The sequence below is a fragment of the Sphaerodactylus townsendi genome, linkage group LG05 (genome assembly GCF_021028975.2).
Source record: "Sphaerodactylus townsendi isolate TG3544 linkage group LG05, MPM_Stown_v2.3, whole genome shotgun sequence".
Taxonomy (NCBI): domain Eukaryota; kingdom Metazoa; phylum Chordata; class Lepidosauria; order Squamata; family Sphaerodactylidae; genus Sphaerodactylus; species Sphaerodactylus townsendi.
The window spans coordinates 116,495,704-116,567,792 of NC_059429.1; the positions used below are offsets into that span (position 1 = coordinate 116,495,704).

The 72,089-nt window shown below is 44.7% G+C and overlaps 1 protein-coding gene across 2 annotated transcripts; it reads right to left on the bottom strand.

Moving 5' to 3' along the window:
• Positions 1 to 35,861: 35,861 nt before the first annotated feature.
• Positions 35,862 to 56,791, bottom strand: ZFP64 (ZFP64 zinc finger protein). 2 transcript variants are annotated; one of them, XM_048498739.1, is made up of 6 exons: positions 56,619 to 56,791; positions 51,537 to 51,776; positions 49,876 to 50,037; positions 46,894 to 46,956; positions 42,798 to 43,049; positions 35,862 to 39,415 (listed from the first exon to the last, which is right to left on the bottom strand). In XM_048498739.1, exons 1-6 carry the CDS (start codon positions 56,665 to 56,667, stop codon positions 38,142 to 38,144), a joined length of 2,040 nt encoding a protein of 679 aa, XP_048354696.1. In that variant the 5' UTR covers positions 56,668 to 56,791; the 3' UTR covers positions 35,862 to 38,141. The 2 variants fall into 2 exon arrangements, with proteins under 2 accessions (XP_048354696.1, XP_048354697.1); XM_048498740.1 differs by lacking the exon at positions 56,619 to 56,791 and adding an exon at positions 51,924 to 51,963.
• Positions 56,792 to 72,089: the final 15,298 nt, after the last annotated feature.

Sequence of the window (72,089 nt, forward strand, 5' to 3'; positions counted from 1 at the left end):
AATTTCCCAACCCAGACTTGTCAACTCTATACATGGTTACAATGCTGAATGTTTGTGTATCTACATGTGACCCCATTGTGACGTCTGAGGTCATCTGAGCAAAGGGTTTCAAAGGTACTCCTTTTCAAATGGATAAGATCAGCATCTGCCCATACCTTCCATTCTCTGTTGTGGCTCCCACTTTGTGGAATGGTCTACCAAAGGAAGGCTCCCAACACTCCTGACATTTGAGAATGTGTGAAACAGAATTGTTTGAGAAGGCCTACATTTTTATAAAAAATAGTGGTGTAGTTTGTGGCCATATTTACTGTATGCATTACATTTTCCTCTAATTTCTGCAATCATGTCTTATATACTATATTTTTGCTGTGTTGTTTTCTAATTCAGGAATCCAGCCTTATTACATTATTTATTCTATGTCACACTGCTCCTTCCTGTGGTGTTGACTGTAAATTTTGTCATTTGCCTTGAGTCCTATGGAGAAGAGTGGACTGTAAAGAAACAAACACATAAATCATCTGAAAACGAGTGCGTTTTCCTCCAAAGAAAGAGCAGTGATGCAGCAGTGAAGCAGAAGTATACAGGTGCCTTGCATATGCTGTTCAAGGGTTCAGGCTTTGGTTTTATATTTCCCAGGTGTCAGAATGGCACAGGTTTTACATCTCAGATCAAGTGCTTGATGGACGTTTCAGCTCTACTAGAGTGACTCTCAGACACTCCAGGTTATGTACATGTGTGTCCGTGTATCTATCTATCTATCTATCTATCTATCTATCTATCTATCTATCTATCTATCTATCTATCTATCTATCTATCTATCTATCTATCTATCTATCTATCTATCTATCTATCTATCTATCTATCTATCTATCTATCTATCTATCTATCTATCTATCTATCTATCTATCGTCTATCTATCGTCTATCATCTATCTATCTATCTATCTATCTATCTATCTATCTATCTATCTATCTATCTATCTATCTATCTATCTATCTATCTATCTATCTATCTATCTATCTATCTATCTATCTATCGTCGCCCTTCCCCAAAGGGCTCAGGGCGATGTACAACAGAATGATATAAAAAACTTAAAACCCCTGTTATTAGTTAAAATAGCTACAGATCCAATAAAATCATATACAATATCAACAGAATACAGATGGTGGTAAGCCCCCCCCCCCCCCGCCCAAGTCCACTGTATGACACAACACTCACCTCAGTGGGGCAGAATGCACTGCATTTGTGTGAAAGCAGGCACCAGAGATTTACCACTATGTTAACAAATATGGTAGAGCATGTTTGGGTGGAGCCCTGAAGACTGGCGATATTCCATATCCTGGGCCTTGTGTTAGCAAAACCATGTACTGGTTTTATGATGAGGACAACCATGACAATATTTTAATGCAGCAGCTATCTTGATGACAATAAATAAAGAAAATAGTATCACTTGTCCTGAGGTGGGGCCTGAAGGTCATTCTTTCTATACCACTGGACTAGAGTTACCCTGAAGAAAATGGGGACTTTGGAGGTTGAGCTCTGTGGCATTATACTCCACTAAGGTTGCTTCTTTCTGCAAACTCACCCTCCCCAGTCTCTGCCCCCAAACCTCCAGGAATTCCTCAACCTGGAATTGGCAACCGTATTCTTACTTTAAAAACAACAACCTTTAATATGCTGCTTCTCATTAGAGAGCAAAAGGATTTATCATGGCCATCGACTGTCTTTTAGAGAAATGCAACCTTTTAAAGGAATATCAGCAAGTTGTATATGAACGATGAATTAACAATTGGATTAATCTAATTCTATTTATTTATTCAGATCTATTTAAAATTGGTTGGCCGGTGTCCTTCTACAAAGTTTAAGATGCGATCGGATGATTTTTTTTTAAAAAAATCATGGGGTGTTTAAAATGTTTATCTTTAAATTATCTGCATGTGGGCATCTATTATTTACTTGGCAAACATCCTCTTTCCATCCTCTTCCTCCCCCCCCCCCAACTCCACACAATACCAGGTAGTCTGCTGGAGTTGGCTCAGAGACTTCAGCAGCTGCAGAGTACCTTTTGTGTTTTCAATTTAAAGCCTTGATAGCTCACATTAACGTGGAACGAAATATACTACTTGTGAGTTTGGGAAGCAGATTTTTACTCATAAAACCTTTGATAGTTTAGCCATCTGCTCAGAGTGAAAGAGGCTCATAAAAGAGGCCCAAATAAGGTTAAAGGTCATGTGCTACATGGGTCAAGGGGGGGAGCGGGAAAGGTTGGCCATAGTGGACTTTACTAAAAAACTTGTCAGGAAGGGGGTCTTTGACAAATTATGGCACATTCCTCAGCTTTCGAGAAAAGTATTTGATTACAGTGGGCCCAAATGTTGTTGATATTTCCAAAGACTTAACCAAAAAAAAGAGCTCTTTTTAATTGGAAGAGAGAGATATTTTCGAATCCCATTTCCAGTTTTGTTCCCAATTAAATATTTCAGCACAGGAGATATTTTATTTGAATGAACCTTTATCAAGAACTGACCAAGTTATGTAATGTAGAATGCTCATCAGGTTTGACCTTTGAATCTGGTCATTTTTTTTTTAAACTGGCACTAAATGAGCTTGTTTGATTTTCTCCTGTACTTCCTTGGTTTTAACACTCGTTCATGCCCCAGTATCGGTTTCTTTATTTGCAAGGGGCTATGGTCCGCACAGCAGAGTTTGAGCTACTTGAGCTCTCATTTCTTCAGAGATCTACAAGAAAGGAGAGGTTTTATCGTTTGAGGTGAGACAGAGTCCTTTTCTATGTAGCTGTCCAACCATTTTGAGGTTATCACACATTTACGTATCGAAGATTGATACTCAAGATAAAAATCAGGCATTGGCTGTAGTTTATTCACTGTAGTTTATTTCGTACTTCAACCAGAAATTGGCTTTTGAAGTGGCTCATAGGAAACAAAATCACACCCCAGAATTAGAAGAAGAGTTTGGGTTTACACCCCACTTTTCTCAACTATAAGAAGTCTCAAAAGTGGCTTACAAACCCCTTCCCTTCCTCTCTCCACGACAGATGCCCTATGAGGCAGGTGGGACTGAGAGATTTCTGAGGGAAGTGTGACTAGCTGAAGGTCACCCAGCAGGCTTCACGTGGAGGAGTGGGGAAACAAACCTGGTTCGCCAGGTTAGAGTCTGCTGCTCGTGTGAAGCAGTAGGGGATCAAACCCGGTTCTCCAGATTGAAGTAAAATTAAGAACAAATTGTTCTTCCAGTTCTCCAGATTAAAGTTAAGAACAAAATGTTCTTCCGGTTCTCTAGATTGGAGTAAAATTAAGAACAAAGTGTTCCTTAAGGGGAGGGGAGTCCATAGTTGCTTCTTGTCTTCCTTTGGCTGGCCCTATGGATGGACATTTAGAAGCTGTTCTAAAAGATGACAGAGTAATAAAATCTAGAACTTAGATCCCACTGCTCAGGTGAGTTGCCCAGCCTGGATGAGTTGCACAACAGTGTTCTATTTGAGCTAAGTGCCTGGCATGACTCTCTGGAGCTAAGCCTCCCTTCATCAATGGCACAGGAGGGGTTGGGACCCTCTCTTAGGCCACTTTGTCCTCCTAGTGAGAACCAATGGTCCATGGATCTGCACCTATTAGGGTTGCCAGTTGGCACCTGGGAGGACACTGGGAGGACACTGAACACCTGGGAGGACACTGAACAGACTAGGACCTGGGAGATGCAGTTGCATCAACAGTATGATGTCATTTCAGGGGACAAACCCAGAAGTGACATCACACCATCAATGTGGCAGTCTAGAGCTCACTTGAAACTCTGTGGTCCTCCATCCAATTCACTCCCAGCAATGATGTCACACCGTTGATGGAATGGCAATTTTTGATCCATTTCCCCTCTTCTACTCTACTGAGTGGTGGCAGGGGTCTGGGAATGTTGCCAGGCGTCTCCAGTAGGTCTAAATAGCATTAGATGGTGAGCTGATGCATGGGGAAAAAGTCAAACAGCTCAAAGGTTGAGTGCAGAGTGGAGAAAATCTGGGACTATGACCACTTAACTGGCTCAGAGGGGGTTTTTTTTACTATTGACCTGTGGAAGTGTAGTGATTAAAAGTAGTGGACTCTAATCTGGAGAACTGAGTTTGATTCCCCAGTCCCACACATGAGCTTGTGGGATTTTGTTGTACCTAATTTTGTTGTGTTGTCATATTTTAAACATTTATTGCTATTTTAACTGCATTCTATTTTATCTGTTGTATTGCTGCTTTGAGCCCTTCCGACGTGGGTGGGGTATAAATTAAAAAATAAAATTAAAATAATCTGGTGAACCAAGTTTGTTGCCTCACTCCTCCACGTGAAGCCTGCTAGGTGACCTTGGGTTAGTCACAGTTCTTCAGACCCACCTACCTCACAGCTCTCTCAGCCCCACCTACTTTACAAGGTGTCTTGAGGGGAGAGGAAGGGATAGGGGTTTGTAAGTTGCTCTAAATCTCCTTACAAGAGAGAAAGGGGGTATATATCTAAACTCCACCTCCTTCTTAATCACTGTGTTATGTCACCAAGTCAAATAGTTTAGGAGGATTTTAAGGATTACATATAACTATCAAACAATCAAATGCAAAACATATTTTGTGATGATCAGGATTAAGGTTTAAGCTACATAATGTTATAAATGCATAGCTGCCTCTGAAGCCACATCTATTTCCTTTGCAAACATGATGTGATGGCATCACTTTGGTTGGTTGCTAATTTGAAAGGACAAGGAAATGTTGATGGTGATGACATCATGTTATGCAGCTAAATATGAACTCAACATTACCAAGAGATTCAGGAAAGAGATGTACTTGAGCAGGCAGTGGTCCTACATTTACAGGTACGTACAACTTTGGCCCTAAGAGGCATCTTGAAGAAACAAATTAGGCACTGCCAAATTGATGGTGTGCCCAAAGTTGGACATGTTGTCTCAGGTAACAAATGAAATCCACAAATTGTGTGGGGGCCTGTGTCCAGCCACATTTTTGCTTATAGAAACAGTTAACTGGGGACTTAACATCAGTGGTACACTCTAAAATTCTAGTTTGGCTATATTATAGGCTTGTTATTCCCCCAGCTGGAGCAGGGAATCCCCCTTCCTAGGGTGCTTCCGCATTGTCGTGCTCGACCTGAGATCGACTAGAGTCCGACCCGAGTCCTCCGCACAGACGTAGCGTCGGACTCGTGTCTGACTCGACTCACCTCCCTCTCGCCATTGAATTTCTCGACTCTACTGGGGAGTTGAGTCGACTGGCGGACTCGGGTTGCACTCGAGCCGAAGCCGACGGAGTGCGGAATCTCCGTCACTCGACTCTGCCATGTAGCCAATCACAACTAAGTATTTCGCCCATGCGCAGAAGGGGAGACTCGTGGCGGCGCGAAAAGCTTTGGGCATGCGCAGAACGGGGGACACAGCAACCAATCGGAACGCAGCACAGGGAGGTGGTCCCGCCCTCTGAGCTCGGCTCCGGAGACACGAGTTGGCTGCTGTGCGGAGGAACGGGAGGACTCGAGTCAAGGTAAGACTCCGCCGACACGAGTCAAACCTGAGTCGACTCGTGTGTCCGGAAGGGCTCCTAAGCAACTGTTGCTCATCACTGCTACAAGCAGTGGTGGGGAACAAAATTAAAAAGGCAGCATATATAATAAGCCATTATATCCCTTCCAGGAAAAACTCAGAAGTGACAGCTGATAGCTCGAGGAATTGCTGGACATGTTATGGTTTTATCATAGAGTTTCCAGCAATTCCTAGACCTACTTGCTGTTATTTCCGGATGTTTCCCAGTAGTGATGTCATCATGCTCCAAACACCACTCTCCTCCATGTTCCTGCCCCAGTCTGCCTCCCACCAGTTTCCAGGCTCATGCTGGCAACCCTATGATTCAACTACCTTTATGTACTGTTTAGGCTTGTGCAATTTTGGGGGTTCTGATATTCACCTTTGGGTCTCTGTCTGCTTTTGAGGTTCCAAGTTGGACACCAGCTCTTCCAGTTCCAGCACCAGCTGTTAACTTATGCTAAACAAAGTACCATGAGCTGCAAAGAAATGTGTATTGGCAACTGCTATGCATTTAATGCAATGTCTTGTTTGACCCTTAATCCTGATCTGTTCAAAATGTGGTTTTTTTTTTTTTGCAGTTATGTGTAATCCTTAAAATCCACTTAAACTATATGACTCTGTAATATCGTCAGGCAGTAAATTCCACAGGTTAATAATATACTCAGTGAAAGATTATTTTTTTTATTTATTCCAGTGGTGACTTTCAAATTTAATCAGGTGACCCTTATTCCACTTTTGTTTGTTTGCTGGGCAATCAGTAAAATCTCCCATGCACCTAGGAGAAGAAGAAGAAAAAGAAGAAGAGTTTGGATTTATATCTCCCCTTTCTCTCCTGAAGGAGACGCAAAGGGGCTTACAATCTCCTTGCCCTTCCCCCTTCACAACAAACACCCTGTAAGGTAGGTGGGGCTGAGAGAGCTCCGAAAAGCTGTGACTAGCCCAAGGTCACCCAGCTGGCATGTGTGGGAGTGCACAGGCTAATCTGAATTCCCCAGATAAGCCTCCACAACTCAAGCGCTAGAGTGGGGAATCAAACCGGGTTCCTCCAGATTAGAGTGCACCTGCTCTTAACCACTATACCTGAGCCCCCTTTCTCTTCTTTCTCCCTTGGTCTGTACCTTTGTGTATCCAGGATGATAGAACTGTTAGGGGAATAGAGTCCCTGTGTGTTTCTCATATCCCCTTCTAGCCCCCACTCTCCACTGAGTTGTGCCACATGAACTCCAGAGTTCAGCTAGCAGACAGTGTAGTGGTTGGAAGAACAGTTGGTTTTATACCCTATAAGGAGTCTCAAAGTCCTTTCCTTCCCCTCCCCACAACAGACATCCAGTGAGGTAGGTGGGGCTGAGTGAGTTTTGAGAGAACTGTGACTAGCCCAAGGTCACCCAGCAGGCTTCATGTGTAGTAGTGGGGAAACAAATTCAGTTCACCAGATAAGAGTTCACCACTCATGTGGAGGAGTGAGGAATCAAACCCAGTTCTGCAGATTAGAGTCCACCACTCTTAACCACTTACGCCATGGTGGCTGAGGTTGCATGCTGAGATTGAGGAGATCCAGCTTGAAGTTCTTGGTTATTCATGAAGCTCAATGAATTATCTTGAGCTAGGTGCTGTCTTTCAGACTCATTTACCTCATAGAGCTGTTGTGAGGATAAAATGGAGGGTGACAGAGAAATGGAGGATGACATAATCAAAATCTGCCTGAAGGAGGCCAGGATGAAAATGTACTGATATGAGGTGTATGAATTCTAGGTTTTCCCCAGAGTACAGCACAGCATCCACAAAATGTGTACTGCTATCCTGAATATGCATAGTTCTGAGCATAGAGTTCTGGGCATTTCCAAACTTTTCATGAACGGAACATACTTTTCCCATACCAACTACCCTTACATGTGAAAACTCAAAGGAAACCAGTGTACTTCTACATGAGTAACAGGTATAAGCATAATTTCAGAAGGATAGCCTTTCTGATATGCAGTAGGAGAACTGTGGCTACCAATCGTGATCCTCCTTGATCTGAGATTGCAAATGCCTTACCAGACCAGGTGCTCGGGAGCAGCAGCAGCAGAAGGCCATTGCTTTCACATCCTGCATGTGAGCTCCCAAAGACATCTGGTGGGCCACTGCGAGTAGCAGAGTGCTGGACTAGATGGACTCTCGTCTGATCCAGCTGACTTGTTCTTATGTTCTTATGTTTGAGTCCAGTAACATCTTAGAATTCAACCTGACTGGAAGGGGGATATAAGCTTTTGAGGGGAACTTTGGATCTTTAAACTCTGAAAATCTTCTTTCTTTCTAAAGTGCTACTGGACTGCCAGAAGATGTGGTGACAGCCACAGGCATAGACAGCTTTACAAGGGGCTTTGATGGATTCATGAATGAGAGGTCTATCTGTGGCTAATTAGCCCTGGTGGCTAAGGGGAACCTCCATATCCAGAGGTAGTGAGCCTTTGAATATCAGTACCAGGAAGCAATATCAGGGAAAGGCCTCAGGCCCTGTGACCTCTTGTTGGACCTCTGCTGTGTGAGACAGGATGCTAGACTAGATGGACCAGTGGTCTGATCTTGCAGGGCTCTGGTTATGTTCTTGTGTCTGGAATCTAGATATAAACATGCCTCTTGATTGGTACAGTGTAATAAACTCATGCAGATATACAACAGGTAGCATCCTTTATGTGTTCCCCTGTATCTCTGCATGGGTAGTGATTCAATGATTTGCAGTGCAATCTAAGCAGAGTTACACCCTTCTATAAGCATATCAAGGTCAGTGGACTTAGAAAAATATAACTCTGCTTAGAACAGTATTTTTGGTCATACTGTCATTAATAAATGCAGTAGAATGACCTATTCTGCATGAAATTTGTTTGGAAGGACAGGGCTGGAACTCATTTAGAGACACCATAGGCAGCCTCTTCTTGCAGATATCTATCTGGAGCTCATGGGAGCCTTTTTGCTCTTACCTTCCCATTTATTTAAGCAAATTCTCAACAGTGCTCACCTTTGCCTCTATCTTGTCCATGCATCCAACCATGGTTTCCATGTGTGAAGGAGCTGTTCTGATCACTCACTACAGGGGCTTTTTTCATTGTCGTGCAAACACAATGGAATGATTCCAACCTGGTGAAAGGAGGCGGAAGGGGTCTCCTTTGACCACTGAAATGGGTGGGCTGAGGATCATGGGATCGGCATAGATAAAAACCAAGAGCTGTAAAATGGAGAGAAACTGGAACTCAGCAAAAAAGCCAGCTGGATCCCAGCCAGTGCCTTTCAGCACAATCAAGTCATGCATTCAGCTGTGAGCCAAGTGTTAAAATATATGGCATCACGTTCACATGTGCAAACCAAACTTATTGTTTTCCCATTCCTCAAACTAGTGCAGCAACGGAGCAAACAACAGAAGGTGTGCAGTTTGCTCCAGTACTGACCACGGAAGCTATCATCATCTCCTTCCTAATTAAAACACAGTTTACACAGATGCACAGAAATATCACCCAAAGATGAAAAGGGTGGCAATGATTAGTGGGCCTAATTTATTTGCCGATCTCTTTATCCTGTCATCATCCTTGAATCATACTGTACTTTCTGCTTTCCCTACCACTTTGCTGTAAACGGAAAGGGCAACAATGGGACGACCTGCACCAATCAATCTCCATTCATTATACATGAAGCATGGTGAATTAGTCCACTTTGTCATCTGTGGAATATTAGCAGGCTTTTGGCCTTTTTTTCCTTTTTCTTTTTGCTCACTCAATCCGATTTGTACGAGCTTATTCTTGCACTTCTGACCTCCCGATTGGATTATTGGAATTCTTTGCTGACAGCTCTTCCTGATAAGGTGCCACACAGGATTCTGTTAGCCCAGCATGCAACAAGGACTTGGCGCTCAGTGGTCTGAAAATGTACAGCCAGTGATTTTTCATGACTGGCAGTGATTTTTCATGACTATGTTGCAGCCTTAGGATCACAGTAACTCATTACCACATTTCAAGAAGCTGAAGATGCATTACCTGTTGCGTAGGCCCACAAGGCATCGTCCCAGTGATGGTTCTGTTAGCAGCAATGAGGCTTTATCATGAGTAAATTAAATGTTATTGATGTTGACAGCATTTATAATACTGAGTCTGTGCATAGTTACTCCAGACGGAATTCAGGTTCCATTATTCAGAGACTGTGCCCACCCTGTGACTCTACCTCACATTAGCACATAACAGCATCATGAATATATCTAATTCTCAACATGGTCCCATCTGTGGATACTTAAATTGGGAAGCAAAACCTAGAGCTTTAAGAAACAAATATTCTCAGTTGCTGTTGCTAAGCAACCGTATTGTCAGGTCTCAGGCCTTGGTTTCTGCCAGTAAACAAAGGGACAGAGTTCTTTCGGCCTTTCAGGGAAGATTCAGGGCCAGATCCAGAGGTGGGATCCAGCAGGTTCTCACAGGTTCCTGAGAGTAGGTTACTAATTATTTGTGTGTGCCGAGAGTGGATTACTAATTGGTGATTTTGCCATGTGATTTTTGCCTTAGTTACGCCCCTCCTCTCAGCAGTAGCGCACAGAACTTGAAGCAGTCTAGCAGGAGGTGCACCGGTGTGCGTGGCAGCCTGCGCCTGCGTGCATTTGTTTCCCGCCCAAGGACCGGCGCAGCGGCTGCGTCCTTGCCACAGCCCCACCCAGCAATGCCCAGCCCCCGGAATGCCCGGCCACGCCCCCATCGTGCCCTGCCCAGCCCCATTGGCACTACGCCACAGTTTGAATCCCACCACTATGGGAACCTGCTACTAAAATGTTTGGATCCCACCACTGGCCAGATCCACCAGCAACCATTGGGTGATGTCATACCATTTGACTTGCATGATTCACCTAGGCGTGTTTCCTATCTGTTTATTACCATTCAATAGCAACCTCCTCACAAAACCCAATGTACTGTAGTGGTTTGTGCTTCAGACTAGGCCTTTTTTTTTTTGTCAATTCCAAACAGGTGAATTCCTAAAGTTTTAGAAGTATAATCTGGGGAGGGCAGAGTTTCGTGTGGACAGGGATAGAGTCCACCTTCCAAAGCTGCCAGTTTCTTCAGCGGAACTGATTTCTGTGGTCTGAAGATCCATCGTAATTCTTGGAAAATTGTAGGCCCTACTTGGTGGTTGGGCACCCCAATTTGGAAATTCCTTTTAATCACTGAACAGAGTTCTATAAGTTTTCCATGGCTAGAACAGACAAATTTTCCTCATCTCCTCCTTTAAGTAGCCTTCCAACCTCCATGTTGGGCCTGGAGTTGGCCAGCTCCAGGTTGTGAAATTCCTGGAGATTTGGGGTTAAACTCTGGGGTTTGGGGCAGGGAGACACCTCAGCAGGGTATAATGCCACAGAGTCCACAGATCAGCTGCTATTCCTGGAGAGCAGCCCTAGTTACAACTGACTACCAAGACCAGCTCCCCTGGAGAAAATGACAGCTTTAGAGGGAAACTCTATGTGTATACTACAAATACTAAGTGAAATCCTTCCCCAAATTTACTCCTCTGTAGGACCAGCTCCAAATTTCCAAGGATTTTCCAGGCCAGATTTGGCAACACTTCCTTTCGCTGGTTCAGTTGCACTCAGCTTCCTATGCCTCCTGAAGCACTTTCTCTCTTCATCAGGCAGTTTTGTTTTTGTTTGTTTTTGTTTTCTTTTGGTTAATTTACCAAAACTACCCATTCAGAAGAGCATCTGCTATTTGAAGCGGGGGCTAGCAAATAGAGTTTGGAACATTTCAGACATTTCTGTGCTCCATTAAATGATGGAAGTTACGAAAGTTCCGGCTTCATGATGCAGCCTGCTTGAAAGCAGCCATTTTGTCCCTGAATAAATGGACCAAAATTCCAGTCACATCAGAGCAGAAAATAAGACCCCTCAAGATGACAGGAAAACTGATTTGGAAGTATAGTGAGAGGTCATAAAAACGGTGGATTACTAAAGCCATTTATTTCTAACAGCTAAGTGTACAAGATTAACCTCTTGGAAATGGGAGGGAAAGGTTGAAGAGTAAGACCTTTATGATTTTTGTCAGGGTTATGAGTACATCAAACAATGGGTACTTCAGGAGGACAGAAGGTTTTGGATTAACCTTCCCGTACATCTGTGAGTAACTTATTGGTCTAGTCAAAGATTTTTTTTGTGGCATTTGCTCCTGGTATCAATGCTATCTATTTGGGAATGTCAACATTTCACAATCTTCTATTTGAAAATGAAAACTAGAAAATAATCATCCAGCTGTTACAGCCAATTGTTTGCACTGCACAAGTGAGCTCAATATTACTGCAAGGATTTTTGTGCAACAAAACTCAGTATGACTGAAGCCTCACATCATAGGATGGTCCTTTTTAATTTTGGAAACAAACCTGCAGTAGAAATGAATGAAACAGACCCCAGGCTTGAACATTTGTGCTACCATCGTGTTTTGAGAATTTTTCACTAGAATACAGGTCCCAATACATGCATGCTCATCTCCAAAAAGATACAAAGTGTGACCAGAAAAGTATGCTTGAGAAAACTGTACAGGGTGTGAATCTTCATTGATGTTGAGAAATGGATGGGTGTCAGAGCAGGGTTACAACCTGTCTTCCTTACTAGGTGAAGTTGCTACATTTCCAGGTAGAACGAACCACTCCTCAGTTCCTTAGGGTTGGGAAATTAAGGCTGGGGGTGGATCATTCTCTGCTTAGGGCAGGTGCATAGGTGGCCTGGGGGAGGAGAGGACTCTTCAAATGGGATGGCACAGTCACAGGTATGGCACAATGGCAGGAGGAATTCCTCATGTTCTGGAGGAATCAGGCACCAGAGCTCGTCCCAAGAACAAAGCCCATGTCCACGGATGCTCCAGACAAATCAGATGAACCTTGCAAAACATCCATGGAATGATACTGCTGGAAGCCTGGTCAACTGAGACAAAACAAACAATTCTAAATGATAACAAGAAGTCAAGGCATTCCCACAACTTTTAAAAATAACCCTAGTTTTCTATTGCAGTATATTAAAGACCCATGGAATGAATTAATATGTTATTGATTTTAATTCTGTAAAGCAAATATTTATCAGCCATAGTAAAATCCCTGATCTCATAATAATAATTTCTGCAACATTTTTGCTCCCCATGAAGTAATTTTCTAGAGTTGTGGGGTCTGAGTGTCTGGATACTTAGACTGCTACCAGAAAGCCTTGGGCTTCTAATGCCAAGCTTACTTAGATATTCTCAGGAAGCTTATCCAGTAGTCCAAGCAGCCAGACAGGTTTCAACTTGGAAGTAAGCAACAGGTGGGCCATAGATATTGCCTGTATCCTTCCAGCTCTTCCTCTGGTAAAAAGGTAGGGGGAATCTCCTCTTGACCATCAGAAACACTATGCTGAGGATCATGGGACTCATGTGGACAGATGTCTCAGGGGATGGTGACTACAGTGAAGAGAGGGTTCCCCAAACTGTCTCAAGAAATGCTGAGAGACAGGGAGGCAGTGCTTAGGGAGGGTGAAATTTGGAGAAGGTGTGAGATCACTTCTGGCTGGTGCTCTAGGCAGTGATGGCGAACCTTTTAGAAACTGAGTGCTGGGGGCGGAGCGAGGGGAAACTGCACCTGGGTCACGCGTGCACCCTGTTCCTCTTCCATGCGCCCACCCTGCCCTGGAATGCCCCTGGAATGCGGGAAACACCCCCGCCCCACCCCCGGAACACCCTCGCCACACCCCTGCAGGGGCGTGCACCCAGTATGTTGTGCCCCCTTGCCGCTATGGCACTGCCGAATGCCCAAACTGGGACGACAGCTTGCGTGCCCACAAAAAGGGCGCTGAGTGCCACCTCTGGCACCCGTGCCATAGGTTTGCCACCACTGCTCTAGGCTGCCCCTCCTAGTCTCTAGGGTTTGTTTTTTTTTACCACAGAGGCTAAATGAATGTGGAGGCCATATTTTTTCCCATTCCTCCTTGGGAGTGGGAAATTGGGGCTGGGGCAAATAGGAGACCTAAGTAAGGAGATTAATCAGAAAATATTAAGTAGAAAAGCTGGTAAGATCTAACCCACTAAACAAAGCCAGAAAGACCAGTAAAGACTATCGATTCTGACAATGAGACTGCATACCTTCATCCATCCTCTGGGTGAATGTAGGGTTTGCTCCGTGGTGTACATGGCCATGCAACCACATGTAGCCCAATCAATATGCTGTTCCATTTTATGAACTGATTAAAGCATTTACACCCCTCCTCCCTCTTAGTATAAGATCATCCACAGAGTGTGCAGCTTTGAGAGTTATCCAGCTATGATCTATGCAAGCAGAACAATGTCCCCTTTATATCTTGAACAATAGAACACACTATCAGTCTTCATATACAATGCTTGCTTAGCCACTACCATGGGCACTGGATGTGTGCTGGGCTGGGGTGGTGATTAGCAATTAGGATTATCTATCAAGTAAAGAATGTTTAGTTAATTGATCAACTATCTTTTCACCAGTTAAGTGATTAACAGTGCAATCCTACATCAGCCGAAGTCCAATGGACTTCGATTGGAGAAACATTGCATGGGACTACACAGTGAAATGGTTAACATGGAAGCAGTACCAAGTCCAGCAGGAACAGAATTTTGGGTGTCTGTATAGAAATCCTTGGTTGACCATAGTGCTCATGAATGTGTTTCAGAAGAATGAATCAATTAAAATGCCAAAAGCTGGAAACTCACAGATTTTAAAACCAAGTCAATTATTTTAAACCATCAATCAACATTTTAATGCACTGAAGGTTGCATTTTTACATACCCGCTTACAATACAGCATTTTATACTGGAAATCAAAGAGCCTTCTAACACATACATACATACCATTGTGTCCTAAATCTGTCATCAAGAGACATCTTATCATCAAAAGCCAACAAATATATTAACAAGTTAAAGCTTAAAACACAATGAACAAAACAATCCTTTACATTCCAGGTTAATAAAACAGATGTTTTTATGCATGCTCAGAGCACAGCTGGGGTGTGGCGATAATTTGCACTAAATTCCTTGCAGCTGACATGTATGCAATGCATATTCTCAAAGAAAGGTTCTTTCCCCTTCCTCTGTATACTCTTGTCTAAGTTTTCATTCCCACTCCCCAATATTATACACGAAAGAAGTTAATTTGCTTCATTTTCTAAAATCACTGAAAAAAATTGGCAAGGAATCCAAAGAACACACAGAACACATTGTTAAGCAAGTGAATTGTCCCGTTCCAAAAGTTTACAGCTAATTCCTGTAGGCCTGCATCATAATTGAACAGCCAGATTCCCATTTACAAAAGAAGGATGTATCAGAACAAACAATGCATAGGGAGTCCTCCCAAAAAGTCTCAGTGAAACGTACAGCAGGCTCTGGAATAATTACTTAACAAAGCCATTTGCCCATAGAGAACACAATTCTCTCTCCCCACCCCCATCCCAACTGTTCCTTTTATACTTAAGCTTTGTGTTATATGTTTTCTTGACCAACAGAGAAGTTGAGAAACCAAGCTGAACACAAACTTAGCAATAATGCCTCCGCTCTAGCCTCTCCCCCAGAGGTCAGGCGGGGGTATCCCTGCAAAAAAAGGGGGAAAAGGAATAAATTTGACACAAAGAAATTAAGCCTGCCATAATGTCTGTGTTTCATATTAACAGCCCTGCTCTACCCTGCTGTGTTGCCCATAATGCTCTATCACAAGTACTGTCAGGGGTCCATGCTGAGTAGCTAATTAAAACAATTACAAAGACAAAGAAGTTATCAATGGCATTCCAAGCTGCAAACAAAGAGATAAAGAGAAAGAGAAAAAATTATCAATGGCCAATCTCTTAGGGCCAGGGTTTTGAAGTGGGGACTGTGCCCCCCCCCCCACCCGCCCCACAAATAGAGAGGTTCTCATATTTTCTACTTTGAAGCAGTGTGTGCTGTCCCAACTGACTGGAGGGAAATAAAATATTTCCAGAGGCAAGGTGGCAAGCCAGAAATGTTAAAAAAGAGCAAAATCTTCAAAATGTGCAACCATTTTCAGGCAGGTAACAGTGCTGCAGATAGGTTGTATGAAATGTGTGTGACTTTGAGTGAGAGAAGTCATGAGGCCTTTGAAATATTTTGTTGGCTAGGCAATTAGCACAGGGTTACACTGTACCTCAGTGTACAGATCTCAGCGAATTCTGAAAGATAACGCACAGAAATGAAGGCAAACACTCTTTCGGTACTATTTGTCTCTAATCCTTTTTAACTTTCAGATCTAATGTACATTAAAATGCATGAGCTGACCAAGAAGGCCTGAGTTTAAATCCTTACTGAGACGAGTACCTGTCTGAGTGCCACAATGAGGCAAATAGTGACTTCCCAGTAGTTGCCAACTCTGGGCTGGGAAATACCTGGATATTTGGGGGTGAATCCTGGGGAGAGTGGAGGCTGGAGCAAGGGGGACTACTGCAGGGTATAGTGCCGTAGAATCCACCCTCCAAAGCAGACATTTCCTTTAGCGAAACGGATCTCTGTATCGTGGAAATCAGTTGAAATTTCAGGAGGTCTCTAGGCCTGACCTGGAAGTTGGCAGCACTACCCCCTTGGGCCATTTCAGGCAATAAAATCATGAAGTGGTAAGTCTTATAGTCTATCTAAATCAGGTCTCCACATAAACCATTTTTACAGAAATAAAATTCTGGGAGCCCTTTGTGGAGTTCCCAACACCGCCTGAAACTTTTGTACTGTCAGTTATGCCCACTTGACAATAAGCACTAACACAAATAAAATCCTATCATCTATTAATTAAAAGCCTTAATTAGGCTGAAGTGGGAATGATTTTGTGCAAATTTATCCCTTAGAGCTACAGCTGAAACGTTTTCTGAAGAAACTGCAAGTCTGCCTCCCAAAATGTCTTTCCTTTTAACCAGTATTGTGCTAGTAGGGGTGTCTTTCTCCAACTTCAGTTCTAGAGTTCTCTGATCCCAGAGATAAACATGTATCATTCAGCTCATCAATGTGAACTGAGAAATGAAGATTTACCAGCTATAGTTTGAAAAATGTTCTCAAGTTTTTGAAAAGTTGTTTTCTCAACCAAGCCACAAACCTGATTAAATATGAAAAAAACCCATAACTAGCAATTCTGAAGCATATAGAAATATCTTCCTTCCTTGCAAGGTAAGCATAAACAATCTTAAAAAGTGTTTTACATTCTAATACTGATTGTCAATTTCTTTAAAAAATATTTGGCTTCCTCATTAAACCCCAATTTGTGTAAATAAATATTATCCTGGGGTGCTGTGAATGTGGAGACATAGCTTTTGAGTTGGGAAAAAAAAGTTTTGTTTTCATGACTGGCATTGTCAAACTGAACTGGATATCACCAGTGGTGGGATTCAGCCGGTTCGCACTACTTTGGCAGAACCGGTTGTTAAAATGGTGCTTGTAAACAATCAGTTGTTAAATTATTTGAATTCCCACCACTGGATATCACCCCTACTATTAGCAGAGAGCTCATTTAGAATAATACAGGACTGAATAGGAAGGAATTCATTTGCTAAATTAATCAGTGTAAACCAAACAGCAAAGCTATCATGAACTGGGTGGGCCACATCTATAAATGGACTTTGAATTCCAGTCAGCTGTATTTTTCATCAGCTGAGCCAAGTCGGCCAAAAAAACCTCCAGTGATTAACCAAGAAATAACCTTGAGAGAATCCCAGAGTGGCTTTATTTTGCAAAGGATGAAAATGACAGGGAGTGGCAGGCTGCAGCTAGAAGGAATGGCAACTGTGACATGGTTAGATGTGAGCAGGTAACCAAAAGTATTAATTAAAAACCCCTTTCAAATATTGGGAAATTAGAGCTGCTCGATGAATAAGCTACCAACGATTTGTAACTGAAATGCCCTGGGGCCCCTGTTTTGTTTTTTGTAAGCATATCTGCTGACCTCTCCCTTTCCCATAGAACCTGTTGCACCTGTCTGGGGACTAATACTTATGTTATTTTATTCCAGCACGAGGAGGGAGATAATGCATTTTTAAGGACCCAATTCATTCTGATCTTCTGCAGAGGTTGCTTCTAGCATGTCTACCTCGCTATCCAGCCACTGACATGTGAGTTGAGTATGGGTACCTTCTAAATAATAACGCATCCTCACTCACTGCATACCTACAAAGTGAATTCAGTATTTCAAAAATGAGTTCATAAAGATCTCAGTTGGAGTACTAGTGTTGTTGATATACTAAATAGTTTTTGCAATGCTTTTGATTCCATACATGAGTGATGTAGCTGTGTTCAACTGCAGCCAAAGGTGGTTCCTGATATCAAGCCCTGGTTCTCTGGAAACTGGACCTATTGCATCTCTGTTCTCCATGGCAGCCATGTCTGAACCTTCAGCACCACAGATGGTGGGGAAGAGTCATTGCATAGCAGGGATGAGGACACCTTACCAGGCTGCAATGGGAGTCACAGCAATTAGGGAGAATTTTCCCACCCAAATGCCTACAATCCATCCAAATGCCCCATGTCTCGAGCCTATTGATGTTTTTGGATCCTGATCATTCAAAGAAGGTTTGCACAAGAGAATTTCTGTATGAACTATGCCCACTAGCTTTTCTGGAACATCTACCGGTATATTATTTTCTACAGTAAATTCCCCTCAAGCTTTAGAAAAGATGTTATCCTGAGAGGAAATTATTCATATCTCTTCTTGCTTCAGTACTTTTTGGTGCCTGTAAACCTGGGCTTTTGTTGTAAATATCAGAATCCAGTAAGGACTATTAAAACTGACTCATCACCTCCTTATGCCTTATGCTGAGCAGCACATATCATAGCTCTTACTCAGATTCAGTAGGAAGAAAAAATATGTACACAGGCTCATTTCTTGATGAAAACTCCTTTGCAAAATGTTCATTAAGGATCATTAGATAAAATGAGGATATTAATTGACCAAGGCCACGATCATATGCACACTTAACCTGGGGTAAGTATTATTACTCTCACTGGGAGTTACTTCCAAGAAGGCCTATGTACAATTGCTGTGTGATTGTAGATCAGCCTCACGCTCTCACTTAGCCTATCTCACAGGGGTGCTCTAAAGTTAAAAAATCATTGGGGTGCTGTGTGGTTTCCGGGCTGTATGGCCGTGTTCTAGCAGCATTCTCTCCTGACGTTTCGCCTGCATCTGTGGCTGGCATCTTCAGAGGATCTGGCATCTTCAGAAGATCCTCTGAAGATGCCAGCCACAGATGCAGGCGAAACGTCAGGAGAGAATGCTGCTAGAACACGGCCATACAGCCCGGAAACTACACAGCACCCCAGTGATTCCGGCCATGAAAGCCTTCAACAATACATTAAAAAATTATTTATGGGGAGCCAAAGCAGCTTATACCATCACTCTCCCCTCTTCCATTTTATCCTCACTTTTATCCATTTTAACCTAACCTATGAGGTAGGTTAGGCTGAGAGAGTGACTAGTCCATGGTCCCCCCAATAAGAGCAAACATTTGTGGAATGTAATACTGCTAATCTCCATGTAGGGGTTAGAGTTCTCTTGGAATTGCAACTGAATTCCAGGCTATAGACAGCTGTTCCCCTGGAAGAAATGGCAGGTTTGGAGGACCAACTCTGTGGCAATGGTCCCCATCGCAGCACCCGTGGCTGCCATGGTGCCCAAAGACATTTTCCTTGGGTCCTATCAAGTGTTTTTAGCAAATGAGCCGAGTTTGGTGGGACTTTTGCTCAGCATAAATTCTGATTGGCTGTGCAGATTTTAAAGTGTTGCTTCAGCAAGAGCTGTCACCATAGCACAAAGATCTTTATTGCATGACTGGAGGTAAGTTCTGTATATGCAAGAAAATATTTTTAAATAGTATGGTCATTTTTAAAGGGCATCTTGTTAAGCAGAGTTCCTGCCAGAAATTGTGGCAGAGTTACTATTAGAGTTATGTACTGTGATTGGCTTTGGCTTCTGTGGCAGCCATTTTGTGGTTGTGCCCACCAAAGAATTCCAATGGTACCTGCAGGCTCCAAAAGGTTGGGGACTTCGGCTCTATGTCATCCCATCTCTGCTGAGTTTTCCCAACACAGAACTGGGCAACCTTGGATTAAACTGGGATCAACAGTTTTTTAATTATATGTTTTAATGTTATATTTATATTGGGATGTGGTATAATTTGTTACTGTTGGAAGCTGCCTGGCTTGCTGGGAAAGAACAGGTGTAAATACATGAAAATAAACCCTATGCAATGGGACTTTAATTTGGAGCTTATATACCACCCTAACCTAGGTGAAGGCCAGGCCAGGGTGGCTTACATGCAAACAAAATATAACACAATAAAATTCATCTCAATAACTATGAATACCTCATTCTTAGAATAGAATTTAAAATGCTTTGGCTTCAGTAAAATTTCCAATTTAGTTTTCCTGTGGGAGAGATGTAGTAGAAAAACCAACCAAGCTAAAAACTAAGGCCTCTTCCGCACACGCAAAATAATGTGTTTTCAAACCATTTTCACAACTGTTTGCAAGTGGATTTTGCCATTCCGCACAGCTTCAAAGAGCACTGAAAGCAGTTTGAAAGTGCATTATTCTGCATGTGCAGAATGAGCCTAAGTCTCCAATCCCACAGAACCTACTCTATTAAATAGAAAGGGATAAGGAGGGAAAAAAGAGGGGGGGGGGGAGAATAGGTGGCGGGATTGGGGGAAGGAGAAGGGGAAGCAGGATAAATAAGGGATGGTAGCATTGTAGCTGTCTCAACCATAGGCCTGGCGGAACATCTCCACCTTATACAATGCTGCCTCAACCAGAGGCCTGGCGGAACATCTCCACCTTATACGCCCTGTGGAACTGCACTACAACCTACAGGGCCTTGGTCTCAGGTGACAGAGAGGCTGGGTCTACGCTGAAAATTCAGCTGGGGCCAGGGTTGACAATTCGGCTGAGACCAGTCAAATATCCTTTGGACCTTCCTGCTTCCTCTGCAGCCTATTGAATCACCCCCCAAATTATGTTTATGAAGGATAGAATCAGTAGAATAAAGAGGGAATACGAAATAGAATCAGCAAAACTCACCTTCTTTTTCTCTGCTAAAAGAAATGCCATTCCACAGACAAAAGTGCTGTCACATTGGTACCTTTGGATCTAACTCATTATTCTGTTGTAAAGCCAAGCAATCTGTTTCTTGGGTTTACTGGTATGTATATTTTACAAGATCTACTTCCATTGTGTCACAAAACAATCACTGAGTATGGTGACTCATTGGCTGAAAACTGGAGACAAATCTTCAAGCCATAAAGTGATTAATTGCAGTGCACAAGTATATAACTGTAACTCACATGACTGACTGAATGTGTCTATCAACCTAAGAGAACAAGCAGGTGTATCCCATTTCATCTTCCATAAAATGTGGAATTGTTATGTCCCCTGGAACTATTAATGGTGTGTCTTTGTCACATTTTTATAGTTTTATTTTCTAAGCATTTCACTAATGTTGTCTAAGATCCCGTTCTTGGTTGTAACCTACACTCAGCTGCTGTATTGATGAGAAAGCTTATAGAATTTTCTCGGTGCCTGTTGACGCCATACATAAGAGTACACTGGCTGGCCTGTGGGCAGATGATGAACACTTCTCAACAAGGCCATCCACAGACTGGGTAGGGGGTCTCTACTGACTTTGAGGGCTCCCTGGGTGGCGGTGGTGGGAAAATGATTTTATAAATTTATCACAAGAAAAAAACCTGGCTTGATGAAGATTGAAAATGCTTCAGAAAAGATGGAATGCTCAGAAAAACTGGATCTATAAACATATGAAAGCAAACTGAATAAGCAAAACCAAAACTTCTGTTATAACAAATAATGGGACCAGCTGGGTAAGCTTGGAATATATGAATTAGTATAAATGGGGCACCCACATGGACTTGCAGGAGGCATCCCATTCCCTACTCTGCACTATTTCCTCTTTCAATTCACTGAAAGCCCCCATAGCTCCTTCCCTTTTTCTTCCCCTTGGTAGCCTCTCCCTGACATAAGTCTGGCACAGTGCCAGCTATGAGGCTGGCCCCAGTTGTGCAGTAGGGAACTGCATGGACTCACAGGAGGGTACATCAGTTCCCCTTGTATCCCTCTCCCTGCACTGGCAGAAACCAAGGCATGAACACTGACAAAACTGCTGTGGTTGCCAAGCAACAGCCACTGAAGGCATTTGTTTTTTAATTCTACAAGCACTTCTTTTATCATTTTAGGGGGTTAACCCCCCATGTATTTTTTTAAAGATTTCATATTTTTCTGCAAGTCTGGAGCTTTCATTACATTTGCAGAAATATATGTCTTGACTGTCCACAGAAATATATGTAAGGAATTCCATAGAAGCAGAAATAAAAGGCTCTTCGGTGAGGAAAAGACCGTTTATTCAGACATCTTAGAAAGCTCAAGTACACGCAGTGGCAGGAATGACACTTCCCGCCAGAAGCACAGGTTATAACTCTATCCATCCCATCCCCCTCCCGGCTTCCCATGGGAACGGAGACCTCATCTCCCGCGCAGAGATAAAGTCTCCGCCGATGAAGCTGGCCCATCGCCCGGGCTGTGGAATGTACTCAAGGTTAGGCGGCTGCCCTTCCCATCAACACCATTGAAACCTTTACACTCTGCCTCCCTTAAAGAAGACCCCTCCCCCCCAGGTTTATGCGGAAAGGCGCGGTGGAAAGCAGAAATAAGGGTGGGGGCGTCAATATTTTCGGAATAAACCCATTGATTATACCCAGAGGAATATCCCACCCAAGAGACTAAATATTGCAAGCGTTTGCGATTAAAGCGAGAGTCCAGGATGGCGTCAATTTCGTAGTGCTTGTGGCCATCAATAATAGTCGGTGGGGGGTCTCTCCGGCGGGTCGTGCCAGGCATCGGAAGCGGGAGCCTCCTTGAGTAAACTGGAATGGAAGACAGGATGAATGTTACTAAGAGAGTTAGGCAAATCCAATCGGGCAGTGACATCATTAATCACTTTAGTAATCTGAAAAGGTCCCACGAATCTTTTGCCTAGTTTGGAAAATTTATGCACGCCTCTGAGCTTTTTTGGTAGACAAATACACCCAAGCCCACACGCAGAGGGAAATCCGAAGCGGTGCTTATCCGCTTTGCAGCTTTTGGGAGTCCTTAGCCTGTTGTAAGGCGGTCTGGACCGATTTCCACCCCTCGGCTAGGGATGAAATCCATTGTTGAAACTCTGGAGGATCCAAAGCTGTTGCGGGTAGTTGCGGCAACGGCGGGAAGGAGCGACCAGACACAATTTCAAAGGGGGTTTTCTTTGTACTGCTATGAACCGCATTGTTATAGGCGCATCTCCTTAAACGGAATGAGCTTCGCACCAATTGTCTTGGTGGTAGTTGGTGTAACAACGTGAAATACTGCTCTAGGGTTCTGTTCGTTCTCTCCGACTCACCGCCACTTTGAACGTGGTAGGGGCGGCGACCGGGCGTGCCCCTAACAACCCTAAAAAAAGCCTTCCAGAACTTTGAAATGAATTGGGGGCCGCGGTCGGAGACCACCTTAACGGGGGCGGAGTGTAGACGGTAAACATGTTGAATGAACAGCCGTGCTAACTTAGGAGCGGGGGGATGGAAGCACATGGAATAAAATGGGCTTGTTTAGAAAATAAGTCAACCACTACCCATAAGACCGTGTTGCCATGACTTTCTGGCAAATCTGTAATAAAATCCATGGAGATGACTTCCCAGGGGCGGAGGCCACCGGGAGCGGTTTCAAGAGCGCATGGGGCTTTCCCGGAGTGTTTTTGGCTTCTGCACAAACAAGAGCAACCTTTAATATATGCCTCAATGTCCTTGCATTGCGCCACCAGAACTGACGGCGGGCCAAATGCAGAGTTTTCAGAAAGCCAAAATGTCCAGCCGAAGGGCATCGTGGCAGGCTTCAAGAACCTGCTTGCGGAGGGGAGGCACGTATCAACACTCCCCTCCGCTAAACTCCATTCTCCAAACGCAATTGGGAGTCACCTTCCTCCGCTGGAGGCTCATGCAGCCCCGCCTCCTCGAGTTCCCGCAGGAAAGGAGAGATGAGACTGGGAATGGGTGGTGAAGGGGAGTGGACGTCTGAGATCGGGTGACAGCCAGCCCCAACTGGGAGGGGGAGAGAACAGTGCGTGGAATGTCTCGTAAGGCAGCTCCACCCCCCCCTCGGGTAGGCGCGAGAGCGCGTCAGCCAGTTTATTGGTTTTCCCGGGGAAAAAATGGACTGTGAAAGAGAAACGAGAAAAGAAATCGCCCAACGGAGTTGTTTTGCGGACATCTTGAGGGGTGGAAAGAGCGGCCAGGTTTTTGTGATCCGACCAAACCTGAAAGGGGTGTTTAGCCCCCCCCAGCCAGTGGCGCCAAGTGGAGAGTGCTACTTTGATGGCCGCAGTCTCTTTATCTCCCACAGTCCAGTTGAGTTCAGCACCGGAGAATTTCTTTGACAAATAAGCACACGGAACCAGTCTACCATCTTTATTTTTCTGCAACAGGGCTGCCCCAAGCGCTTTGTCCGAGGCATCCACGTGAACCACAAACGGGAGATCTGGGTCAGGGTGCTTTAGGATGGGTTCGGTGGTAAAAGCAGACTTTAAGAGCTGAAAGGCTGTTTGACATTCTTCAGACCAGGAAAGGGGGGCCCCAGGCTTGGCGGACAGTGGATCTTTACCCTTAGTGCGTAAGAGGTCTGTGAGAGGGAGAGTCAGTTCAGCGAATTGGGGTATGAAGTCACAATAGAAATTACCAAAACCCAGAAAAGATTGGAGTTCTTTACGGTTGGTGGGGGCAGGCCATTGGAGGACCGCGTCAATTTTAGCAGGATCCATTTTTAAGCCCTCGGGCGAGATCCGGTAACCCAAATAGTCAATAGAGGTCTGGTGGAAACAGCATTTGGAGAGTTTGGCAAAGAGAGAGCTGTTGAGCAAGCGTTTCAATACTTCCCGAACCAATGCTTCATGCTCTTCCATGGTTTGTGAACAAATTAAAACGTCATCTAAGTATACCACAACTCCCTTGTACAATAAATCATGGAGAACTTCGTTGATAAGGGCCATAAAAGCCCCGGGGGCCCCACTTAACCCGAATGGCATTATTAAGTATTCAAACTGTCCAAACTTTGTGTTAAACGCAGTCAAGTGTTCATAGCCTTCAGCAATTCTGACCCTGTAGTAAGCTTCTCTTAAGTCCAATTTAGTAAAGATGCGCCCTTTGCCCAATGCATCTAAGAGGTCCTTGATCAAAGGCAAAGGATATTTATTGGACAGGGAGACTGCATTGAGACCTCGATAATCTGTGCAAAGCCGTAAAGACCCATCTTTCTTTTTTACAAACAAAACGGGAGCAGCGTGTGTGTGTTTGGTAGCCCACAGTATGAAGCCGCGGGCGAGGTTCTTGTCCATGAAGGCACGCAGTTCCTTCTCCGCATGGGGACTCGTACGGTAGATTCTGCCTTTGGGCGGTGGCGCCCGGGGGTGCATAACGGTTTTGCAGTCGGTGTCTCTAGGGGGTGGCAACTGATCGCATTCTTGCTCCTGAAAAACTCTGGCTAGATCTTGGTACGCCGGTGGGATGCCAATAGAATCGGGAGCAATCGCTGATGAAGCCAGAGAGGGGTGTGTCCAGGAGAAGTTGAGTTTTCCCCAATTCATGTGTTCACCGCAGGGAGGGTCAGTGAATTCTAAGATCCTTCCTTTCCAAATGAACTTTGGTTCATGTAACAATAACCATGGCATGCCCAGAACTATGGAGTGTTTGGCCACTGGCGCCAAAATAAAACTAATTTTCTCCCAATGGTCGGCGCAACGGAGGAGAACCGGTTGTGTTTTGAACTGGGCCGGTCCTTCGTTCCCGAGAGGGCTGCCGTCCATTTGGGTGAATGGTATGGGCTTAGCCAGGGGAATTTGGTCCAGACCTAGCTCCTCTGCCACCTGGGGCCGCGATTAAGCAAATGGGAGCAGCCAGAATCCACAAGGGCCGAGGCTATAATGCGAGTATGCTTAGCGGGGTTGGCCAGAAACGCTTGGACAGTAATGGGAGCGCTGCCTTCACTCACCGCGTCAGGAGTCGGACCCATGTCCATGGGGGCTGAAGAAAGGCAAACAGCTGCTTCCCTCCTCCGGTCGCCTTCGATGACCGCTTTAGATGAGCCCGCCGGGGCGGCCCCGATTTGCGTGGTGGCTTGGCAGATGGGGTGCGCGTGGCTGGAGCGGTTGGTTTTGTTTCTTCGGACAGTTGGCGGCTAGATGACCTGGTCCTCCGCAGTAAAGACACAATCCCAGTCGGCGCCGGCGCCAGAGGTGGTCTCGGTAGGGGCGGCTGGGCTTGGCTTGGTGGGCGCAGTGGCAGGTTTGGGCGTGGGCTGCCTCCGGCACGGCGTATTCCAAGCGAGACGCCACCTGGGATCCCAACTGGATCCAATCAGCAATAGTGCGAGGAACCCGAATTAAAACACTGTTTCACGCAGCTTCGCCGCCAACAGCATCCGAGAAGTATTCGTGATTTCGGCGTGTTTAGGCCACTTAGGAGGGAGTCGAGCAGCCGCCGCACAAAATTCACGGGCAAATTCTGCAAACGAGCGGGTGCCCTGCTGGATAGTTTTGATGGTGCGGATAGCTTCATTTTCGGCGCCCGGATCTTGGAAGGCCTCTTAAGGCTTGGAGGAATGCGGGCACCGTGCGTGCAGAGTCTTCATCTTGCAAATCCAAAAGAGTCACAAACCAGTCGGCTGCTGCCCCATCCAGGACTGGAGCCGATGTCCCGTGATTTTTCGCTACCAGACCGGTATAAATCATCATAGTCCTCCATGTGGGCATCGAGTTGTAAGATGAAGTAGGGGAGTTTGGAAGCGGTCCCATCGAAACGGGCAGGTATCGGGGCCTGTAGTAACCCCTTTCCATGGCTCTTGGCATGCCTGCAGGGGCGGCGGATGCGCAGGTTGAGCAGGTTGGGCGGGCAACGGTTGCACGGGGGGGGCCGGAATCGTTGGCGGTATTAATGCCGGTGCCGCTGGCGGTGCGGTGGGAGCTGGTCCTTGGAAGGTGGCAGGGCCCAACAGCGTTGCCCCTCTGGCGCCGGCAGTATCAGTGACAGCGTAGACTCCAACTTGGGGCTTCCTGGTCTGCTGCTTCCTCAGTTCCCTCTCCAAGGCAGCCAGCTCTCTCTCCTTGCGGGTCAATGCATCCTGGTGCGCGATGCAGAGCTGCTTTTTTCTCGCTCCAATTTAGCCAATTCGTCCCGCTTAATAGCTGCAGTAAGCTCTACTTTGCGGCGCAAGGCCTGAACGCTTTCGCGTTGCAGCTGTAAATCCAGTTTGGAGTGTTCCAGGACCTTATCATGGACTGACAGATTCTGGCGATATTGTTGTTGGAGCCGCGATCTTTGGCACGGTCCAACTCGAAGTTGACTTCTTTGCGTTGCTGTTCCCGGTCCCTCTGCAGGTTTTCGCGCTCTTGCTGCAGCTGTGCTCGTTCCTCCTCCCATAGCTGGCGTTCACGGGTCCATGCTTCTTGGGCATCTCGCAGTCGGCCCACTTCCTCATCCCAGTTCTCTTTCGATGGGAGAGGGAACAGATCCGGCTGGGAGTGCAGGCTTTCTTCGGACTCTTCGTTGCCTGGAAGCCGGTGACATCGGAGACACCGTGAGCCACCGGTGGCTCCCTGGGGCCACCTCAGGTGCAGCCGCTGACCCGGATCAGGGGGTCCGATCGGAAGACGGGTACGGGATACCCCTCCCAATCCCGGGTTTAGTCCCAGTGTCCTCGGACGGGCCCCAGTGCTGTGCCACGGTGGTTCTTTGGGAGCATCACCAAAATACGAGTCCAGGAATCGTTCAATGGACTCCTGGGTTGCCGCATGAAAGGTGGTCAGGCCCGTCTCCTCCATGACAGGTTGCATCTGAGGTTTGTAATCCATACGAAAACGGGTAGAGATCCGATCCACAGGCGCTCGATCCACAGACAGCGCCCCAAACGACTCATGTAAATCCCCATGGTCGTCGTCACATCCCTCGTTCCAACGGAGTAAAGGAAGACTCGTGCTGATACGAGGACGGGAAAGAGTCACCAGCGAGACCCGTTCTCCCGCCGGTTCCTCCAGATCCAGAAGGGAAAGGTTGGAGCCCTCTTTGGGGGCTACCGCACCTTCCCCAGAAACATTCAACCTCTCCATGCCGAGACACCAGAGGTCCACTGCACTAGGGATATAGATGAATTAAGATTCCTGCCACAATGTAAGGAATTCCATAGAAGCAGAAATAAAAGGCTCTTCGGTGAGGAAAAGACCGTTTATTCAGACATCTTAGAAAGCTCAAGTACACGCAGTGGCAGGAATGACACTTCCCGCCAGAAGCACAGGTTATAACTCTATCCATCCCATCCCCCTCCCGGCTTCCCATGGGAACGGAGACCTCATCTCCCGCGCAGAGATAAAGTCTCCGCCGATGAAGCTGGCCCATCGCCCGGGCTGTGGAATGTACTCAAGGTTAGGCGGCTGCCCTTCCCATCAACACCATTGAAACCTTTACACCCAGTCTCTGAAGTATCCATATATGAGATTGGATTGAGAATTATATTGATGATACATAGATACAGAAACTTCAGGAGCAAGGATTACTTCTATTTTGTTGAACTAATATTCAAAGCACATAGAGCTCATCCACAGAGAAATCTTCAATGTACTGTGGGATTCAGATAAAAGAAATGTGTATCTGTGTGCAGAAGTAGTTTATCAGCTGGCCAATATTTTATATTAAAAATAATCGCACAACACTTTACCAGTATCAGGATATATAAAGCTCGTAAAAACCTGATTCTATTATGCCTTACCTGCACACACCACCTTATTCCAAACTTCTTTAACTATAACATGCCAGATTCCAAACTAAATCTGACCCTGCCAAATTCCGCTGCTGCTGTGCCAGATACTGTACTAAATGTTATGCATTATTTAAATAAAATGTTTTCTTCCTGCTTTTCCAAATTAAAAATTGCCTAAAGTGTCAAACTATCAAATTTCAAAATGTGTCAATGAAACTCTCTACAATGCCAATTCAAATTACAATAAATACCAACATTATAACATGCCAGGAAAAAAAAGAATATTTATGTTCTCCTCTGGCCAAGGTCTACTCTGATACCACTGGCCCCGGCCCAATCCATATCCCTCCCAAAGGAGAATAACCAATAAGTTTCATGCCCAATGGGGATTTGAACTAGATCTCCCCAATCCTAGCCCAGTGAGCTGCTAGCCACTATACCCCAATGCAATGCTGCTTACACCTCCTTTCCTCAAGCATGGCATGGTAAAGAAGTGCTCAGTGAGCATGAAAGGAAAGCATCCAAAGCAGGTGTACTCAAATTGTTGCATTTTATTCACCGGGGTTTACTTTCAGAAAAGCATCCTCAAGATTCCAGCCTAAACTCTTCATATCCTAAACCAGTGGTGGTGAACCTATGGCACGGGTGCCAGAGGTGGCACTCAGAGCCCTCTCTGTGGGCACGTGCAAACAGAGTGACCCCCCCCCCCACATCTAGGCTGTCCTGGGCCGCTGGGCTCGATTATTAGCATTAAACCTAAGACCGAGTTTTGGGGAAGCAGTGTAGGTAACCCTGTTAAGCACTGTTAAATCCCACTGATTTTCATGCGAAGAACTAAAGCACGATCCTTTACCTAGGAGTAAGCTCGGTTGCTGGCAATGGGGCTTGCTTCTGAGTAGACCCTCCTAGGGTCGTGATTCACCCGTTGGAAGAGTTGCACGGTTGCTTCAACGCAAAGCCACCTTCTACCACCAAGCTTACTCCCGAGTAGCGCACGCCTTGGAACCAACCGTTTTTTCTAAACTGAAACCTCAGTATTCAGGTTAAATTGCCGTGTTGGCACTTTGCAATAATTAAGTGGGTTTTGGGTTGCAATTTGGGCACTCGGTCTCGAAAAGGTTCGCCATCACCTAAACCCTATAAATATGTGGACTAAAAGTTTTTTAAAAAAATAATTCATCATTTTAAAAGGAGGCACTGTAGCAGTTGTGGGGGTGGGCTGAGGTAAATATTTTAAACGTACTCTGTAATGACAGCTTGTCAAATAAAAGATGTCTATCAGGCATTTCTCTGCAATAAAAGTCTACTCCTCGTATTGAGAACCTTATCCTTAAATCTTTCTCCTTGGTGGGCAGTTGATTATTTCAGAGCTGGACTGTCAGTTTTCAGACCCTCACATTTATGCTCGCTGGACCAATAGGAGGGAGTGGTGGTACAAAATAAAGAAGACCCAGAGAAACTAAGGAGGCTTTTACCCTGTCTGTCACTCATTGCGGAAAGCAGGGGATGGTGTTAACAATAACTGGGCATTTCCTCTTCTCCTTTGGTTTCAAAGCTGCTGCCGGAAACCTGCAAGGCCAGGTTGATTAGTGACATCTTAAGGCCAAGCGGAGAAGTGCCCTGTTCATGTTCTTACTGAATTGTACTGAGGAGGGCTATAACTTTCCTCTGTAAATTGTATTTGTGTGTGGGGAGGGATCCAAACATTTTAGTAACAGGTTCCCATGGTGGTGGGATTCAAACAGTGGCGTAGCACCAATGGGGCTGGGCGGGGCACGATGGGGGCATGGCCAGGCATTCCGGGGGCGAGGCATTAATAATTTTTCTGTTACTGTAAAAAACTCTTACTGTAAAAAAAAATTCCTAATTTCCAGCTGGTATCTTTCTGACCATAATTTAAACTCATTATAGCAAGTCCTATCGTCTACTGCCAACAGAAACAACTACTTCTCCTCTAATTGACTGCCTGTCAAATACTTAATACTTTCAAATACTTAATTTTGTTTCTAGAAAGCAAAAGAAGGATGTTATGGACTACAGTTCCCATCATCCCCTTAAACAAGGAACTTTACCATATTTCTAAAACATGTTTTTAAAACAGCCCAACAGGGAGAATTATCCCGTTTTCTACCTTCGCTAACCAGCCACATAGGAAACAACAGAACTTTATGATTTTTGGACCTAGTGGAATTTCTAACGGAAAAGCAGACCCAATTAGTAACCCCCTCTCGGCACACACAAATAATTAGTAACCCACTCTTGGGAACTGGTGAGAACCTGCTGGATCCCACCTCTGGGGAGGGGCATAGTTCCAGGTGGGTCTCCCCAGACTTGTATGGAAAAACAGAAGGATGTGATAGACCTCACTAGAAACAGAATGGTATACTTGAAGAAACTCTGACTTGGTACTCCAGCACAACTCTTACATAGCAAGTGAACAAAATTAATTCCGGTTGTAGTGGGTTTTCCGGGCTGTGTGGCCGTGGTCTGGTAGATCTACCCACCACAACCAGTTGAATCCAGCCGTGAAAGCCTTTGACAAAATTAATTCTATTTATTTATGTATGTTATTACACTTCTAGGAAAAGTGTTGTCTCAGCTGTGACTTGCATTTCATGTGGACTCCCTTCAGGATTTATTTTTATTTCACCTGTAAGTTTGACATTATCCAGATCATGCTCAAAATGTAAAACTTGTATGGAAAAATAAGTTTCCAGTGCAATGTTATAGACCTCACAGAATATTTTACTTGAAGAAACTTTGACTTGGCACTCCACCACAACTCATATGTATCAGGTGAACAAAATTCATTCTATTTATGTATCTATTTATTTATGTATTTTATTATACTTTAGGAAAAGTGTTGTCCCAGCCGTGACCTTCATTTCATGTGGACTCCCTTCAAGCCATATTTTGATTTCACCTGTAAGTTTGACATTGTCAGGTTGCTCAAAATGTATACCGCCTGCATTTTGGAAAAGCATTTCATAATGAATGAAGTGGGAAGCACTCCTGCATACACACACAAAATGAATACGGTAAGTCAGTTTAGACACTAGAAAGGATTTTTTAAAGTGAGAAGAGTTCCTTCACTGTGCATTATAGAAAGGGGTTTTCAAGACAAAAATATTTTAATTATGCTAGACTACCCTCTTCAGGAGTTCTTGGGAGTTTTAGAAATCATTTGCTTATTTATAACTCATTTCTCCTCCTTTTTGCCCTCCCCCCCTCAGCTTGCCCAGGCCCCAGGATTTACATTTGAATGGAGAAGTGAACTGTCCAACAAATGGCCATAGATGCTATTAACAAGGAAAGATAATCAATGCGGAAATTGTTCCCTACAGAGCACTTTTCATGCAGAGTCATCACCAGAGAGAGCGATTTTGCCCAGTGGTTTGAAACAAAAAAATCATGGATGTCACACTCAAATGAAAGCTGGCATTGTTTCCTCATCTGTTTGGCTCTGCAGTATTAGCAGATTGTTACATATTTTTTTATCTTCAAATAATTTGGTTTGCCTGATTAGAGGCTCCAGGTGTAAACAAAAAAAGTGCTATTTAATTATTTTTGCTTTGCACAAAGCTGCTTTTCAGTGAAGTGACTTGGGCAACATGTGGTGCAATCAAATGAGATTCTGTAGAAGACCTGATTGTGTGAGACAGCTTTGCAGGGGAAGGACTGGGGAAGGTCACTATGGTCGTGCCTGTCAAACATTGGCCCTTTCCACACTAAATTTTTAAAACATTTTGAGGCCGGAACTGAAAACAGTTCCTCTGTGGAGTTCCACATTGTTTTTACCCCAAAACAATTTATTTCCAGCATCAAAAGGTTTTAAATGAATCCCCTTTTAAAAGGATTCTCTGGCTAAAACGTTTTTTTCCCCATTTCAATTATATTTGTACCCCGCCCTATCCCCGAAGGGCTCAGAGCGGGAAGGGTTGGGCCCTTACCACTTTTTCTGTGGCTGAGAAAGGAACCATCCTCTTTGACCACCCAAAATGACTATGCTGAGCATCACAGGACTTACATGTATAAAGGCCATGTGGGACAGAAGCTGTAGTATGGAGGGAGATTGCATGAGATTGACAAACCTAGCTGGATACAACCCAGACGTTTTTTCCTCCATTGGCATCCAAACTGCAGTGCCTCTGTTTGAGGAGCATCCAGATGGTGTTTTGGTCTAATGTTGCGCCAGTCGTTCTTTCCCTGTTTTTCCCTGCTCTTTCCCATATGCTTTGCTATGATCTTTTGGGGAAGAGCACAAGCCAAACATTTTATCATGCTGGTTGAATGAGAAGGTGTACATTTGCAAACGTCTTGCTCATTTGGGTATCATTTTCCTTCCATCAGCTCCTCACAGCCACCATTTTGTGTATTGCTTCTCCAGACAGCTGTCTTTCTTTTTTTGCCTTCAAGTCACAGCTGGCTTATGACAACCCAGTAAGAATATCAAGGCAAGAGACACTCAAAAGGTGGTTTACCATTGCCTGCCTACTCATTATGACCCTGGCCTTCCTTGGAGGTCTCCCATCCAAATAGTAGCAGGGCTGACCCTGGTGAGCTTTGGAGATCTGATGAAATCAGGATGGCCTGCGATATCGAGGCCAGGGCAGATGGCTATTACACATCTTTTTTTAAAAAACCCAGCAATTGCTATAGCACCATGATGTTGTACCATTTATTAATTCTTTTAAAAAGTCACCCAAATGTCATCTGGTGTAAAAGAAGAGGGAAAACGATGAGGGATGGAGGAATGTATGTAGAAAACTCCTGTTGAAGAAGAGTAGTAGTAGTAGTAGTAGTTTGGATTTATACCCCACCTTTCTCTCCTGTAAGGAATCTCAAGGTGGCTTACAAGCTCCTTTCCCTTCCTCTCCCCATAACAGACACCTTGTGAGGTAGGCAAAGCTGAGAGAGTTCTGAAGAACTATGACTAGCCCAAGGACATCCAGGAGGAATGTAGGCTTGCAGAAACACATCTGGTTTACCAGATAAGCCTCTGCCACTCAAGTGGAGGAGTGGGGAAAAAAACCCGGTTCTCCAGATCAGAATCCACCTGCTCTTAACCACTACACCACACTGGCTCTCAGATGCTAATGTATATTCTTCTGCATTTGCAGTAGTGATGAACACAAAACAGGGAATCCTCCCCACGTAAATGCAGCCAGAGACTCTCCTTAAGCTTGGTCAGAAGCTTTCCTCAAGGCTAGGAAATGAGGCCTTGCAAGCCTTGCTGTTAAATCTAGCTCAGCACTGTGGTGTACGAAGTGCTGCTAATGTACCACTTTTGTAATTTACACCTAGATTATCTTTCCTGTTTATCTGATAGAACCACAGATCGGCCCAGTGTAATCAGCTGGTCTTGACAGTGACATACATATACTGGCTTCTTATTGTTGAACACATCTTGATTGGAGAAAGTGAAAGACAGGTCATGTGATTAGAGAACCTAATTGTTGCCTTAGGTTCTGTGCGAGAGTGCATAGTTCTTGCTATTATGCATTTGACAAAGGAACATGCACATTTGCTGGCGGAAAGGAAAAAAAGGATACATTGCTCCTAGTATTCTGAATTTGTATTCTTTGCTAGGTTGTATTTTTGGAAACAACAAATGGGTGGGGTCCACAGGATTGGCTGTTTGGCATGTAGTCTGGAGTAGAAGGATCCCATTAAAAGATCCACAGCTCAGCCCTGTGACTTTGGTCATGCTCGACTATGGCGATCCAAAAAGACTAGAACAGAACATTGGCACACGGGGCTTCTTCATCACCAGTCACCACACACCATCTCATAAAATGGATGGCTCGTGCCAATTGTGAAAAAAGCAAAACTCAGTCAGAGTTTTTACATAGCTATGGGAATCCACAGTGATCTTGCAATTGAACCAAAAGATCCTCCAGTGGCCCAAACTTCAGGGGGACACAAAGCAATTGACAGTCAGTTAAAGCAGGGGCAGGACAACAGAAGGAGAAGAATCTTGTTTACAGTGCTTAGAAGGGTGTGACTCTGCTTCAGACTGGACTGTTAAAGTCCTAGAAGGGAGCACTTGGGTGTGCACAGCTGGGGTTGTCCTAAGGTTGCCAGCTCCAGGTTGGGAAACATCTGGATATTTGGAGGGTAGAACCTGAGGAAGGTGGGGTTTGGGGAGAATAGGGCCCTCAGTGGGGTATAATGCCATAGAGCAGTGGCTCTCAACCTGGGAGTTGTAACCCCTTTGGGGGGTTGATTATATATACCAATTTTACGGTTGGGGGGTCACCACAACATGAAGAACTGTATTAAAGGGTCGCGGCATTAGGAGGGTTGAGAACCACTGCCATAGCGCCTTTCTTCCAAAGCAGCCATTTTCTCCAGGAGAACCGCATCCTGGAGATCAGTTGTAATCCCAGGAGATCTCCAGTCACCACCTGGCAGTTGGCAACCCTAGGGTTTACATAAGAACATAAGAACTAGCCTGCTGGATCAGACCAGAGTCCATCTAGTCCAGCATTCTGCTACTTGCAGTGGCCCACCAGGTGCCTTTGGGAGCTCACATGCAAGATGTGAAAGCAATGGCCTTCTGCTGCTGCTGCTCCTGAGCACCTGGTCTGCTAAGGCATTTGCAATCTCAGATCAAGGAGGATCAAGATTGGTAGCCATAGATTGACTTCTCCTCCATAAATCTGTCCAAGCCCTTTTTAAAGCCATCCAGGTTAGTGGCCATCACCACCTCCTGTGGCAGCATATTCCAAACACCAATCACACGTTGTGTGAAGAAGTGTTTCCTTTTATTAGTCCTAATTCTTCCCCCCAGCATTTTCAATGAATGCCCCCTGGTTCTAGTATTGTGAGAAAGAGAGAAAAATTTCTCTCTGTCAACATTTTCTACCCCATGCATAATTTTATAGACTTCAATCATATCCCCCCTCAGACGTCTCCTCTCCAAACTAAAGAGTCCCAAACGCTGCAGCCTCTCCTCATAAGGAAGGTGCTCCAATCCTTCAATCATCCTCGTTGCCCTTCTCTGCACTTTTTCTATCTCTTCGATATCCTTTTTGAGATGTGGCGACCAGAACTGAACACAGTATTCCAAGTGCGGTCGCACCACTGCTTTATATAAGGGCATGACAATCCTTGCAGTTTTATTATCAATTCCTTTCCTAATGATCCCCAGCATAGAGTTTGCCTTTTTCACAGCTGCCATGCATTGAGTTGACATTCCCATGGAACTATCAACTAAGACTCCCAAATCCCTTTCCTGGTCTGTGACTGATAGCACTGACCCCTGTAGCGTGTATGTGAAGTTTGGATTTTTTGCCCCTATGTGCATCACTTTACATTTTGCTACATTTAATTGCATTTGCCATTTCATTGAATTGCATTTGCCATTGGTTTCCCCAATGGCTGTCCCAATTCCTCACAGACGATGATCTATATCACAAATTGTTAAGACCAGCACCCTTTCAAAAAATGGTACACGACCCAAGGGAATAAAAATATCCTGTATTTTTTTATTGCTTCTAATTGATCATTATTTACTGCTGAACAGCCTGTCATCTTTTTGGGAAGAGTTTTCAAGTTAACATTCACACCCCAAAAAAGAGATGCAAAACCCCCGGATATAACAGGAGAAGTACCTATCTCACCGGCACTACCTATTCACCTAGTCTTAACATAACTATTTGAACGTCAGCTTGAGTTCTAGCACCACCTACGGGTGACAGAAAATTATTTGTTGCACATTTTCTTCCAAAGAAGAAAAACACACCAGAAAGACTTCATCTGCTGCTCTGAAGTATGATAAAATCAAAAAGATAAGAACTATATAAAACTCCTTTAACATGATGTAATGCAGGCTTGGACAACATAGTTCATATAATGTGTGGCATTCCAATCCCAAACAGGAATCGAAAGTTAAGCCAATTGATGGAATTTCAATGATTAATTCAAAGCAAAAAAGTCAGTTGCTTTTTCACCCCACATCTCTACTCATGAATGCCAGACCTCACAGCATCAGAAAGCATGAAGCTCTGGCCCACTGTAAGACACAGAAACAAAACGCACGGTGTATTGTCAAAGGCTTTCATGGCCAGAATCAACTGGAGGTTGTGATTTTTCCATGCTATATATACCCGATCACGCAGCCCAGAAACCCCACAACACCCAAAATGCATCAGGCACTCAAGTACGTGAGATGATTGTGCCGCAACATGCTAAATGCAGTTCAGTGGGACGTGCACTGAACATTTCTGTGTTTTCTGCTCCTTATTATGGTGGGTTGTGGCAAAAGTGTTTATTCTGTGGTTCAACAGCTGTTCTCCCTCGACACGATTATGGGACAAACGAAAGAAGTGATGAAATGAGGAACTGAAGTAAACTTTTTTTTGTTTGAACCAACACTGAAGATTGCCATAACTTGGCTGCTGTTATGCCTTTAAAAGGAGTATGGCACACAAGGTAGTACAAAGGGAGGTTAAGCCAAGTTGCTCTAAAAAGAAGTGGGGTCACTAAAAAAAGAAGGCCAGAGTGCCACTGAAGCTCAGTTTTTTAAACTGACCTGACAATTCTCTACCCAGCTTCCATTTCTTAGGGCAAAGGCAGACAAGGTACAGGCAATTCTGCAAGTAGAGTTTCCAGCATTCCAATCAGGGGCCTATTGTAAAATGGGCTATGTGTGTTTACTAAGCATTGGATTCAGCCTAAAAATCCCATTAGCAGAATGGAATTTTCCTGTCCCCCCCCCCCCCCTCCAACTACTACCCATGAAATTCTGTTCCTGGAGTGCTATAAGGGGACCCTCAAGAAGAACAACAAGGACAATTGTGGCAGGAAAGGGGAGTTGGGCACTACCAGTTTAGTCTATATTTAGCCCTAAGCCTTTCCCACCTTGACATTTTTCTATCATGAAATGGCCCTCTGTTTGTCCTTGTGGGAAATGTATGTGATCACCCCACTTGGGCAAACAGGGGCTCTCTTGAACTGTTACAGGTAACAGAACTGTACAGTGTGGGGAGAGGCTCAACCTTCCCTTGTGTTTCCTTGCACCAGGGTCCCAATTGAAATTGGCTCCTCCCTCATGCCTGATTATTAAATTTTAAAAGATGCCGAATACTCCATTCAGGGAAGTACTAACGTCTTGTCTGACCTGGACTGGACCCATGTGGTCAGTGTCACACAGGATTATAGTGCAGCGAAATCCAGCACAGGGTTACAGCCAAATGCAAAATGTTAAGAACGACTAGGATTTTAAGATTTGGGGAATGAATGCAAAACCTGAAAAAAATCCCATTATTTCCCAAAAAGTCCATTATATTATGCATCAAATTTGTGGCTACTCGAGCTTGAAGATCTTTTCAGTACAACTCCTTTCAGTGGGTGCATTTTTAAGGCCATAATTTTCAAGCAGGGAAAGAAGTATTCAAAAGAGATCATTTATTTTCCTCCAGTCCACGCAGGGGTCCCAGACATGGGAAGGGAGAGGGTGATCTTTGAAGAATTAAGCTATTTCCAGTAAGCAACATCTAATCAGAGCAACCCACACTCCCCTTCTCTTCCCGCCAATGCAGCAAAATCTCTAGGCTCAATATGTGCACGTGGCACACTGTGGCAGAGGAGGTATTCTGTTTCCTGTGAGCACAGAAATAGTCCAGCATTCTGCATTCGAAGTCTGCTTTGCCTGTTGAACATCACTGCCTAAATCTACAGCATAATCCATGGCTGAACTTGATATGCCAACAGAATGGTAAACACAAACTTTCTTCTCTTCCTGGACTAATCCGGTATGGAGTCCGCAGGACATAGCAAACTCGCGTGGGCTCCAGTCTGGATGATGGAGTAGGTTTGCTTGGATGAATCTTGATGAGTTGGTGAGGAATAGACGGGTGGGGCTGAAGTCACGGTGATGCTCTGGTCGTCGCTCACCACCGTCACTTCCCCTGCCCCTTCCTGAATCAATGCGTTGAGACCTTCCAAGTCCGTGCAGCTGATTCCTGCACCATTGATGAACGCCTGGCTAGCAGAGGCTTCCTGGCTGCCCACTGGAAGGGCAGGAATCAGGGTCTGGTGCGCTGCGCCTCCATCAGCTTGATCGTGGGTTGTCAGGAGAACTGCTGGTTGACCTACTGAAATGCTGTCTGCCTGAGACCCCATGGGGAGAGGCGGTGCGAGCAAACTCACCTGCTGCAGGATTTGCAATTGGCTGCTGCCTGGCAGGTCTTCCTGATTCTGGCTTATTAAGGCGGGAGGCACAATGTTGACCGATGCCGCTTGGACGAGGCTGCCTGCCGGAGGCATCTGATGCCCAACTATGATCTTGACTTGACCTTCGCTGTAGGGCGATGTCTGCAACGGCACTTGGAGATGACTGACTGTAATAGGAGCCCCAGCAGGCTGACTTGGATCCACCTGCAATTGCAGAACAGCCAGCTCGGTACTGTTCGACCCGTTATATTCAACGTGCTGCCTCTTATGGCTCCTCAGAGAATCCTCCCGGACAAACGAGGCCTCGCAGATATCACATTTGAATGCCTTCTTGGCCTCGAGCCTAGCCACCTGCCTGGCACTGCCTTCCTTTAGCCCGTCCCCTTCCGTCTTCTCCGCAGTTTTCTTCTTGACCTTCTCTCGGTGCAGTTTCTTCATGTGGGTGGTCAGGTTGCTCCGCTGCTTGGTGTCGAAGTTGCAGAACTCGCACTTGAAAGGGCGGTCCTTGAAGTGGATCCTCTCGTGAACCTTGAGGGTGGCTTTGTTGGAACAGGAGTAGCTGCACTCTGGACATTTCACCGGCTGCTCGGGCTGGTGGGTGCGCAGGTGCTGCCGGAGACTGGTCTTGTTCCCACACTGGAACTCGCACTCGAGGCACTTGAAAGTATTCTCCATGTTGTGCTTGATGCGGATGTGCGACTTCAGGTTGCCTTTCATCGCGCAGCGCACGTCACAGAACTCACATTTGTAGGGCTTCTCCCCGGTGTGCACACGCATGTGCCTCTTCAAATCAGAGTTGATTTTGAATTTGGCGCTGCACAAGCGGCACTGGAAGGGAGCGTCACCTGTTGGCAAGAAAAGTATTTTGAAGGCGGGATGCCAAACCAAGAGCTACCCAGATAAAGAGCACTCTGTAATCAACTTTACTGACACTGAAAGAAGTACATGTGTTAGCTGTTTGGCTTACCTATAGCCAACTGTAACTGAACACTCTCGAAGACATATTGTATCTTCTAGCCCAGATGTCTATTGTCATGCTGTGCTTCTGTGCAAAAGCATGACTCTTACAAACTTTGTAGATACTTCACATGGGGATAGGGCTATGGCTCCATACAGAGCAACACGACATTGTCTCCAAGGAATCCTCTTCACTGTAATCCACGGATGTGGGGAGAAGGGATCAGGTTTTACCCTATTTCTCTATTTACTTCATTTATATTTATATTTCTCCCCACTTGGAGCCTCTCTCCTCCATTTTATTCTCACAACAACATGGTGACGAGGTAGGTTAGGCTAAGAGTGCTGACTGGCCCAAGGTTGCCTTACAAGCTTCCATGGCAGGGTGGGGATTTAAGCCTGGGTCTCCAAGAACCTAGTCTGACACTCTTAACCCACAGATCACACAGGTTCTTTTCAATGGTGTACCCAAATATGCTGTCCTCACAGGAGTGAATGGAACCCGGTGACTTCGACATGATAAACGTAAGAGTATGCTCAATAATACTGCTATTGTAAGTTTTCATTCCCACCACTCCCCCAATATGTAGAAACAAGCCTAATGCTAGTTGCATAGCCCTTTTCTGCATTCACTTTGTTCAACACACTAGCACAGTGGTGGCAAACCTTTAGCACTCCAGATGTTATGGACTACAATTCCCATCAGCCCTTGCCAGCATGGCCAATTGGTTCACCACCACGGCACTAGCATGAGTTGGAAGTCTGGGGCTGAGCTCTGTCTCTTTATACTTCTGATCTTGCAAAATATTTCATTGTGCTCTCTCACAATCTTGTGAAATATGACACTGGTGCAAGCCAGCAGCAAAAGTAGGATTTATTTATTATTTACAAAATTTATATCCCACTTTCTGTCCTCCCAAGGGCCAACAACAACAGGAATTTTGGAGGGATCATATCCAAAGTGGTGCCTTGCTTTAATGTGCCTCTACTGTGGGTACCACCTGCTTAACCGCCAGATCAACACAATACTGAACACATGGAACATTGACACCTTTCACAGCATGAACAGCAAGGTTTTCATTTTCACTCAGAACAGCCAATTATTGCTAATACCGCTGCATAAAAAAAGAACTATTGACTTATTGTTGCTCTCAACCAGCCGAATGGCTCAACGTTCTTTTATGATCCCACTCATCACGCGCACAGCGAAGAGTGAATGAACCGCAGGGTGCCATTTAGGGCAGAAATAAAATGCAAGGAAGTCCTTAGTTTGGTAAATGTTTCTGTTCTTTAATAATCACAACACATACAGTTTAATTTGCTTTACCAGTTTAGTGTTTTATAGATCTTCATAAACGGGAGATGGTAAAAGGCAGCGGCATAATTTCCTCACCCGGCTACATATTTAATCGATCCAAGCTGCATATTCGTCAAATCACAATGTGGAATATTGTTGCAATCCACGCGTCTACTTAATAATTGAGACCCGTGGTGTAAAATGTTTATTACACACATTTTATTAATGAAGATACACGGCCTGCCAGTTCAGTTTATTTTACCGGCTGGCTTCCTCCAGTTGTGTATGCATTTCAAAAAGTCAGTTATTGAATATTTATCTATTTTTCTGATGAAAGCCCGGCGTGGTACATATTCCAAAACCCCCATTTTCATATGCCAGACTTTACGAAGCAAGTCTAAATATGTGGAAAGCATATTTAATGTTCAAGTCTACAGTATGATTCAATATGCAAATTCATCTCACTGTCCTTACAAGATCGGATTTTGGCAAAGAAAGCTTTAAATAGGGAAAAAAGGACAACCCAGGTCTTAAAGATGGATTTATTTAATTTATGCCCCACCCAACAGGGGCCAAACCAACTAACCAGCTTGGACATGCTATAGCTAGTGCTGTTTAGTAGTTTGGGTATCATACAAGGCCAGGAAGTTGCAGTATCAAATTCTCCAGTCAGCGTGAAATTCACTGAGGGCCTCACTAAATGCTACAGCTTCCTCAGATCGGGTGGAGAGGCCTATTCTGAATTTATGCAGTTCCCAGTCATATGAAGGTCCCATTTTGATCAAGTCTGTGGCATGTAGAAAAAAGGGGCTTAAATTCCCCTCCTGTCCCCAGAAACAGTTTTGGTGTGCAATATTTGTCTCATTTTGAAAACAGCGACCACACATATGAACCTAATGGGGTAAATGGCACCCCTGAAGCTACTTCAGATCAAAATAATGTTGTATGAGGGGGAGATCAAATCCTCCCTCCGTATGCTAAGTCTCTGATCTGAACAGGGCCTGTGAATGCCACTTCACTGGATCTAGGGACATCCTCAGGAAAATGTAACCTGTAATTAAGCCTTGAGTGACCCTGGGCCAGTCATTCTCTCCACAAGGTAGTTGAAATTGTAACATGGAGATGGAAAGAAACACCTAAACTATCCAAAGCTTCTTAAAAGGATAGGAGAAAAATGTAATGAACTGATAGGTCTGGTAACAGGTAGAGCTGTAAGTAATTCCATAATCTCAGAGTCTTGATTCATCAGGGACTCCAGAAGCCGGGCAGCCCAGTCCAGCGTCCCCTGAGGTGGAATGTAGTGCCATTGCAGCGCAGCTCCGCCGCCTCCAAACGGGCTTCTCAGATGAGTATCTGGTCTCTGGCAGACCCTCTAGATCAGAGGTTGCCAACCTTTTTGAGTCTGTAGGCACCGTTAGCCTTCTGACACAGGGTGATGGGTGCAACCACAAAATGGTGGCCATGGGAAGTGGAGCTACAGGCACACACAGCTCAAGTGCAGGGGACAAGATAAGTAATTTTTAAAAATGCACTGGGAAAGAGGAGTGGGACAGAGACTAAAACCAACCTGTGATGCCTGCCGCTACTGAAACAATGCTATTTTAATCTACACAGCCAACCAAATCTTCAGTGGCCAATCAAAAACCCTGCTAGGCAGCAGCCACATCTGGTTCCATTGACTGTCTAGAAAAACTCTTGGCAGGTGCCATGAAAGGTGTTGGCAGATCCCTGCTCTAGATTATATTATAGTGACCACATCACTGGAGCATCCAGTGCAATTTTCTTTGGAAATTTCCAGTCCTCATGGCTGGAGTGTTTGGAGATTGTCAGAATTTGGAAGTTGCGTTGCAACTTGAGACAAGGTACTATAACTTACACCTATGGGAAGATCCTTGCTTTGACTGCAGGAAGTTCTACAGTACCATTGCCCCATTTAGTCAAAATCAGCACTGAGGTAAACACTCTCGACTCACCTGTGTGGGATCGCAGATGTACGGTCAGCTGGCTGGAATTGCGACTAGCGTACGGGCAAATCTGGCATTTGAAAGGGCGCTCGTTTGAGTGTATACGCTGGTGCTTGTTCAAGCTGCTGCTCTCGGCAGCTGCGTAGTCACAGTGCTTACACTTGTGAGGTTTAAACCCAGTGTGGGACCGCATGTGCATTGTCAGCTTGTCTTTGCGACTGAAGCATTTACTGCAAACTTCACATTTATGGGGCTTGTCACCTGAAGGAGGAAAGCAGAGTATCAGGACTGAGACAGTATGGATTTGCTGAAATGTTTTAGCGCCAGAATAAATGCAGAAATCCCAAATTACACTTGCAAGTAGGTTTTCTTTTTTTGTTTCAAGATAAACTGGAATTTCTTCCTCCATGCCTCTTTTCAATGCCCCAAAAGTCAAAGATGAAATATCTGCACATCTGTGTAGCTCTGAAAATGGGACTCCTTGCTGCTGTGGCAACCCTGTTAGAAACATTGTTCACAAAGATAGAACTGCACCTTCTGTTATCATGACCTGATTTGCCCAGATAATGCAGTTAAGCATGCAAGAGCATGTTTTGAAATGGTGCAGAATTCATTTTCAGGCTCTGGTATACCTCCCAAGCTTGCTGTCCCTACGTTCTCTACAGAACTGAATCTAATAAAGGTAGCCACCTAAGACATTTTGCTTTTCTCTGTGAATATTTGTGTATCTTTGTATATTTCTCTGTGTATATTTCCACTCCCTCAATTCTTTGCCTATGTTCAACATAGCCCATTTTCTAATATACAAAATTAGCTCCTGGGGCACAGAGAAGTGCATGCTCTGCACACAGAAGGCCAATGTTCAACAACAACAACAAAAAGCCCCACATAGTTTGGCTGGAAGAGACACTGCGCTATACCTTGGGGAGTTAGCGACTGCTAGTCAGAGTAATGCAATGAAGAACTATAACAGGCTACAAAATATGCCAATAGTCTATGAACACATTAGTGCAATATCACAATGTACAATGTAATCATATGCAGAAATAACTGCAAAAAGTATAAAAGTTACAAAAATAGTAGAGCCTCACGACAAGCGACTTTGTGAATACAGTAAATATACCTGCAAGTGGACATCCAGGCAAGGAACCACTAATGAACGACGCTGATATTTCTGATGAGTTTCATTCATGTAGCTTCTCTCTTGCATGACAGTATTGGATTTGGGTTGAGTCCTTGTTTGGATGCCTACTTGCATGTAAATTTACTGTGTTTGCAAAGCCAATGTGATGGACTCATTTGGTGTGAGGTTCTACTATTTTTAACTTTTATACTTCTTGTACAATCATTTCAGCATGTGATTAAATTGTACCTTCTGATATTGCATTGCTATGTTCATAGATTGTTAGCCTATTTTGAAGCCCGTTATAGTTCTTCATTGTATTAGGTTGGCATTTTTTTTGCTATAACTATTCTCTTTTGCTAGTCAGAGTAAACAGCATTAGCTTAGATGGACCAGTGATCTGTGGCAGTAGCTTAGACCCACGTGTGAGAGGGTACTACTTTAAAACTTTTTCACAGAAATAAAGCAATGCATTAACCACTAAAATCACAGTGATGCTTGGTAATTTAATGCTCTTTTACAAGATTAAATCTTTGCAGGGCACAGTCCCCAATCTCTGAGGGAAGATATTTAGGTTTGTTTATCTATTCAAAGCAAAAGCCTGCATTTCCCACCCAATAAACAACCAGCGTATGAATTAAAACTTTATTTAAAGATAATCTGGTAACTCTAGATCTGATTAAACAAAACATTATTGCATAAATACACGGAACTCTGGTATACCCACTGAAATCAATCCTACATAAGCATATATGTCATTCCTGTTCTAAGCTGACTTTTAGGAAAAAAGGTTCTTACCCAAAGCTTTACCAAAAAAAGGCGAGAGGGACAGATGTCACTGAATTCCAAACCAGAGAGATTCTGAAATTATAGTGTGTGTCCACTTGCTGAATAACCCTGATTTTGTAGTCTGTGACTTGGTGGCCAAGTTTTTACTAGAAATTATACACGCTAAAGGATAGTTCTGTTTTTTTAACTTTGTTGTGTCACTCTGTTATTTAGAGATTCTTTGTTATCATTCTCTTTGGGGATTGTTTTAAATCTGGTTTGGGTTTTTTTCTCTGTATTTTACCTGTATCGTCTTATATGCCAATAAAGGCTTGGTGCCATGCTAAAGGGTGTGTCCAGATTACACAGATGTCATTACATAGGCCAGCACATGGCTTTTTTATTATTATTATTATTTATTTAATTTGTATACCGCCCGATCCCCGAAGGGCTCCGGGCGGTGAACAACATTCACTACAACATCAACAGGAGCGGTCGTACAAATATAAACACATAGGCTCCATCCCATAAAATAGCTTAAAACTCATAAAACAGCAAAAAACCATAATACATAATAAAAGGCGTCCGACCCCAATTTAAAACCTACCCCCATGGGGGGGGGATGGCAGGACCCCTCAATATGAGGGGACCCTGATGTAACTGCCCTAGGGGCAGGGCAGTAAGGGGGCACCATGTCAGCAGCTGGACACTCCAAAGGCCCGGTGGAACAACACAGTCTTACAGGCCCTGCGGAACTCACCCAGGTCCCGCAGGGCCCGGACAGCTGGAGGAAGGGTGTTCCACCAGGCCGGGGCCAGTGCCGTAAAGGTCCTGGCCCGCGTGGAGGCCAGCCGCATCATAGAGGGGCCGGGGCCACCAGTAAGTTGGCCTCTGCAGAGCGCAGAGGCCGAGTTGGGACATATGGGGTGATGCGGTCCCGAAGGTACGAGGGTCCCAGGCCGCGCAAAGCCTTAAAGGTCAAAACCCACACCTTGAAGATGATTCGGAATTCAACCGAATTGCAGCTGTCACAACACAGGCTGTCAATGCAGCTGTCGCAACACAGGCTGGATGTGTTCTCTGAAGGCGCCTCCTGTGAGCAGGCGTGCTGCCGCATGTTGGACCAGTTTTAACTTCCGAATCAAACGCAAGGGAAGGCCGGCGTACAGCGAGTTACAATAGTCCAGCCTGGAGGTGACCGTTGCACAGAGCACAGTGAACAGCTCCGCCTGGGAGAGGAAGGGAGCAAAGCGGCGGGCCTGGCGAAGATGGAAAAATGCAGTCCGGGTTGTATGGGCCACCTGGGTCTCCATTGAGAGAGACGAATCCAGGTGGACCCCCAGACTGCGAACAGAGGGGGTCGGTGCCAATGAGACCCCCTCCCACACCGGCGGCTGGAAATCCCTAACCTCACCCCTGCGGTCTAGCCAGAGGATCTCCGTCTTCGATGGATTCAGTTGCAACCTGCTCTGCCGCAACCAACCAGCTACCGCCTCCAAACAATGCTGGAGAGCCGCAGGGGCGGCAACCGCTCCCCCCTCCATCAACAGAATGAGCTGAGTGTCATCAGCATATTGATGACAGATCAGCCCAAAGCTCCGCACCAACTGAGCAAGTGGTCGCATATAGATGTTAAATAATAGCGGGGATAGCAGCGCTCCCTGTGGTACTCCGCACTGAAGCGGGCACCTCCGGGAGGCTTCATCCCCGCACCACACTTGCTGACTCCGGTCCCGGAGAAACGAGGCAATCCACTGAAGGACAGTGCCCCGTACCCCGGAAGCGGCCAGGCGGTGGGTCAAAAGGTCGTGATCGACCATATCAAACGCTGCGATAAGATCTAACAAAACCAGTCACACATGACTTTTGATGCTGCTCCAATTGCCAGTATTTTCACAGTGGGATTTTTTCTGGGCATTGAATCAATTGCTTGGCGTTCTTTTTTGTGCTAGGAGATAGTTTGGTAGAATATCAGCCTTTTACAACTCATTCTGACACCGAACAATATCTTTTTTTCCTTTGGCTGGCTGAAGAAAAGAAGAGTATCTTTTACAGGAAACCCAAAAAACTATGCAAGCAAGTGCTAAGCTTTGTACGTCAAACATATCTATTAATTTTGTATATGAATGACATTCCATCCCAGTCATTCAGTATCAGGCAAAGTTTATGACTCCTGGTTGCAAAGACCTTATGGGGTCATACCCAGAGATGTACCTGTGTGAGTTCTTAAATGCCGCTCCATATCTTTCATACCATAGGACGTCTTGAATTGACAGCCTGCAAAAAGGGGAGGGAAAAGAAATCCAGAACATTAGGAATACCTATTAGAACAAAAAGACAGTAGAATATTTGAGAAGACGGTTTCCCCTATGCATGAAACCTTTTTACTTCTTTGTACGTTCTTCCCATTTTTTTATAAAAGGTCTTAAATACTAATATGATGGCCATATTATGATAGAAGTGTTGACTTTACAGCAGGCTGCTAGATATTAAAAGCATAGAAAATGTCAGTAAAGGTTCCCAAGTAAAGGCAACTTCCAAAACAATAACTGCATCCATTTTAATTACATGAACTGGTCTAATCTATGACCAAGAGTATATTCCCCTCCATGACAGGGGTCTGTATGACTGCTTTATGAACAGGGTAAAGGTTCCACAAATCTTCTTAGCACTTAATGGTAAAATCACTGATTTCAGCACTGCCAATGTAGTGCTACGCTCCACCTCTGGGGTCAATGAACAGAATGTTAATACAATTCAAAGGTCAATTTATGAACAGTAAAGTTGCATGAAGGCTCCAGGGAAGGAATGGGAAACCCATGAAAAGGAAGGGCTTTTCACAGTACCATTATTTGCCATATCTTCTATTGAGGGTGCATCTACAGTAGGGACATTCTTTGCTAATATAACCATTGCTGTTCCAGCATTAACAGCACATGGAAACACAACAGAGAAGCCACACAATTGGCAGATGATGTACTTTTGCAACCATCGGCCTCTTAGGTTTTTGTACCGAGTTCTGCTGCATTATGATTATGAATACACTTCCCTGGTTTCCCGACATCAGCCAAAGAATACCATCATAACTCTTCCCTTGGTTGGAGTCAATAAGTGCCGTTGCATGATGCCAGTGCTATTGCCTGATAAAATATTCTTGCCTCTAAAAAGCCCTCTTCTTTGAGGCTTGCCCGGCAACTACTTCACTTTCTTTTAGGTGCCACACCAAAGCACATCTTTTTACCCAGCCTTTTCGTTAGGGGTTCTATCTTAATAGATTTTATACATAGTCTGCATCTGTTTCATGGGCAGGCTATTAAAGCAGCCTAGAAACAACCTAAATAAATATATAAATCAACAAAATCAATGGAAACAGCACCAACTCACAATAGCATAATTGTGCCAATTTTAAATATTATTTGAAAATGCTGACCATGGCAAGAGGCTGAGGACTAGAACTATTGCTGTGTGACTATGTTTGACTGGAGAGTCAGTGTGGTGTAGTGGTTAAGAACGGTGGCCTCTAATCTGGAGAACCGGGTTTGATTCCCCACTCCTACACAGGAGTGGCAGACTCTAATCTGGTGAATTGGATTTGTTTCCATGCTCCTCCACATGAACTCTGCTGGGTGACCTTAAGAAGAAGAGTTTGGATTTATATCCCCTCTTTCTCTCCTGCAGGAGACTCAAAGGGGCTTACAATCTCCTTGCCCTTCCCCCCTCACAACAAACACCCTGTGAGGTAGGTGGGGCTGAGAGAACTCTGAGAAGCTGTGACTAGCCCAAGGTCACCCAGCTGGCGTGTGTGGGAGTGCACAGGCTAATCTGAATTCCCCAGATAAGCCTCCACAGCTCAGGCGGCAGAGCTGGGAATCAAACCCGGTTCCTCCAGATTAGATACACGAGCTCTCAACCTCCTACGCCACTGCTGCTTAAGATAGTTACAGTTCTATTAGAATTCCCTCAGCCTCACCTACTTCACAAGGTGTCTTTTTTGTGGGACAGGAAGGGAAAGAGTGTGCAAGCCGCTTAGAAGCTTCTTGCAGTAGAGAAAAGTGGGGTATCTTTTTTTATTGTACAGTTTGAATTTTCCATTGTATATATGTACATATCGTCTTACATTTTCAAACAATACATTTTTCCCCCTTTACTCCCGCCCCCTATGATCTCTTCTTCTCAATTTTGTTTTAAACAAACAGCAGCAAGTTCATTCTATGTAGCCTCTTCTTCCATATTTCTTCATTGACTCCAGCTTCTTTAATCCAGTCCACGTAGATTGTCCATATCGTCAAAATTTCGCTCCATTTATCTTGCCACAGCTTATTTTTTGATATTATATCGAAAATATCCAATGTCACTCGTTCCCAAATATATTCCAGCCATTTCTGAATTTTCCATTTTTTCTTTTAGAAAAGTGGTGTATCAATCCAATTCTTCTTCTCCTTAATGTTGAGCATTCACATTACTACCTGACTACAATGATTCAGAAGTCAGAGGAGGAGCTGGCATTGGTAAACTTGTGTTGGGGGCATTCTGGATGCATGAATCTTCCTTCCACCTGCCATTGCAACTCAGACAAGCCTTCTTAAGGGGCATGGGGACCAGGAAGTCAGTATGATCCAGCAGAATGTAGGAGCACTTCCTGCCAATCAGACTCTTGATGCTTTGAGAGCCAATGTGGTGTAGTGGTTAAGAGGAGGTGGACTCCAATCTGGAAAACTAAGCTTGACTCTCCACTCCTCCACATGAGCAGCAGATTCTTACCTGGTGAACTAGATTTGTTTCCTCACTCCTCCACATGAAACCTGCTGAGTGACCTTGGGCCAGACACAGCTCTCTCAGAACTCACACAGCCCCACCTACCCCACAAGGTTGTTGTGGGAAAAGGAAGGGAAAAGGTGTTTGTGAGGCATCTTGAGACTTCTTACAAGAGAGAAAGGTGGAATATAAACCCAAGCTCTTCTGAGAAGCACTTTCCTAAGTCCCCCAGAGAGCAGAGTCAGTCAATTCACTTACACCATCTGCTGAAGGGTTTATAGTATTTTCTATTGTTTCTGAATTCTGAGATAACAGAGCATACACACACCCCGCAAAAGAGCAGGAGAGAAAAATCTGTACACCAGCACCAGTCTGCAGACTAACATTTCCTAGGTATGTCACACCTAAATCACAAGCTGCCCAGCTCCCTTCAACCCCTACCTGGATAGCAGCAACTGAGTTTCTTCTGAGCCCCCGATGCCGTGGATTTTTTGGTGCGTGGTTTTGGTGGGGTGGCGGTCACATTGGTAGTTGGAGGCTCACTGTTCTCACCAGGAAGGTAGGTTTGGTAGCCATGCTCAAAAACAAACTCTGGCGCAGAAACTGAAAAATACACACACAAGAAAGATTAGTTTTTGAACACCTAAACATTGCGACATGTCACAGCATCTACAATAATAAAAGGATGGACCAGCTCACCTAATCCAGTTTCCTTTTCCACAGGGCCCAGCAAGATGCTATCAGGGAGCCTAACAGCAGAACATTAAGGCAAGACCAAGGGCCAAGGTTCAGCTTTCCATAACTGGTATTCAGTCAGACTGCTCCTGAAGAGCAAGGCTCCATTTAACCAACCCTATGGATCTGCCAGGTCTCTTTTTAAAGCGACCTAAACTGGTGGCTATTGCCACATCTCACGGCAATGATTCCACAATAATGCACTGAGTGGAGAAGTAGTCCATGTACTATCTGATACTATTTAGCCCGCCTTTCCAGTTCAGACTCAAGGCAGCTTACGCAATGCAGTTAGGTATCCTGCCAAGCAATTGCAGCACCAAATGTCAAACCATTCTGTAAGTGTTCCAGTTCCGTGGATTGGAACTAATTCTGCTCTCAATGCTGAAGCAAGATGATCATCTTTTTCTTCCTGGCACATTTCCTTGCCAGCACAAAGGTCACTAATTAAACTGACAAGGAGCTCAGTTACAAGTATATGAAGCCTGGTCTACAGATGCAGCAGAATGGGGCCTCCTGAATCAGACTTGGGCAGCAGCGTTACATGTTTAATACTTTCTATGCATAAATTCCCTGCATTATCAAGAAAAGTTCTATTTATCAAGAAGAGTTGATCTTTACACCCTGCTATTTCTCTACCTGTAAGGAGTTTCAAAGCAGATTACAATCAACTTCCCTTCTCCTCCCCACAACAGGCACCTTGTGAGGTAGGTGGGGCTGAGAGAACTCTGAGAGAACTGTGACTAGCCCAAGGTCAGCCAGCAGGCTTCCTGCTGTAGGAGTGGGGAATCAAACCCAGTTCTCCAGAGTCCATCTGCTCCTAACCACTATATCACACTGGCGGTAGTCATCTGGAGGCAGTTCCTATTTCCCGTAGATAGTAGCTGTTTACAAGAATGGGCAAGGAAACAATGCGGCTGCTTTACCAAGGATCTGTCACAATGAAGAACGCAATTCCTCTTTTCTGCCCAATGTCTCTTTCCAAAATATCCTGCATGGGCTTCCAGGGAACATGGTGCTTTGAGAAGTCGAGCTTGGAAGGCTCCCTGCTACACTTCACTGAGGGACCATTAACGTTGCTAGGAAGAGAGATTTATGTCTCCCGTCTACTTCCTCCAATGCAAGAGAAGCTAATTTGACAGGTGGGGTGCTGTAGTCCCTCCTATAAGGAAGCTACAGACCTTGGAAAGCATCTGGATTGGTGAGCACCAAGCAAGCTGTACAGCTTATAAGAGCAGCTGTCCCATGGACTTTCTCTTATGGATATGTCTTAACTGGATCTTAATACTAATGTTAAGATCTATTTCAGTTAATAAAGCACGTGTACGTTTTTTCTCTTTTTCATAATTTGAAAGATCCCGGATAAATACCTGTAATGGTTTGGGTCTCTGATGTGATGGTTCTAGTTGCGGTTTGAGTCTGTGTTGTCGGTACCATTTCTTCTGACACAAACTGCACCGTGCTGGTGGTCCCAGCCGCTGCACCAGAGAGCTGGCAGCCACTTCTCTTGTGTGCCACAAATGCATCCAGATTGTTGAACTGCTGCTTACAAAGTCCACAAATGTGTATATCTGGAGTCAGTTCCACTAAGACGGTGGTGCCTCCTGGAACTGGGACAAGTAAATAGATCAGGGTAGACCATGAAAACAACATCAAAGCTTCAAAATTTCAACTGTTCTAAAAGATGTAGTGGAATGGCCAAGTCCCCAAAAAAGCTTTGGAGTTAAAGAGCCTGGTTGATTTTTTGAGATTCTTACCTATATTGGCTTGGACCCAGCAACACAAAAGCTGAAACATTAATGGATTTAGTACAGCAGTGTACAGGAGCAGCAGTGGCGTAGGAGGTTAAGAGCTCGTGTATCTAATCTGGAGTTTGATTCTCCGCTCTGCCGCCTGAGCTGTGGAGGCTGATCTGGGGAATTCAGATTAGCCTGTACACTCCCACACAAGCCAGCTGGGTGACCCTGGGCTAGTCACAGCTTCTCAGAGCTCTCTCAGCCCCACCCACCTCACAGGATGTTTGTTGTGCAGGGGGAAGGGCAAGGAGATTGTAAGCCCCTTTGAGTCTCCTACAGGAGAGAAAGGGGGGATATAAATCCAAACTCTTCTTCCTCTTCTTCTACATGGTTGGCTGCGCAAGAACTTGTCCAACAGCACTTCCTGCTCTTACAGCACCTGGATGCTGCTTGCGTGGTTTTTGAACAAGTAGAAAATCGGTTCAGGATATCCTACATGCAATTTAACACAAGGGGCTACTTAGCGTGAGAGTTTTTTCACACTTCCATTTGTGCCAGCTCATTTGGAATTCTGCTAGATCCCCACCATTGTTATTACTTCTCCAATTTTTCTCAGCGCTGATTTACAGCGTATACTACCCACGAGCTGAAAGAAGGCGCTGCCTATTTTGAGAAGGGTCATGCTTGAAGTGACGGTAAGGTCAACAGCTCTCAATATGGCATTAAGTCTGAAGCTGTTTCACCACTCAGTTATAATGTTAACGAATCATGATAGCAAAGATTAAAATTCCTTGGATACAACAAACTAAATACCAGCTTCCTGAATTCCTGGCTGGTGCTACAGCGCCAATCGAGAGTGTAGAAAGAAATGTCAGGATGAAATATTTTTTTCCTCTTTTTGCTCCAGGACATCTACATTCTGCATCTTCTATTTCCTCCCTGAATTCATAAAAAGGGTCCAATTTAATCAAGGAATTCTGTTTTAAGGGTATTTCTCCCTGATTGCCACCTTGAACAGGTTTGCTGGAGAGGCAGCATATACATTTTCCAAATAAAATAATTAGAGTGACCATGTTATCTTGTAAGATTATCAGTACACACTCCTGTGCACTAAAGTTATCATATATCAGCTTTCAGGATCCTCCTAAGGGTCACTAAAGGTAAATCTCAAATGTACACGTACAGTATTCCTAAGACACAAACATTAAAAATACTTGCAGGACACAGTCTTATCATTTTATTGATTTATTACATTTACATCCTGCCAATCCCCTGGAGGGCTCAAGGTGGCATGTTGCAGTATGATAATACATTCAAAGACGTTTGTTTTCCTAGCCTGTCTTGAAAACAAACACTCTGTTTATGACCAGCAAAAACAAACACTCTGTTTATGACCAGACACCTGAATTTCAGTAAACCCAGACAACAAATGTTAAAGAATGAATCCAAGTTCAAGTCTATCAGACCTTCTTAAAAATGCCATGGTTTAAAAAGAACAGGGGGAAAAAACCCATTCAGCTTCACAATACGCAGCCAGGCATGTGTGGTGGTAGAAAGTGTCATCAATTCACGACTGACTGACGTTGACCCATGGGTTTTCAAGTCAAGAGACATTCAGATGTGGTTTGCCATTGCCTGCCTCCCCGTGGACGAGGGGTCTGCAACCTGCGGCTCTCCAGGTGTTCATGGACTACAATTCCCATCAGCCCTGCCACTTGACCATGCTGGCAGAGGCTGGTGGGAATTGTAGTCCATAAACATCTGGAGAGCCACAGGTTGCAGACCCCTGCCATGGACTGAGAGTTCTGATATAACTGTGACTGGCCCAAGATCACCCAGCAGGTTCCATATGGAGGCGTGGGGAATTGAACCCGGTTCTCCACATCAGGGTCCACCAATCTTAACTACTGCACCATGCAAGGCACGGTGCAACAGAGAAATAGAATACAAAATTACTAACAGAGCATTCAGCCACATGTCACAGAATGAGACAGCGGCTGAAAGATGCTCATGCAGGGCTCCTTAGTGAAAGAATGAGAAGCTGCTGGAAGACAGTAGCACCTCTGTTTTCAGCAGTGAAACACTGGGGCCATCACAGAAGCAGGGAGCCCCTGAATGGGGGAGGAGATGCCACTGAGGCACCAACTCCCAGGAAGCAGACGAATCTGTAACTGCTCATGCTCTTTCCTCTTTCTTACGCCTGCTCCCGTTAAACCTCAAAGGACATCAGGGTCTTGCTGCTGCTATGCTAGGGCCTAGATATCCCCCAGAATTAGAATGGATACCCAGACTACAGATAACAGTTGCCCTGGGGAAAATGGAAGCTTTCCGAGGGCAGACTGTATAGCATCTGGTTGGTGCCGAGCATCCTCCCTTCCTCAAAGAACACTCCTAAATCTCCAGGAATTTGGAATTGGCAATCCAAGTTGCCACCAATGTGCTTCAGAGAGGGTGAGGGACAGCGAGGTTGTTGCTGTTTGCTGTGAAAACCCCAGCAGAGTTCTTACGAGATTTATTGAACGACTGTATTAGAAAGAAAAGCAAACAAAACAAAAAAACATGCAAACAGTTGTTAATAACTTGCAATTTTTCAAAAGTTTAGTTCCCAAATAAGAAAACATAATTAAGAAAACAAGAATACCTTTGACTAGACTTTAATTCACCTTTTTTCCTTGGTCCAGACATTAAGATCAAGGCAAACAACCACACACTTCCTTGTGTGAGGATACTCTTTGCCACCCACAGTAATTATGTTGCTGAGCAACTCCAGGACCCCTTGAGGAAGAGCACTTTGTAAACTTTCCCGGGGTCATCTGCCAGCTCCAGGTTGGGAAATTCCTGAAGATTTGGGAGGTGGAACTTGAGGACAGCACCCAACCAGGTAAAACGCCACAGTGTCCACCTTCCAAAATAGCCCTTTTCTCCAAAGGAATTAACTTCTGTAATCTGGAGATCAGTTGTAATCCTAAAGACCTCCAACTCCAGGCCGCACCTGGAGGTTGACAACTCTGTCCCACTCCCCAGATCTGAAAACAGTTTTCCCTTCAGAAGGGGCCAGAAGTTAGTCCTAAATATCCCCCAGGAGTTTTAGGCAGGAAGAAAAGGCCCTAGTCCCTCATTCTCATAGAGAAATTCTCTACTACCGTGTTTCCCCGAATATAAGACAGTGTCTTATATTAATTTTTGCTCCCAAAGATGTGCTATGTCTTATTTTCAGGGGATGTCTTATTTTTCCTGTGTTCTGTTCGTCGGGCATACTTCCAAACAAAAACTTTGCTATGTCTTACTTTCGGGGGATGCCTTATATTTCGCACTTCAGCAAAACCTCTACTATGTCTTATTTTTCGGGGATGTCTTATATTAGGGGAAACAGGGTAAGTACCTGGTCCCAATTAAGTAATTCAAATGTAAATGTAGCCCTGTGGGCCTAAGAAGGCTTCAGGGGTCAGAAATCCTGACAAACTGGGAATTTTTAAAATGAACCTGTGGCCTCTAAACAGGCAGCTGGTGAAAGAAGGGTATAAGAACCCAACAGCAGAAATTAGGCCCAGGTAATTTACAATCCTGTGCAGAAGCCCCAAGCTTGCTTGAATTCAAAGCAGCAGATAATGGTCCCTATCTACTGGTATCCTTGAGTGAACTGAGGAAGGGCTATCCTATATTTACTTGTTTGGTTTTTAGCCCTTGCCTGACATGTTGGGCTCAAGGCAGCTTCCAATGAAATACAAACAATTAAATTTATGAAAACATTAAAACCACACTAACAAAATATAAAAGAGTCAAATTTCATAAGACACAATAAGGGGGCCCAAACACAAGGGACAATAGAAATGCTATAATAATGAGCAGGGAAAAGATGAGAAGGGAGGCAAGTAAATGGAAACTGTCATTGCCCTCCACCACAGGGTCGGCAGAACAACCGAGTCTTGTGGGTCCTGCAGAACTGTACTGAGGTAGAATGCATATTTTGCATGAATACAATCTGGGTTCAATTCCTTCAGGGATAAGATGATAAGGGTGGGAATCATTAATAAATGCTCCCACTTGCAGTAGACAGTCATGGACCAAGTCAGCTTTATATGGCTCAGTCCCCTCAGTCTGCTTGTGCCAACTCCAGCTATCCATTGCATTTAATCTTCTTGCACCTAGGGCCTATGGTTCAAACTCCAACAAGGGAAAGACCTGAACATTTGGGGCCTGAGGAGTGCATGGTTTGGACAGGTCACAGAATCCACCCTCCAAAGCAGCCATCTTCTCCAAGGGAATATCTGTCATCTGGAGATGAGTTGTAATCCTAGGAGAGCTAAAGTCGAAACATCTCCTCCTTTTGCAAACAGGTATGTTGCATCCATGAATATCCTGCCCTTTGCAGCTGGGCACCTACCCACTGGAATAATAGTGCCAAACCCCCCCCCCCCCGCTAATTTTCTTCTCACTAAACATGGCCAAGGTTAGGGCACCTGCCAGTCTGCACCCCCGCTCCCCGCCCTGTGGCTGCTGCACCCCGCTTTTCTCCACTCTTCCAACCCTACTCCCATCTCTCACAGCCTTTGCCACCCAGGTTCCCGGGCCCGCTTCCACAGCACACAGACTCCCGGGCTGGCCCTGGGCTCGCTTCTGACGCTACTCAGGTTTCGGGGCGCGACTATGCCTCCGCGCCGTACGGCTGTTGCGAACCGGAGCCCGGGAGCGCGTATAACCCGCGTGGCCACTTACATTGCACGGGCGCCGGGAAAGGCTGGGCAGGTGCCCCGCTCGGGTTCATCGCAGCTGCCAATTGCCCGGTCTGCGCTGCCTGGCAAACAAACAGTGGCGGTGGATCCTTTGCAAAAGAAGGATCCTTTGCAAAAGAAAGGCCTCTGTTCGCCTACGATCCCCCCCCCCCCCGCCAAAGGGCGGGGACGGATGTAGAGCGGTTGAGCATGCGCGTAGTGAAGGTTGAAGCCATCACGGCGTTGATGTTTGCCCACTCGTCGGCTTCGCGTCTCCTGTCAATGGACGAGCCTCGTGATTGACGCGAACACTGGATTAAAAGGGGAAGGGGGGGGGGGTGCGCTGCATTGCACCCCTATTGTTGTTGGAGAATATACGGGGTTCATTGCAGAGGAACCTTAAAGACTGTATATATATTGAGTGCCGGCAAGGCGCTTCCTACTTAGGGCAACCTTATGAATGAATGATCTAAACGTCTTGCAGACTGAGGGCCCTGGATTCTTTTATGGAGCCAGTTCTCAGTTTGCTTCGTCCTGCTGCCTTTCACTTTTCCTAGCATTATTGGCTTTTCCAGTGATTCTTCCAATGTGACCAAAGTGCAATAGGCTCAGTTTAGTCATTTTAGCTTCTAGAGAGAGTTCAGGCTTCATTTTATCTAAAACTTTATTCTTACTGAACTTTTTCCATGAGTCATTTCTAGGATTGGCAACTGACTTGGATAAAAATGCTCGGCTCCCTTAATAGAGGCTTAATGTGATGTTATGCTGTGAAAAGTTAGACCTGTTCATTTCCACACATTGACGCCTCTATTAGTGACTTCGTTAGTTGTGTGAAGTGAACATCTCCATCAGCGGATACATCTGTAGTTAAAGAAAAGGAGGGGTCTCTGCAGGTTTTGGGTCTCAAAGCTATTGGGTCCCATGCTGCTATGGGGGGGGGGGGGGATGTGCTGCCTTTTGAAAATCTCTGAGATGACCAGTGACATAGGTATAGATTTTTTAATGGAGTGGGTTCATGACTGAGCTGACTTTCTGGCTGCTCCATTCCATGCATTGTTTCAAACAAGCTGGACATGTAATGGGAGGGGTTTGAACCCGTGAACCCCCCCCCCCTTACCTACATCCCTGGAGATGACCTATGTTTTTCTTCCGGGACGTGGGGGACTCAGCAGTCTCCCTCAAGGGCCCCTTCCACACATGCAGTATAATGTTCTTTCAGTCCCCTTTCACAATTGTTTGCAAGTGGATTTTGCTATTCCGCTCAGTAAAATCCAGCTGCAAAGTGCACTGACAGTGGATTGAAAGTGCATTATTCTGCATGTGCAGAAGGGGCCTTAGCCTAACACTAATCAGGTAAGCACATATTGAAACAACAGTGGCTATTAGATAATTACCAGGGGTTCACTGCTGAGTTTAAATATACAAACAGACCACTGCTTGAAAAACCTTTTGCAGATAGCCCTGCAGATAGTTATTCCATGCATTTGCAGAAGTCTTGTACTCTCGTGTCAAGAGATAAAGAGGTGGATGGTGTCTTTGTGTACAAGCGCAGGTGCTGCTGTACGTCAGCATGTCTTCAAAAAAGCACTGGCCCCGGCCGTCCACTGCCTCACACCCAGAAATCCATATCTAGAAGTGTCTGATAAAGCTGGGCTTTAAATGCCCCATCTGTCTTTTCCCTCTGTTCTCCCCACCCCCATTGACATTTGTCATTTAATGTGCCAAGTTCATTTGTGCAGCAGTAGCACACCGCCTCCAGCTGTGCAGTATCTCCCTTTCTGTCGGGTTAAGGGTGAAAAGGATTATCCACGCATACTGATATATGCCTTACAGGCTTGGAAGAGTGTCAGTTGCAATTCCTAGCAAGCCATTGCCGGGCTTTTGCATTTTTTGTACAGTATGTCTTTTGGGAAGCGGCACACACAGCGGAACGTTCAGGATCAGCTAGTCCCTGATGAATGGACACAACAAATGGCAAAACATACATTTCCCCATTGAATTGCACATTATCGTTCTAGTTCATGCACCTTGAGTCCATGAGTACATGCTACACTCCTCACCTGTGATTCATATCAGTTGGATCCAGACATCTTTTGTACTTCATCTCATTCAATTCTCCTCTTTACCCCACCCCTTGTGGCTTTTGTCCATGCAGGTCCCATGATCCCCAGCATAATCTTTTATTTAGTCAAAGGGGACCCCCTCTTTTTTTTCAGTAGCAGAAAAACTGACTGGATCAAACCATATACTGCCTTTCACCATTGACAACTATAATATATCAACATAGCCCAGAAGACCTTGGTTCTGACTTCTAATTATGTGCATTTATGGACATATATCTTTTAAACAGTTACTGGGTTCAAGAGTGATGTTTTTTCAGTTCTTAGTAAATGTTCAGTGATTTTGTAATATATTGTAATAATGGATTATAGCTGAAATTCAAGAGTGCTTTGGATTTTTATTGGATTCTGTACACTGTGAACCCTTTTGCTTGGTTTCTGACTTAGTAGAAAGCATGTTCATGTGTTTAGGGCAATTTATTATATAATATTGTACCGGCAGATCCAGGAAGAAGGGTGCACTGAAACAAAGAGAAATCTAGGTGTTCGTTTCAGTGGAGTCAGGATTGTGCTCAATGAGTCAAACAAGAAGGAAATAAAGGATTGGCATAGGCTGAAACCAACAAGGCAATTAAAATAACGTAAAGATTCCCGAAAACAGTTCTTAGTAATTCATAATCATATTGATGAACAATGACAAATACAGCAAACAGAAATGCATTGTGCATAAAATTAATTATGCTAAAAGAATAGCTAATCTGTCTCTGTGTTGATAACATATAATTATGAAGATGCTTTCTCACATGTTTTTTAAATAATGTCATTTCGATTCATAATTCAGAGTAGGTATTTTGACATTTAATACATGTTGCAATTTATACAATATTTTCAATATAATTGCGCTGTGCCGCATTAAAGAATCACAGCCTACTCAGAAATGTTTCTTGCCGCCACATGCACATTGAAATGATAATACAGGGACCTATTTTTTACTCTGATAACTCAAAGCCAGCTAAAAACCGAGAATCACAAAGCATCGGAAGACATAATATTACGTCCGTGGTACCTTTACTGGCCAGATTGTGATGCACGTAAAATGAAGTGTCAGAGGTTTGTGGACTGTAGTGATGTCATTGTGATAGCCATATCACAACATCACACAACTCAGGATATTGCTTTCAAGGGGAAGATGCTGTCAGATGTGAAGTCAGTTCTTCAGGGGTATGATTTGAGTCTATCAGCAGTACATTCAGGGTTTTCCCTGATGCCGGCGGGATCCGTGATTTATCTCTTGATGATTAGTGGAATGCTGGCTCAGGGGACTCTTAATTTGATTGCAACTGTGGTGTTGGGGAAGAGGGAGATTAATTCTTTCCCCACAGGCGGAATTTATAATCAGTGTTGTCTCTGAAAGTACCCTTCCCCTGCAACTGCTTACCTGTTTGCGGGGAGACAAAGAATAGAGAAATCCCCAATTGCCCCCTATATTTTGTATTCTACAATTAGGGAAACCAGCTTGGGGACAAGATGGCATGATGGCAGAAAAAACAACAACAGAAAAGCCTGCAGGGAAAGTGTTAAACTTTCTACCTACTAGCCCCACTGCTGTGATCGGATTTATGAACCTCACATAGAGAGTCTACTGAAGAGAAAGTTGGGAGATTTCTCATAGGTTCCTTGGTATACCCTACAGTTTGAGCCTTAGGTCCCTGTATGTTTTCCCTAGAGTGGGAAAGGCAGATGGGAAGGGGGCTGAAAAATCCTATGAGTGATCTACACTGGTATGCACTGACCAAGCCCCACGAGGAAAGGCTGAGAGATGTGGGAATATTTGCTCTGGAAAAAGGAAGTTGAGGAGAGACATGATCACTATCTTATGTACGAAGGGCTGCCACTCAGGCCCCTTCTGCCCATGTGGAATAATTCACTTTCAATCCACTTTCAATGTACGAAGAAGAAGAGGAGGAGGAGGAGTTTGGATTTATATCCCCCCTTTCTCTCCTGTAGGAGACACAAAGGGGTTTACAATTTCCTTGCCCTTCCCTCCTCACAACAAATACCCTGTGAGGTGGGTGGGGCTGAGAGAGCTCTGAAGAACTGTGACCAGCCCAAGGTCACCCAGCTGGCATGTGGTGGGAGTGCACAGGCTAATCTGAATTCCCCAGATAAGCCTCCACAGCTCAAGCGGCAGAGCGGGGAATCAAACCGGGTTCCTCCAGGTTAGAGTACACCTGCTCTTAACCACTACACCACGGTTGCTGTGCGGAATAGCAAAATCCACTTGCAAACAATTTGAAAGTGCATTATTCTGCATGTGTGGAAGGGGCCTCAGAGGAGAACAGGGGGATGTTCCTGTTGGCAGCAGAGGATAGGACTCATAATAATGGGTTGGACATTAAGGCAACATTTTTACAGTAAATAGTTCAGCAGTGGAATTGGTGCCAACGGTGAGCTCCCCCTCTTTGGCTGTCTTCAAGCTGCAGCTGGACAAACGGCTGTTAGGGATGGTCTCAGCTGATCCTGTGCTGAGCAAGGGGTTGGACTTGACAGCCTGTATGCCCCCATGATTCTGTGACTAATACAGGGCTCAACAAATTCCAGGCGGCAGAAATTTCATTGGAGTGCCTAGTATTTTCAGCAGTTACTTAATTGTAGTGTGTCTTGGCAGCTCTCAGCGGGAGTACAGACTTATTTATCATTTCACATGGGTATGCTCTGTCGTGTAACAAAAGTAAATGTGCATGAAGTTCTTGTCCTTGCTTAAAGGCAAAGGTAGTCCCTGGGCAAGCACTGGGTCATTGCTGACCCATGGGGGACATCACAACCTTTATTAGGCAGACGTTGTTTACAGGGTGGTTTGCCATTGCCTTCCCGAGTGATCTACCTTTACCATAGCAAACCAGGCACACATTTTACCAACCTTGGAAAGATGGAAGACTGAGTCAACCTGGAGCTGGCTACTTGAAACCGACTTCCATTGGAATTGAACTAAGGTCAGGAGCTGAGCTTGGACTGCCATGCTGCAGCTAACCATTCTGTGCCACTGCTTTGTGTGAAATAGCCAGGTATTTAGGGCTACCGACCTGCAGGTGGGGCCTAGAGATCTCCCAGAATTAAGATATTCCCAGATTACAGAGTTAATTGCCCTGGAGAAAATTTCACACCTCAAATCTCCAGGTATTTCTACACCTAGAATGGACAATCGTAAGAGTTAACCATGTGTCCTGAAAAATGATCCCAAAGCATGAAATTAAAAAAAAACACACCACCTAGCATTCTGGGACCATGCACAGGTACTGAGAATTTTTCTGAAGACCAAAGGGGAAACCTAGGGTGAAATGGGAGAATCACAGAGAAATCAGAGGGTGTTGACAGGTTTTATTTATTTATTCATTCAGTTTACTATCCCGGCACTATCCCTTTCCCGGCACAAGACAAGCTCAGGGTGGCTAACAGCCTTTACATAACAATATCACATAATACCATAGATCATTTAAAACATTAAAAACATAACTAGCAGCTTTCTATAGCATAACTGAAACATTCTAAAGACTTCAGTGCCAGTAATATATGTTAAAATTGATGTTTATTACCCAAGGAGTTCAGCTCTCCCCTCTCAATAACAATTTAAATTATAATAAAAAAGAGGACGGTGGCAGATGGATTTGGGAGGCCAGCTAGTTGGGAAACGGTTGCTGCCTCAACCATGGGCCTGGTGGAACACATCTGTCTTGCAGGCCATGAGGCACGGAGCTAAGGCCCACAGGGCCCAGGTCTCAGCTGACAGAGAGTTCCACCAGGCCAAGGCCAGAGTAGAAAATGCCCTGACTCTGGTTGAGTCTAGTTAGATACTTTTGGGGCTGGGGACCACCAGGAGATTACTCGTAATGTCCTCTGGGGGCAAGACAGGTTACATCCCTCTCTTGCAAACTTTGCAGATTCCTCATGTCATAGTGTAACCTCCTTCTGTGGGTTCTGTGGGGCAGTACTTGGAAGGAGTTGCAAAGAACCAAATTTAAACAAAACAGTTTACTTCTCTTTACAAATAAAATTAAACATCAACATTTAACATTTACAATTCAAGGTCCTGTTCAGGTTTGCATTTCAAGTCCTTATATTTACAGTCTACTGATATTGCCAAGTCCAAATCTTCTTTGCAAGTTGGCTGGCTCCTGAAGACTCCAAGGGCTTGATGAACAGGTTGCAACATGATGAAGGTCTCCAGGAGAACTCTCACCCATTACAACCACAAAAGAAAACCCTTAACAAGGTGTTAAGGGCTTATAGAAATCAAGGTCCGAGTCTGGTACCCTTGTCTTCTCCAAAGAGCTCTGAGTTTTGCAGCATTCCTTTCTGGGTCAACCCATTCTGGGCCAACCCATTCTGGGCATGGGGGTTACAATAGCTTCTTGTCATAGCTTCAATAAAATCGCAAGAAACTGTGATCATGTTAGGGTTAGGTTTCATGGTGAGAATGATTGGCCGTTTCAGCAAGAAGGCGGAAGCGGCCGGGTCGACGTTTCTGACGCCAACACGACGACGCTGGGACCGTCCGCATGGACGGTCCTCGAAACAGCCGGGCAACCAGTGCCGCGGAGCGCCGGCACCCAGCCGACCCGGCATGTCCCTGGGCCTCCGGCGCGTCGCCGAGGCCTGGGGACACGCCCCCCCTGGCCCTGCGCGCCTGCTCCAGCAGGGCAGGGGGCGTGTCCCCAGGTCTTGGCGACGCGCCGGAGGCCCGGGGACAAGGCAATTGCCGGGTGGGGGAGGCGTCTTGGCGTCTCGAAGCCGCTGCCGTTCGTTCGGCAGCGGCTTCGAGGCGGCGTTTCCCCAACAAGAGCGCTTCCGAGCGCTCTGGGGAAACTTGCCGGCTTAAATGGCTGGAAGAGCTGAGCGCAGCTGCAATGCAGCTGCACCCCCTGTGCGAATGGCGGCCTGGAGACGGCGTTTTTGCCGTCTCCAGGCCGCCATTAATTGCCCGTGCGGAAACGGCCATTGAAAATGTGAAAATTAAAATACAGAACCCTGAAGCCTGTCAGTCTGGGTCTTAATTTTTTTTTAAAAGGCCCCTAGAGCCCACGAAAATGTGTCAAGGGATTGCCTCGTCTGATTTCCCCTTGTTCCAGTTTCCCCCTTTAAATCACATGCCCAATGGCTGAACTGTGATTTTATACTTCGAAGACATGAGTTAGAAAACCTGGGACAAGACCGGGAGTTCTGAACTCTTCTGTTTCATTCCAGTGTAACGGTATCAGAGGGGGTTGTTTTTACACAAACTGAGTCAAAGGAAATTCATACCTATGTAGAGAAATTCATACATACTTAGAGAAATGGGGTAAGTGACCAGTGATCAAGCATCAGAAAAGAATCTGTGGCTGGAACCCAGGGGATTTCCCTGTCCACCTCAAGATATCAGTCCTAGGACAACCATTTTTGGGAGGATAACGATCACTGTAATACTGTATCGCAGAGCGCATACAGCAGGTTCTTTATGTGAGGTGGCAACTCACCAACATAGCTTGTAACATATGTGACTTGTAACCACCAAGCCAAATTGCGAGCTGGCAAGTTATTTCACGCCAGTGCAATGTGCCAGTTCTCAGTGTACTTTCTATGTACTCAACGAACTTTCTATGTACATTGTACAATTACCACATCCAGCTAGGGACATTCTGGAAAGTTTGGAGGTAGAGCCAGGGAGAGTAGGGTTTGAGAAGAAGGGGGACCTCAAGAGGGTATTATACCATACAGACCACCCTCCAAAACAGCCTGTAGTCTGGACTGCCTGTAGTCTGGACATCAGTTCTAATGCTGGGAGATCTCCCGTTCCTACTTGATAGCTGGCAACCCTAAATACCTGACCTATTCCGTGCGATTTTTTAAAAAGTGCCACTTGTCTTCAAGACTGTTCTTACTTTTTCTTGTGAAAAAAATCACAAACTGTTGCTAAAACGCTCTATGGATTGAAACATGTATATGACATCCATAGGTGCTAAGCAATGGATGCTCATGATAGACGTCCTTTCCTTGTTTCAAACTGAAGCACGCTGAATGTCTGTGGGTGAAGGCAGAAGGAGACCAATGAGAATACTATCAAAGCACATCCACAGCTCATAAAATGTTATCACTGTCAGCTAGTGTAATTTAATGGTTGGAGTAGTGGTCTAGGATCTGGGAGACCCAAGTTTGAATCCTGACTCTGTTATGGGCATTGACTGGGTGACCATGGACCACTCACAGCCTAAATCACAAGATTGTTGTGTGAATAAGGTAGGGGGGAAGCAAATTATGTAAGCCACTTCAGGTCCCCATTGTGGAGAAAGGCTGGGTATAAACGAAGTAAATGCATAAATAAATAAAATTCCAAACACCTAGACTTTTATTTGCTCATATCTGTTTAACCAAGGTATGTGATTGGTGTTTGGAACATGCTGCCACAGGAGGTGGTGATGGCCACTAACCTGGATAGCTTTAAAAAGGGCTTGGACAGATTTATGGAGGAGAAGTCGATCTATGGCTACCAATCTTGATCCTCTTTGATCTGAGATTGCAAATGCCTCAGCAGACCAGGTGCTCAGGAGCAGCAGCAGCAGCAGGCCATTGCTTTCACATCCTGCACGTGAGCTCCCAAAGGCACCTGGTGGCCCCTGCGAGTAGCAGAGTGCTGGACTAGATGGCCTCTGGTCTGATCCAGCAGGCTAGTTCTTATGTTCTTATGTTCTTAAGGTATTATCTCATTCATTCATTTACTTGGCTTCTATACTGTTCCTCCCCTTGCGCTATATACCAGTATACAACATGTGTGGTGTATAAACATGCTAGACAACATTAACTTCAGCTGGACTGCAAAATTTTCTTTCTGCCCTGACTGGAAGTATTCTCTGGCCTCATTAACCTGTGTCCCCCTCCTCCACTGTTTGCTTTTATGTTTTGCAATCCACACTTCAGAGGTTTATTTTTGCCCTGAGCTGTTTTTTCCTTTTCCATGGCCCTTTCCACATGAACTCTTTAAAACATTTTGAGGCAGGAAATGAAATGTTTCCTCCATGGAGTTCCACAATGTTTTTCCCCCCCTTACATCCCAAAAGCATTTTATTTCCAGCCTCAAAACGTTTTAAATGAATCCCCTTTTGAAATTATTCTTTAGGCAGAAACGTTTTCAATATGTCTTCACGGGCTGTGCGATCTATCTACTACGTTTTCCATGCCTCTGTGCTGTCCCTGAACTTCCTTCTCAGCATCATTTTATCACATTGCTGAGCTCACTCGGTTCCCCCTCACCTGTCTATTATTATCATTTCTGTGTGTTTAAATTTTTTTTGGAAGCATTGATTTATTGATTTATTTTTGAAGAATTGATTCAACAAATAACCCCCCAAAAAGTTAAAAGACACCTTTTAGTAGACATGAATCATTTTGAGGGGGAGAGTACAGACAAACATTGGGCAGAAGAAGGGAACTGAAAATGTTTTACAAATGTTTTAGGTGATTTGTGAAGAAAGGACCAATTCCCAGTAAACTTACCCCCCCCACCCCACCCACCCCCCGCTCCATGAACCCCAGTAGTGGCTATCTACCCTTATCACATGCATAACCTTTAAAAACAGACAGTGTATTCTATGTGCTGGATCTCTAGCAATTAATGAAGCAATCCAGTGATTGAGATTTTGCATATGGTGAAAAAGAAAAAAAACCACATTCCCAACTAGTAATCTTCCAAAGTTTATGCCAACGCATTTGTATAAATAACGCTTCAAGGTGAAATGCTACTGGGAACAGCATGATAACTAGCAAATGTATGACAGACTCCAAAAGCTGGACGGCTCTGGATTAATATTTACTCATTTTTATTGTAATGGAGGATTGAAAATGGAAAGCAACACCATCCGAGGGACTCTTTGAATACTCAGTGGAGGTTTGCATTCGATGGGTAATTCTATTCCAGAAGCTTTTGAATGCTTTAGTAGTAATGGAAGCCAAGTGGGACACACTTATTCCATATTTTTAGTGATGACATTTTCACAGCAAAAAAAAATGTATATACTTAAAAAGAACGGAAGAAGAAGAAGAAGAAAAAACCAGGGGAATTCTACAAAACACCAGGAAATCTTTAGGCACTGAATCACAACCAAATTGTCAGACTCTTTCATGTTTACCCCTACACGCACACACACAAATACATATAATATATATACATTTATGTACATGTAAACATTAAAGATTTCAGAGTATTTTGCAGTGATTCAATACCCAAGGACTTTTTGGTGTTTTGCAGAATCCTCCAGAGACCTATAAATGCTTCTGCGCTAGAGGTGCCTATTCTAACTTGAGTCGCTTATGCCAGTTTATCAAACTAACGAGCCATTGAGTGATGCTATTTCCAAGTTCAAACTCCACCAGGGAAAGAATGTGGAAAACAAAACTGAAATTTTAGACAGAACTGAATTCCTAAGAGCCAAGACAACTAGAATTTATTAACTTGCACATGCCAAAGCTCACCAAGAGTGATGTTCTATGAGTTTTTTCCTCCACAAATCTTACCATCTTTCATAAAATCCAGGGACATGGGTAGGCTACATCATTCCGAATTTGGCAAGGTGTAGTGATTTAGCTTCCCATGGCCTTTGTGCAGTGCCTTTCAAATAGAAACCCAGAAGAAATCTAGGGAAGGAAGTTGCTATATTATTCAGCTATGTACCTGCAAAGTCGCTGTATTATTTACCCGCATCTGTTGTGAAGATCAGTTCACATGTGCATGCTGATGGTGCGCACATTTGCGGCAGGTGTCACTTTGTGCATGTGAATGAGCCATAAGGTTACTGATTGTGGATTGAACTTCCATTTCAAAAATGAGATGCTCTCAGAGGGCTTAAATACAGGAAACTGCCTTCTATCGCCAGATTGTTGGTCTATCAAGATTAGTATTGTCTGTTCTGATTGGCGGCTGCTCTCTGTGTTTTAGGCAAAGGTCTTTCACAATGCCTACTACCAGATCCTTTTAAGTGTGGGTACGGGCCTCAGTGCACTGGCTGTGCACATGATCACCATGCTCATGAGCACAGAACCTAAGCATGTTGGAAGCATGTGCATGTAGGCTCCATCCCCATGATTGGAAATGTTGCTTTCTCATTTGTTCCTGCTAGAAGGCATAGAATGTGCAATGTCACTAAATGCTAGCAGTCTCAGAAAATGGCTATAGAGGGTTAGAATAGTGATAGATAAGATGGTCTCATTTTCCATTGTCCAGACAGTTTCAACAAAAAAGAAGAGAATCTGGAAAAAAAAAACCCAAAACCTGGCTACCAGTATTAAAAAAACACCACAACTAGAAATATTCAAAGGCAACTGCAAATGAACTCCACCCAGACACATGCTAATGCAGTTGCTGGTGCAGTTGCAAGTGAGAATGTGAATGCAATTGCCAATGCAGTTGTGCATGTGACTGCAAATGCATGAACTCTACCCAGAGGTGGACAAAATGTATACCCCACCATACAACCACTTCGCACTGTGCCACGGAGAGAAAAGCATTTCACTGTGACATGCTTCTGAACATGAACATTCAGGTGAAATGTTAGGAGCAAAGACTACCAGGTCACGGCCATCCATGCTGGAAAACTCACAACAGCCAGCTCTCAGCATTTTTTAAATAGCGGATCAAGTGTGTGTGTGTGTGTGTGTGTGCGGTGGTGGTGGTGGGGGGGGGGCTTATTCAGATAAGGACCATGGTTTGGGGGAAGTGGATTAAGCCTTTCCCCATGCCATTTTCCAGATCTAAAATGGCCCTAGGAAGTTGTTGGGCCCACAGAGGGAAAAACATCTGAGTTCTGAATACCATGGAGCTCACCAGGTTTTACTGGGCTCATTGCTTTGTAACCTAACATACTTCACTTGGTCTTTCAAGGGCCATCTTGTCTCCTCAGACTGGCAGCAGCTCTCCTTGGAGGTCTCCCATCCAAATACTGGCTAGGGCTGACCTGACTCAGCTTCTGAGATCTGATGAGATCTCAGGCTAGCCTGGGCCATCCAAGTCAGGGCCAAAATTATTTTAGGGAATATATTGATACAGACCAAAGCCATATTTTAAAATAGTCTGCCTTGCATTCATAGACCATGCACATAATACACATTTAGCCTGAATATAGGGTTTCATTCTGGACAATGTGTGTCTATTTTTGCCCATATCGACATAAAGGATATTTTATCCATAAGGGAGCATTGTAAAGGCATTTAATTTGTTCACTTCTATGTAACAGATCTTACTATACTCATTAAAGTCTTCTGAATTTGTATTCTGTGTATTGTTAAGCCACTCACAGTCTCCTCGGAAGTCCCTTGAATAGAACACAATAGGAACACTTCTAGGAAGTTCCTTGAATGGGAGCAACACAATAGGGGGGCTACTGTTAGCTGGTAAAAGATTTCAATTGCAGCCGTTTTTATGATTTCACCTGTTTGAAAAGTACAGCCACAAACAAGATGGATCTGTTAGATGATCCCAGCTTTTGTTCCTACCTTCTCCCTTGCCTAGGCTTGGGGGACATGAAAGGCACTAACACATCTAACAACTTTTTCATTTTCGCAATGGTGCAAGAAATGATGATTGGAAAAGAGATTAATCCCACAGATACCCCATTTAGTCCCCCACCCCATCCTGCTGTCTATCCCAAGGGTCTTCAGTGTAGTGCCCAAGAGCACCAGGGTGCCTTCCAATACCTTTCCTTGCACTTACTAAGTGTTTTTAGGGAGGATGTGTGGCCAGGGAGGGATTTTTCCCAGCAAGGCTTTTGACTAACTCTTAGGAATTTGATTGGTTGTGCAGATTTCTTAAAATGTCACTTTGGTAGCAGCTACCATCACAACACAAGGACTACCAGGGGTCTGCAACCTGTGGCTCTCCAGATGTTCTCCAATTGAACATCTCCAGATGTTCTCCAATTGGCCATGGTGGCAGGGGCTGATGGGAATTGTAGTCTGTGCACATCTGGAGAGCTGCAGGTTGCAGACCCTGGCCAGGCCGTGTGACTGAAGTTAAGCTGTGGCAATTATTTCATGGCTGGCTCCACCTCCTCTGACAGACAACTTCCTGACCGTCAGGGCTGTTCGACAGTGGAATTCACTGCCTCGGAGAGTGGTGGAGTCTCCTTCTTCGGAGGTTTTTAAACAAAGGCTGGATCAGCATATGTTGGGAGTGCTTTGATAGTGTGTTCCTGCATTTCAGGGGGCTGGACTTGATGGCCCTTGTGGTCTCTTCCAACTCTATGATTCTATGACTTTTGGTGGTTGCGTCCACCATGCTATGTAAGAATTCCAAATGTGCTTGCAGGATCAAAAAGGCCGAAGACCCCCACCCTATCCTGTCCTGAACTCTGCTGACGTTAAATGTACCAGCAGAAACGATGAGCAGTGATAACAGTGGGAAAAAGAGAAGTCATCAATATATTGTCGTTTCGTCTGCATCTGTGGCTGGCATTTTACACACGAACAATAATTTTGACCTAAGATCAGTCTAGTTGAACATGCTGAAATGTGCCCCTTGACCTCCTTATGTGTGCAAGATGTACTTTTTATCACTGAATGTTGGGACCATTCTTATCTGAACCCTTCAAAATGCAACTCCAAAGTGCGTATCAAAAAATCTGCATAGTGGGGCCAGATAAGAAAAAGAGGGTGATGTTGTTACAAATCTGAGGGAAACTCAAGGCTTCAAAAAAAAAAATAGTGGCATAATGGTTAAGAGCAATGGAATCTGGTGAACTGGGGTTGGTTCCCCACTCCTCTGTATGAAGTCTGAGGGATGACCTTGGGCTAGTTACAAGTCCGTAAGTAGTCTCCCAGCCCCACCTATCTCACAGATTGTCTTTTGTGGGGAGAGGAAGCAGACATGATTGTAAGGCTCTTCAAGACTCCTTACAGGCAGAAAGAAAAGTGGGGTACAAAATCCAACTTTTTTTCTTCATCTCAGTAGCCATTTGGAGTTGCCAAGCTTATCCAAAATGGCTTCTGCAGAGGCACATGGAGTGTGAGAAAGAATGGGCAGTAAGGAAGTCAAGAAGAAAGATAGGAGGAGGAAGCAAGCTGGCCTTGAGGGGGTAGAAAAAAATGAAGTGAAGGGGAGGGGAGAGGGTTGAAGGGAAGGACAAAAGCAAGGAAAGGGAAGAATATGCATGGGTTGTGAGGAGGAGGTAAGGCTGAGAAAGCATAGGGAAGAGCATCAGCTGGGACAATGGGATGTTTCTTGAAGGTTCCCTCTTTGTCTATTTAAAATAATAATGAATGTGGGGTGGGGATTGGGATGCCTGCATCTACGTGGGACGTAGGGATCTCCCAAAATTACACCTCAACTCCAGGCTACCGAGACCACGTCCCCTGGAGAAAATGGATGTTTTTAGGGTGAACATTGTACCCCACTGATGTCACTGGGCTCCCCAGACTTCACCCCTAAATATACAGGAGTTTCGTCACTTGGAGCTGGCAACCCCCCCATCCCCCACCAGTGGCCGGGGGAGGACGACCTGGCAAACCTTAAAAGGGGGGGGGGGTGATCTTATTCCTGCAGTTCCCTATGCAAAGCCAGACTGTGTACCCACCCCACACATTTCCTTTCTTGATTTCAATCTTTATGATGTAATTGCTGCTATTTTCACCATGTAGTACTAGGAAGTGAATCCAAATAATCAAACCCTAAATGAGTTCGAGGAGTCCAGTCTGAAACTGAAAACAAAGAATGTGCAGGGGACCTCCGATCAGTTTCAGGAGACTTTTTAATTCCAAGTGGAATGGCCACATTAAAAACAAAAATAACAATTCCTGTACAGAAGAGGCTGCTGGGAAGAAAATTCCCTGGATGTCGTGGGTACCAGACATCAAGGGTGATAGTGTTGCTGTGTCCAGAATGCCAATTCCTGTCATTCATTTTCAGTTCCCTGGGAGGATGTGAAAACCCTAAATTGTGCAGGAGATCACAGAGAGGATGGGCCTCTTCATTTAAGTGAAACAAATCCCCTCAGACATTGAGGGCATTTGGGGAAGTAAATATGCAATTGAGTGCATGTCAAAACAATCTTTGGCTGCAAGATTCTCACATCTGACATCACGCTGTGCCCACGCTGCAAGGCACATGTGTGCATATGCCAAAAATAGATAGACATTCATGGGTGATGAAGCAAGGCAGCGGGGATGGCTCTGGACAATGGGGGGACTACAGTAACTGCCAGGTGACAGAGATGGTGGCAGAGTGGTATTCCTATGGTACCATAAAGATACAGCACTGCAAGGTGATTGGAGCATTCAACTCATGTGCAGATGATGATGTCACAGATCAGGGTCAGGGGCTTCTATCCACTCAGCAGCTATGTGCTACTGGGGACACACTGATAACTCCCTTGCCACCTCCTAATGCCTCCTGGGAAGAA

Bases quoted from the DNA above. Each gene is read 5' to 3' on its own strand.
- ZFP64 (XM_048498739.1), bottom strand. From the start codon at position 56,667: ATGAACCCGAGCGGGGCACCTGCCCAGCCTTTCCCGGCGCCCGTGCAA. The intron at 50,038-51,536 runs GTATTTATCCGG...TGTATTTTTCAG, and splicing joins AGAGACCCAAACCATTACAG to TTTCTGCGCCAGAGTTTGTT. The intron at 43,050-46,893 runs GTACATCTCTGG...TTCCTCCTTCAG, and splicing joins GCATTTAAGAACTCACACAG to GTGACAAGCCCCATAAATGT.